The following is a 64,386-nucleotide window of genomic DNA, read 5'->3' as shown; positions in this document are numbered from 1 at the left end:
ATATAATACTCAATACTACGCATTATAACATGTACTTACTAATGTTCTGAATTACTTATAATGTTTTTAATAATTTTTTTATGAATTAATTAAAATAGTCTTACACTATGTACTTTTAGAATTATATTATATTTATAAGTACTACTACTATTCAATTATTGTTTTCACACGGGTGAATAGTTAATTAATTTATGAGAATATTAGTAGAACTGAGAAATTCATATAAAATATTTTTTAATATTAGTTGACAATTTATTGTGTACAAATATCAATTTTATTCAAATTCTATTCTGATTTAAAATGGATAGATGTTCAGGAATTAACAGAAAAAATCATAAAATTTTCATCAGTATAGGTGATGATTTAAACATCGATTTTATAGTTACATATATGATTTATGTATTATGTATAGTATAAAAATGAAAAGACTCGTTCACTATTCCCTAGATATGTAACAAATAATTTTAAGCTACTATTTGATATACCAAAGTTTGTTAAACATTTTTTAAGTTTATTATGATTATTATATTAAACATTTTAGCTAGGTCTACAAATATTGCTAACGTTTTTTATCCGTCATTTAGAACATAAAAATTTGATCGCGATATAGAAAATATTCGTCATTAGAAAACGATGTAGAAATTGGAAAACTTCTACAAATTTTGTTATTATGGACAGTGTTATTTCTAATCTTAAATATAGGTTTTCTGATAAAAAACCTGGCTATGGCCAGTTCGGTTGTAGTTTATTTTGTAAATTAGATACAACCGATTCAATGAAGTTTATTGATCATAATAAGGTAATTTGGAAATATGTATATAAATACATTTTAATTGTATAAGAGATTAATGATAACTAATTAATTAATTATAATAATTATAATTATAGGAATTACTACATATTTCAAAGAGTAGCTTAGAAGCAGAAATTAGAGTGGCATTTAACCTTTAAATAGTAAAAAAAAAAAAAAATTTCATTTGCTCATACGCTTATTGAAAAAATAAAAATTACTGATTGTGTATTTCTAATAAAAATTAAAAAACATTTTTACGGTATTATACCTTTTTTTCTTTTTACTTCATATTATGACTTTTTTTTATAAATCATAGTAGGGCTTTGTACCGTTTGTTTTAGAGGACGTCGGGCAATACATCTATTATACTGCAGAGGATCGAAAAAGTGGAAAATATTATTAGTAAAGGGAATTAAAAATGACTTGATCATTTAACCTGGAATTTTTTATGATGAGTTACGCGGAGTTTAGTGACTGTTGGTGGTTGAGGATCTTTGCCGAAAGACTTGTTCGTAACAAATCAGAGACCATCGAATAATGTAGGGTCATATTTACCATTAGGCAGGATAGACAACCAAGGGCGGATCCAGCATATTTTTACGGTCAGTGCACTTTATAGAAGAAATAATATAACTGTCCATATAGGTATGTAGGGAGACCACCCTCAAAAATAATGTAACAATATTGTGCTATAAATGTCAACGTTTAATTCAACTATTAATTATTTAAGTTCTTCTAAACGTACTTTATTTTTAATATTAATCTTTTCCAATGGATGTGGTACTAGGCTCCAATACTTATACCATTTGGATCTACCCATTTAGACAACTGTCTATTGCCTCCATTATTAGAGGGTTAAGGTCTCAGATTTTTATATAAGTATTTTTTTTTTTTTTTTTTTTTAGAAATAAAACTTTCATCGTATAAAATAAATATACAGTAAAATAATATTATAATAATACAATATATTAATAAAAAAAAAAAATCAGCGTAAATTTCCCATTTATTATTTTACTCAAGAGCCTAAAAATTCTTAAGAGGATGACCTCAACAGATTTTAAACACTATTTTCACCTATACACGTATTATTGGACACGCGCACGTGTTTAAACGGCATGCCGGTGCAATTGACCACGACTGTCAACCATTTAACGAGTACACACGCATTGAAGCGGTTCAAACGAAAAAAAACGAGCGGGAATTGTTCATCAATTTTTTACCTCTACACATACATTATTGGCAGAGGTGGAACTAGGGATTTTTACGGTCGAGGAAAACGTTAAGACTGCACCGCACAACGGACAAAGAATCACATTACCCTTGCTGACAAATATATTTTCCAACGATCAACATACAATCATACTTTTTGAGTTTTGAACACATCATCAGTAAAAATTTTAACATACCAAACTGGTAGTCAGTAAAAGGAGTTACGTGCTACAAAAATTGCACCCCCTAAAATATTCCCCCGCCCCTCGTTCCGCCCCTGAATGTAGGGCGCGCACAGGTAAACGCGCGCGCAATCGGTCGCGGTGGACAACAATGTGCATGCAGGTACGCGCGAGACGTTGCGGACGCGTGACTTTATCCGAACGGAACGCATTAGCGCGGCGATCGCGAACACCGTCCGGCCGCCACCGGGTGCGGCGCGTGTATTGTACACACGCGTCGCGCTGCAGCGGCGGGCGCGCAAGACACGGGCGCGCGACGGCGAGAAGACACGTTCAACGCCGGTCGCGATCGTTGAAGCGATCGTGTGCATAAAATATGTGTACGTACGTACCGATCAATACGTGCCGTCTTAAATACCTGTCCCTTTGTGTGCGATGCGCACTCGGCGGCACCGTGCACGTTCTCCGAAAAATTCTTAAGACCCGGGGCCACGTCGATCCGCTGGTTATCACGCGAAAAAAAAAAAAAAACGATGTGCTCGTGCAACCGTTCGCGTGCACGTTTCGGCCAGGATCAACGTTAGAGGGGGATTTAGGAGTTGCAATTCCCGTCCCCCATCTATGAACGATCTATTAGTATGGTCGGAAATCATCAACGGATTAGTGCTGTAGAATTTCGTACACTCTCAGCCACCCTGTCAATACTTGGTAACGACGGCCATGCATCGTCCACTGTTTGTGACCCGACGTTTAAATCCCCTTGGTTGTCGGCGATACTTTCGCCTCTGCGTGCGGACTGTTATTAAGGAGCACGGGAAGCGCAAAAATACGTTCCGAAACGCGAAATATTTCCAAAAATAAAAGAACAACCTTTCGTTAAAAGCGTTCCGTTATTTGTCTTCATCGGCAAATGTATCATCCGATTACTTCCAGTAGTTGGACAAATCGTGAAACGTTGAAAAAAATGTGTGAAAATCAATTTTATCATTATACCGGAAGCAAACCGTTCATCGCGAAATAAATGTGCAACTCGCACGTCAATTATAATTCTACAAATAATTTATGCGTTTGGTGATTTCTATTGTTATCGGTTTAAATGATTTATTGCGACCGCCCCACCTCATTTTAGTACCCAGTAAACCTCTCATGTGAATGCATATTTCGAAGGAATACGTATTTTACGGTCTACGAGTCCCTATGCCCATCCGGCATCCAGGCGAGGTCTTTGTGTCGTATACCGTAAACATTTTCGTCTTGGAAATTTTTATCGTCCAATGATATTGCCCTAAGTCCGTGTTTACAAACACACTAAAAAAATGATTTCATTTTTATATCGGCGTACGGGCACGTGTGTTGTATACGTATTATCGTATCGTTTAGTTTTTACTATACGCTTAAGGATGTACATTGGCGGTGTATTCTACGCTTATATACTATATTTAGTTGGGTACTTTGGTCGTGTTTTTATAGCGTTCGTTTTATTACAACGCGCTGTCGTCTTGTCCTCGTGGTCGTCAATCAAAACCAGTGACGAGCCCGATCGTTAAGTGTGCAGCGTTATTATCATAATGAGCGTTGCCAAAAAAAAAAAAAAAAATACCTATACAAGGGTTTTGTCGGGTTATTGTCGACCCGGTGGTGCGTCCCTATTGTGTCGTCAAAGTGCTGCGTTTCGAGTCAAGATATTATACGGGCAACAGCTGTCGTGTGACCGCCCACCCGCAGCAACCAGTGCCAATAGGATTTTATTAACTTGACAAATACACTGAATGGACACACAATTTCGGGCCTATTTGGCGTCTATTAGCCACGGACCCGGAGTCACAAAGTCAGCGAACATCTGCTTCTTTTCTCTCTTGTTATCGCGAGCCGTATAACGAGAATCGTGTTAGATTTCGGGGAACAGTTTTGAATATGTGTACACATTGAAGAGAGGCAGAGAGAGAGAGAGAGAAAAAAACGGACAGAAAGAGAAAGATAAAGAGTTTCGTATTATGTGCGAATACCACTTTTCGGTTTACGCGTTTGTATTTAATAATCCCGCGAACGTTTCAAATGTCCAATTTTTATTACTTGAATGAATACAATTACGTTATTGTGATTTCGCGTATATCATATTAAATATATATACAAAGAGTAATCACTGTCACTTTGTCTACAAATCAAATCCATAAATTCTAACCTACAAATAATTGTTCGAATATAAGAGGTGAATTGTCTGACACAAAGATGAGGAAAAATCTAGTATATTTCTCCTTTAAAACGTATACATATATCATGTTAATAATTATTTTACTGTTGGATTATCACATATCTTATTAAAAAAATAAAAATAAAACTATTATTTAATTAATACTCCTAGTAAATATTGTATATTTAGGATATTTGTATAGTATTGTTGTTCTGACTACAATAATTATAATTAAAAATGGCATGTAAAATATTTACAATATCCGTGTAATATCTGTATGATGACACATTTATATTAGCTTGGAATGGTTGTATATATAATTTTTAAATACAACTTAGCTATTTTATGTTATCATACTTCATAATTGCATCCTAATTAAGACTAAGGATCAAAATAAAAAGTGCATTGGTCTTAACACGTTGTTTGCATTTCAAAATATCATTTTTCTATAACATATTGTAATTAGTAACTAGTAGCTTGATTAAAATATATAAAATATAAAAATAGATCAAAATTAAATGTTGTCTGTAATGTGAGTAATAATATATAATAATTATAAGAAACTTAATATAATATAACATAAAATCATAGGCGTATTCAGATTTTGGTGATTGAGAAGACATACATTTCTTTTAAAATGTTGGACCTATTTTTTTATTTTATTTTTTTAGATATGAAGGAATAGTTATCTTATGTTATTTTTTAATAGTTATATATATAGTTAATATATATATATTAATAGTTATCTTATGTTAAAAAAATTCTTGCAATGATAAAAATTTTTTTTATTTAAGACCAAAATGTATAATCATTGTCATGCAGAGACTTGTTTCTAAAAATACCAAAAATAAATAAAAAGCTTGATATATTTGGTCTTTAAATTTATTTTTTAAGATTTTATATTACATTTTTATAATTATTAAATTATTATATTCATTCACAGACGTTTTTATTTATTTTTGAAACACAAATTATACATAGTTAATGTATATAATTAAATAAATATATGCTTAGCTTGAAGTATTATTATACTTGTAATGTATGACCTTAACTGGAAACCAGAAGGCAAGAGACCATTGGGCTGGCCGAAGGAAAGGAGGATATACGAGCCAAACCAGAATTTAAAGAAACTTGGGATTGAGAACTCGGAAGAATTGGCAAATGATAAAGATGAATGGAGGAGGCTGTGTGGAGCAGTGATGGGCCTTAATGGCCTATAAAAGCTGAAGAAGAAGAATGTACGACCCATTTTAACTTAAAATTTCATACATTACAAATGTAATAATACTTATAATAATACCAAAATTAGAAAGTCGTTCAAAAAATAAATGTGGAATAAATGTGGATACCAAAATTCCTGAAGACTATTTTCGTATTGCAATTGCATTCCGTATGATTTTATTTATTTATAATCTTTAATATTTTATTTATCGAATCGGAACCAGTGATCGAGCTCGTAATTACGAACATAGACAAAAGTTGGCGCTATCGCGATCACGATCACGTCAACGAAAATTGTATTCATTTTATTATTATTATTCAACGGTGTTAGTGCATTTTTATTTTGTATAATGTCGGAAAATATTAAAGTAATCACAAGTAACCGAGGATGTAGTATGCTATTTTACATACATTTTAAATTTAATTTTGCGTTTATGTCGAAAATTGGCATTACGAGGTGGTGTTATGAAAAAAGTATACTCCTAAAATGTTTACCAAAATAGTTATGAGATTCTCAAATTAAAAGGGAGGCCCTAGATACAGCAGACCATAGAGGTCAAATTGATAAAAAATTGTTGATTCCTCCTGTAACAACAAAACTTTTCAAGTATGTTAAGGAAATGAAACTTCCAACCATTTCAATATTGATGCAAGTGTTCCCCAAGATAGTATCTAATCTCCTGATTTACATAACATATTTACATCCGATATACCCACCGATCCAAGTATGATACTATCGACCTACGCCGACGATACTTATATTCTGTCCATCAACAAAAACCCCATCACTGCGTCTAAAACCTCCAAAAACACACTTCCAAAATTGAAACTTGGCCAAAGAAATAGAAAACGAAAATAAATGAAAATAAATCTGCTCATATAACATTTACCCTAAAAAAAGACCATTTTCCTAATATTACAATCAACAATAAAGTCATACCATCATCGGGCCAAATAAAATACTTAGGTTTAACATTAGATAAGCGACTCATATGGGGATCCCATTTAAAAATAAAAAGACAAATAGCAAACACAAAACTCTACAAAATTCGTCCCTTATTTAAATACAAACTAAACCTAAAAAAAAAATTATTAATATATAAGTCAAGAATAAGACACATCTGGTTTTATGGAATCCAAATATGGGAGCTAGCACAATATATTTAATATTCATAATATATATTTAATAATAATTTATTATATTATATTATATTATATTATATTATATAATGTTTATACTAGTGTTATTATACTATTCAAAATAAATTTAAAAAAATGATTTTAAACTTTAATTATTTTAACTTTTATACAACTAATAGATACATCTTATAATAATTGTTTGATATAAAAATTAACGTAGTAACGTATGTAGGAAATACATCGGCAGTGTAAAAATCTCGGATTATAATATTAAGTTAAATTATGATATTTATCGTGATATAAAATCTGAAGATTATTAATTTGTTTGATTGTTCTAATTATTTGATATGAAGATATATTTTAGATTAGACTATTCATACTATAAAAAACCACGCATATAAAATTTTATCAATTGATATTAACCTAATCGGTCGATCGTGTATGTTCAATTTTTGTCGAACATTTGCGCGTGATTTTAAATCACGATATAGATTTAGGGATTCTCAAAAATATTAGAAATACATTTTATTTTGATTTGGAGGAAAACCGAACATAATATTTGGAGAAAAACGAACACGATGATAACAGTTGAGAATCACTGGAGGAAAAGGGGAGCTCCCAAGTATTGACAGCACAAGTTTTTTTTTATTCGGGCAATTTGTTGGAGGCATAATGCCCATCCGGCCTCTCACGTAAAAATGCCTATGCATATAATAAATTGTTTTTTATTTTACCTAAAAAAAATTGGCAATTTACGTAATGCCTAGGTATTTTATAAGTATATGTTTTATTCACGTAATAAATAAAAATAACATACTGTTTAAGGAATTAAAATAATATTTATAAATGTTTTACTTTAGCACCGTCCACCATACTGATGTTCAAGACTTTCATTACCATAACTACACCCTACATTGTATTTATTTCGATGTATATCATATAATATATAATAGCCAATAGGTATCAACAACGGTAGTTAGTCTTTTAGGTTTAAAAATAGGATATTACACCCAAATATGTATTAACTCAGTGGCGCACGCAGGGGAGTTACAACCCCTTAACCCCCTCCGAAATTTTCTCCGATGTCTAGGTTAAAATTTACAAATTTTACAAGTTTGAAATATGAAGAGCTAGTATTGAATACCAAGTATCATTGATTACAAAATAGTCTATTCTATTATCAATGTTATTATTTAAGTCAAAATATATTCAGGATTTACATAATTATGTTAATTGTAAAATGTGTTATATTTTTACCTTGCCCCCCCCCCCCCGTAAAAAAATCCTGTGTGCGCCATTGTATTAACTTACAATGTTTACTTATTATCAATAATTATTATTTTGACAATCTTCAATAATAATTGTGTCCAAACAAACGTTTGATACACCTGAATGGAAAATTTTGAATGCGATCATCTAGTTCTATATACAACTCAAGCATACGAGTCCTTGAACGTGAGGACCGCTTATGGCGCGTGCCACAATGAAAAAACCTGGTTACAAATTGTTGTATTATATCAACTTAAATCCTTTTCGTTTATCATGTTGTAACTTCCAGGTTTTTTAAATTTTTCTTACTAATCGATCGATTTTATTTCTAATAATCTATCAGTAGATTGCAGATTTAATAAATAAAGGTACTCATACAATGTTATTTCCATTATTAATTGTCTTAAATAATTCTTAAATAATAGCTTAAGAATGTATATACATATTATATGTCGTTGTCCGTTTGAATTATACATTAAATATTTATTTTCAATCATCAAAAAATGATTTGATCTTATATAATGAAATATTTTTTTTTCTTACACACTGCAGTTCTGCCGACTGTCATTCGACAACTTATGTAGACAGTAGTAATAATGATTTATGACTGACACATGGTAACGCTATTCATAATTATTCTTTCCCCTGTTTAGTATAATATTCTGAAAGTATATTACGTTAAATTGATGGTAGTGTTAACTCTCCAGTGTTGGGTTGTCTAATTAGTCCTATTAATTGGTCATAAATATATTATTCCTATTCATTAGTTTTACTTGTGTTTCACCCGCAATAGTACATATTTTATTTTTTTCACTATTGCTAATATTTGTATAGGTTTTGCCCATTGGACTACTAGGTTTTCAATTTTATTTCTGATCTGTTGTGCTTACAACTATACATATTTTCACTATTTATTTTTGTTATTTTTTCTCTTCATAAATATTAAACATTATAAATATACACTTTATAGTATCAAATTTTTAATATTTTTTCACATTTCAATTTTAGTAGATTATCGTTATTTATTGATTAAATTGTTGGTGGTGTTTATGTCTTGATAGAAAAGGTTTGCAATTGTATGCTTGGTTTTTTTTTTTTTTAATAGAAATATGGGTCAGATTTCCTTATATTTATTTAGGTAAGGATCATTTAAAATACAGAATAAGTTTATGTGTAACACGATAAATTATTAAGATTCTGCTATCGAACAATAATGTGAACTATGAAGTGTATACATTTTAAGTATACTTATATTTCCTATACGTATGTGATAAGACGAAGAGCTCTTTATATATTATATTAGCTTTTAATATTTACCAGAAAATAACTCGCTAGAAATGCACTTTTTCGACATTAGTACCCATGTAAAACTCATATAGTTATTTGCTATTTTCGGTAGAGTATATGGTAAAACTGCAGCTGCAACTGTGTGATGTTTACTCGGTCATTACTTTCAATGCGGGTATACACATAAAACTCCAATTGTGCAGAGTCGAAGAATGTGTGTTCTTTGCAAGAGACGTGCGTAAGTTTTTTCGGATTTAAAGGAAAAAAATAAAATGAAGAGTGCAAATTCAATATGTGTCATTTTGCTTGTCCGTGTACAAACTCGCGGCTCGCGATCACCGCGTGAATGACGTTATCTCGATTTCGAATCTCGACGATGTGCCAAAACGCGCGACTACGTGTATTTACGTATGAACGGTGTTCATTGTACAAAGGTAAGGCGACACAAGGCGACACAAACCTGCGGAATAGGTGACGAGAAACACGTCCTTCCTTTATAATAATATCCATCGAATGTCTCTGTGCACGGCCTTTCACTATACATATTTACTACCATATAATACTCCGTTCGGAAATTTGCAGAAAACCCACGCAGGCAGAACATTTTTTGATATATATATATATATATCAAAACATATGCAGTAGTATAATAATACATATGTATAGAATAGAATGTATGGTCCCGCAGTCCGTCGGAGCAGGAGAAAAGAACGTGAAATCTTATGGTGAACACGTGACGTTCGTGGACCGTGTTGAATACAAATTTTAAAAAAAGGACGTGTATCTGCGTTCAAAGAATTCAGGTTACAGTCAAAATAATGAAAAAATAATTGAAATATTTCACAATGTATAAAATCAAACCGTTATTATTTAAAAGTAAATCTAACAATTTAATAATTTTAACAATTTCACTATAGTTTTTAATAATTATCCCTACCCAAGGAAATAATGTACCACTTGCAGGGATTGCTTTTCGGGTTATCAGAATGTATAGTATAACAAATAATCCAAGTGTAACTACGTATTATATATGTATTTATACTTGCATGTGATTTGAATGTAGTCAGATCATACTTTGACACTTTCATCGACACGGTATATTATTTTTATTATTTTGATGTAAACATTTTAAACGGCGCGAAATCTACTTGAGTTATGAAAGAGCCTGAACAAAACTTTTGAACTTTTTTTATTGTAAAAATGTAACGTACGTATTGAACTATAGAAAAAAAACGCATTAATAACATCGTGACAGTTTCTCTGACCAAAAATCTTCAATATACGTATTATTGACCATCTCGATATTGAAGGGGCTTTTATAATATAATGCGCGGGGATGCTACATGTTCCGGAGGAAAAAAAACTGCACCACAAAGGAAATACACGTGTAGCCGATAAATACGATAACGCGTACGTCGAGTATAGGTACCTGAAAAAAGCAGGTGAACAAGGCAAAAAAGAGAGAATACCTTTATATATATATAGTCATATAGGAGGTATATAATATGTATATACGTACATAGGTTGTGGTGGACCGCCCAGTAAATGAATGGATCGGCATTTCCGGCCGTTTCATTCACCGTTTTCTCTGTGTGTATACTATAATATACGAGTATCTCCAACTAAACCCTCCAGATTTTCATTTTCGAAACAGGTTCCGATTTCATATGTATGTGATGTGCGCGCGTGCATGTGTGTCTGCGAGTGTATTATTATATATACATTGTTGTGAAAAAGATAAAAAGAGAAAATCGACCGTTAATCGCACACACAACCCTATGAACTTATATATATATACTATAAGTACGTTTTATATACTTGGTTTTCAAACCGTCTTCTGTGTGCAGGTAACGCACGTGGGTTACGCCCATCCGTCGCCAGACCACATTGAAATACTATACATGTCAGTGGTATGAGTTTTTTAACGGATTTCCAATGTAATGACAACGTATTCGCTTTTATCAAACTAACACAATGATGATGATGATGATGATGATGATGATGAACTAATGTGTAAAGCAAGAATGCGGCGACAAGAAATTTGAATAGTATTTTTATATGCAACGGTCGCAAAATTACGTTAGAACCATCAGTAAACGTAATGTATATCCGTAGATATTCATGCAAGCTACAACGCAATAGAAACACGCGCGTTTCATTACAGTTTTTTTACAACATAATATTTGTGTTACATTAGGCAAATGAGGAATTACAATAAACATACAGATAAGCAATTATAATACGTACATACGTGTTAAATGACCGCTGTAATGAACACAAATAATAATTATAGACTTATATTTCGTTTAAACGGGTGTAGTATATAATACATTTTATAGTGTACTGCTTTAGTACTAAAGTATTTTACGATTGTGAAACGAATTAAAAAAGTACGCTGAGTCACTTAAGAATTTTTATAAATGTATAAATAAATATAATTAAAAAATTAAATTTTCGTTCAAGCCTTCAAAATTTACTTATTGTATTATATTATGTATACAGATTGTAAATATTCATTTAAAAAATAAAAAACAATAATTAAATATAACCATTCATATCCAGTGCCGTATTAAGACATTTTGCGCCCCTTTGAGGGGTCTGCCCACGGAAAATGTAGTAGATAGATCCTCATGAACCTTTTAGATATTCTAAAATCAATGCTATTTTTGTGTAGTAGGCATGCCACCGCACCCCGCACCCAACAAATTTGGGAACTAATATTAGGTATATTAATAATATTCTAGACCGCTGATAGCTATATTGCTATAAATATATTAACATTAATTTATGATACTGTTATAAAAAACAAAAAAAAAATAATAATTTCAAAATAATTTTAAAAGTTCAATAATTCACAAGTGAGCAAATTTCCAACTACAAAATGTTGGCGCCCCCAAAAAATTGGTGTTTGGGGCAGTTGTAGCCAGAGCCCCCTCCCCCTAAATGCGACACTGTTCATATCTACGCGTTATTTTTTTTCAGTCTCGTTTTCAATTACCCATTTTTAAGTTTTATGAATGTTTTAAATACAAATATTTAAATTTTAAAGATAACATTTTGATAAATATGCATTCAATGCCATGCAAACAATCGGTATGTAATTAATGCGTATAATATTCAAAATAGAATAAGGAAATACTAGTAATTATACATATACATATATATAAAAAAAAAGATATAGATTCCACCTTACTTTGCCTTCTGACAAAGATCCTTCTTCTTATTGATTTCTAACTTCTCTTGGTTCCGGGATCTGTACCTTCTCTAATGATCCATAATTATCTCTTTTTCTCGACTCCAATTTAGTCATTATCTTCTTCCTAATAATTAATTTCTCTTTTCTCTTAATTCTTCTCCCCTTTGCACTCTCTGCACCCACGAAGCCATGTCTGACTTACATCATATGTTTTTCTCATATCCTGCTCTTACTCTTCTACTCTTTCCCTAATGTAATCCTTTTTCTTAATTTTCGTTCTCCTTCCGTCATCTCACTCATCATTAATTTCATTCTCAACAAAAGTTTCCACATGTAAATAATTGTAATTTATTTAAATTTATTGTAAAATATTACACGCAGTATAAAGCAACACAAATTTTAAGAATTGTATTTTCACAAAAAACATAATTTTCAAGCTGTATATTTTGGATAAAAACAATTTAAAAAAAATATATACTATGATGTGCAACTTTAAAAAGTTTAAACAAGATTATGAACAATATTTCAATGATTCTGAAAAGAGCTCAAACCATCCAAAAATTAGACAACCTTGTACGTTAATTTAGGTATTTTTCTATATTTAAAATGTTTATCATATATCTATGACTATGCTGAAAACTTAGGTTTTTATATTTTATTAAACATGCAAAAATATTATAAAAAAATAAAAAATAGAAAATTAAATAATAAGTAGTGATACTACTGAATGGCTTCTCTCAACACGCTGTATCTTACTAATTTTGTTATCATAAATTCTTATTGTGTCCTATGGAAATAAAAGTGAAAATGAAATCATTGGCACATATGTTCTCTGTAACTACTGATCAAATAATAATTTAAATAAAAATTGTATTGCGGAGCAGGTTTTAAATTTAATTTTTAGTCTTTAAGTTAATTGAGTAATTATTTATTTATAATTCTTATTTTTTCAATTTCCTACTGCGCAGAGCGGCAAAAAAAACACATTCATCTACACACCACCGCTGGACAACAAAATAAAAAGCTATAAAGTTTTTAATCATGCCAGTGAGAGAAACTTGCTGTCAGTCCTGAGCATGAGTTAAAATGAAAAAGGAAACGATGGTTGTAATTTTTCCTAGACGAAGCCGGGTCTAATTCAGTTACTTAATTCAATTTCAGCAACTAAAAACGTTTATTTTTCGTAGGGTGTATATTCTAGTTTAATTTTTTATTTTTGGTTGTGAACACATATGAATTATGTCGATTTACTCCCCAATTTTGAATGAAGCAAAATCTGTAGTTGTCGTGTTTTTTTCATTATTATTTCAAAAATGTTGAACATAAATTAAAATATAACTTTGTGAGAAATCTTTAAATCATTATACTGATGTTATAAATGCTAATATAATAAAACATACCCCACGAATAACCATATTTATATACACACAACAACCATTGAACAAAATAGACTGCAATGAATTAGAATCAAAGTTTAGGATGTATAACATGCATATTATTAGAATAAGTGTACATTTATAAATATAATATAAAAGTAATAAAATATATTATAAAAAAACTAATAAATAATACCCTTGACGTAAAATGTTAGTATGTTATATTTCAATGGACGAAGATAAACGAAAATATATTTTATTATAATATCGTACATGTGTGTAAAATTGTATAAGTTTTGAGATAAATGTATTCCGATTAAAATGTAGATATAATATGTTGTAATGTGTATAAATTTGTGACAACGATGTGTACGTACCATGGTCGATTAGCATACGTATAGGTACCTACGATAAATAAACACATCTCACAGTATACTATACGAATATACACGTAAGAAATACGGTAGAAAAATCGTTGTCAAATAATAGCGAAATGAATTAATGACAAAAAAGAAATACACCCGCAATAATTCATTAAATTACATAAGGCTATGTACATAGGTAAGTGTAGTCATCTTCGTCGAGTCTAAAGTCGTTTGGGCCGATGTGTGTCTATATAATACATTTATACAACGCATTGTGTGTCTAATCCTTGTTTTTTTCTTGGGTCGTTCGTGGGTATAAAATGACTTTATGTTGATTCCGGACTTATTTATTCAAACCCTTCCTATCCTGTGTGGGGGTCGGATTTCAGAATAACTCGCAAGAATGATATTTGGTTTGATATTTTAAAAAAAAAAGTCCATACACATCGAAAATGCATTTTATAACAGGACACGAATAAATTATAAAACTACGAGTTATCGAAGAAGAAGAAAAAGGTTCTACACCTATACATACATATAAATAAATATATAATATATGTACGGCCATGTGTGGACGAAGGAATAATAAATTACGCACGTTATCCGATAATGATAATAATAACGACATAAACACATATAATATATATATAAATAAATCAAGAAAAACGGGTTACCCTAAACGTGTGTACAAAATACATACACGTAATCGGTTTATTTCTGACGCGAGCGTCGTCTAGAACAGTGTTTCTCAATCTGGGGGTCGCGACCCCTTTAAGAGTCACCAACTTATTATTTAGGATCGTGTATGATTTAAAATTTAAATCAATAAAAAAATTAAAAAGTTCCAATAGTAAAATACAGAAATGAAAAAATGAAAAAATAAAAATAATAAATATTTCAATATTACATAATACGAGTACATATAATTTTATATTAAAACAGAAATCGACTGGACATTTCATCAGCTATGAGAATTAGCTTAACAAAGTCAATTACACCAAGAATTGACGAAATCATTTCATATCAACAGCAACAACCAAACCATAAGGAACCTTAATTTAAAAATATATTTATAGAATAAAATATTTGGTATATGTTTTTTAATTAAAAATAATTATAATATACATTTTATGTTTTGTATGTATACTGTATAGTACTTATAGTATTAGTGATTAATAATAATTTATGTGAGTATATAAAAAAAAATACATGGAGTCGCTACAATAAAAAAGTTGAGAAACATTGGTCTAGGACAGGGGTTCCCAACCTTTTTATTATCGAATACCATCAAACAATCAATAAAAATAATAAAAATAAATTGCTACGATTAAAAATCCAATGTCATCGATATTTATAAAATTAGATAATATCAAATAAATTAAACTAAATAATATTGAGTGCAAATAATAATAAAAATAATTATACCAAAACATTTCTTCGCGCACCATCTACGAGCTTTCCGCGTACCACGGGTTGGAAACTCTTGATCTAGGAGACGAATGACACGCGTCATTTGTCGTATTCAGACTCGTACTGACTGCTTTTATGCGGCGATTACGAAAATACTTAAGGGCGCCTTAATTTTGTTATTTAATCCTTCACGTTACCTATGGCCTAATAGATTACATATCAAAGAATCATAATTTAAATTTAACGCTTATCTTCACAAAAATATAAACGTTTTTCAATGACGTATTACTGAAGACCATGGGGTTATTACTTGTTAATGAGAAACAATGGATATCTTTCCAAAATCTTAATGTAGAGGTAATTTTTATGATTAGGTTAGTGTAATTAATGCATCATGCATCGTAATTTTCATGGGTGCGTCGTGCATCTGCACGGTTGCCCGGTGGACTAGTACGGGGCTTTTCGTACCTATACATACTACTTACTACATACTACTTAAACATACATATGTATTTAAACATAAGTATTATACATAAATATTATATTTATACACTGGGCCAATGTCTTCGCTGCTATCGCAGAAATTAGAACGGTTAAATAGAGTATAATATATTTAGTAAATATTGTAGTAGATCATATTTATCTAATTCATAATACGTAATCTACATGTATACAATTTTAATACTATTTAGGTTCGTTGATCGAAAGAAAAACGCAATGACAATAATATAGAATATATATGTATATAACTATACAATGTAATATTTCTACTCTGCTGGTGTATTTTTAGTCGAGATTGAATCTTCGTACACGTGTAGTAAATTGCTACAGCGAGTACACGAACCATGGAACAATTCGTGATGATTAATAATTTGAATTCTCACCACTTCGCTGCGTAAGTTAAGCTGTTAACAGGATTCTTATCTCGCCACCATTTGGTCCGTCTCCCTCGTTCTAAAGATGTAGACGAAACTTTTTTTATGTTAATCAATCGTAATGTAATGAGGACAAAGATTGTTACTCTTTGTAATAATAATTGGATTCCATCCTTTTTTATTATTAGAATAAAATAAAACAAAATTACGTAGTACGATAGTTAACCGTTCGTATACATTTCTTAGCCTGGTCACCATACGGTCCTCCTGCCCGTACGTACATCACAAAGTCAAAACACTCGTGGAAAGGGTTAATAATCTTTGTCGGCGTACACGCCGTAACGCGCACAAACACACACCGACGTGGCTTTGTAGGTGGTGTCTTACAGCCAATTGTCCTTCTCCCCCGTCACTCCTGCGCGACCGGACACCTCGCACACACGCTAACACGTACCACAACCCCGTCGTGCGCGCACACGCACACGTACGCGGTAATAAGGTATACGCGCGGTATACACACCTATATACATGTTTTGAACGCATCCCGAAGCGTATTTAGTGTTTTCTTTGCCGCCGTCTCCGAATAAAGAAGAAGGAAACGCGCGCGCACATACACATATACTCGCGGGCGGCACACAAACGCACGTAACACAATAAGACGGCCGTTGTATTCGGTGTCACGGCGTGTTTGCGGCGCGCACGGCAGCAGCAGCGGTTCTTAAGGGTCGGTCGACCGGTCGTGTCGCACTACCACCGCAGTCGTCGTGTGTCTCAGTACTTGTCCGCGATCTTGGCAGCGACGTCGTGTCCTCCGACGAGCACCGCGCGTAGTTACAGTGTTATTATTTTGGACGCACGTAGAGTTTACGTTTTTTTCCAGTTTATCGTAACAGTACACGCACATGGTACGCAACATCACTCGTCCGGGGTGTGACTGCTATTGTAATTTTATAGTTTTTTTTTTTTTTTCTACCAAAACATGACACCATAATATACGACTACATTGAATCCGTATAGCCCGTGATTGTACGAAAGGCTTATACAATTTCGGTGAGTAGTTATTATTATTATTATTACTATTGTTGTTGTGACGAGGAAAGTATTTCAAATATTGTGCTGCACGTGTTACAACGATGGATTTATTTAATTTGGATATTTTTTTTATTTTTTTTTTAACACTTTACACACATTTTTATTTATTGATCTTCGTTTTGGCGTTTTATAGACGATTCGTGAAATGTGCCAAACGACGAATTCAGATATCGATGACATGGATGAAATATCTTCAACCTCATCTTCGCAATTGCACAAGAGAACCGGAAAACATATTGAACCCCGAAAGGTATGCGAACCGTTTTTTATTTTATTTTCTATTGAAATTCATTATAAAAAATTATTCCCACGAAAGGAGACTAAGTCAATTATTTTTTTTTTAATATCTGATTCGTGCGTATAGATACGAAAGCCGTTGATGGAGAAAAAGCGACGTGCAAGAATCAATCAAAGTTTGGACGAACTCAAACGCATCGTCATAGACGCTGAAAAACTCGTGAGTAAAATATACGCTTAACTAATTATAAGTTAGTTTCAAAGTAAAAGAAAATAAAACTTACCACTGTATTCCTTTATTAAATCTGAGCACTTCGTGTACAACGAAAATTTAAATAAATAACCTTTTTTACATTGTCATCAGCTGATGTGTCAAAAATATCTATTCATCGTACAGAAATAACTCCGTATTTTTTAAATAATATGTCGGAAGTGACACAAAAAAATTAAGGCACAGCATTGTTATGTCAACCAACTTTTATAATTTCTAAAGATATATAATATATAATATATTACCAAAAGCCGGTAATAACAAACGGTCATTTCTCTTAATAACTAAAACATTTTTATCTGAGTTTGTTTTTAATACGTTTATAAACATCTGGGACGTCTCAAAAAAAAAAAAAAATTAGTTTCGAATCAATAACACATATATATATATATATTAGTGATGTAACATAAATCCAGATTAACCAAAAACTCGAAATATCCGGATTATGGATGTTAAGCTACTAAATCCGGATTTTTGACTATGAAATGCATATATCGAACTTACAGAATTAAATATCCGAATTTTGGGTTTAAAATTGTGGGATTCTCTATTCTAATTAAAATATAAATTTATTACAATATATTACAATTACAGTTACGCAATACTATAATAGTAATTCAATTTTGTATAATCCGAAATCCCAATTTAGAATAAAATCCTGTTTTAAAACTCCAAAATTCGATTTTAGCGTAAAATTCAAATTTCGGATTTCGAAATCCAATAATCCAGATTTTCAAACTTTGGAAAAACCGGAATTTTTTCATCACTTATAAACGCATATATTATATATTTATTGTTTTACCTCAAAATAGTAAGCCTATCGATTTATTGTATTATCTAAATTATCAAGATAGAAACCGTTTTCAAAATAATATAAAAACATGTGCGTTGATGGGAAAATTAAATTATTCTGAATATTGTAAGCTTTATTCGTGTTAGGAAAGAAAAAAGTCACTACGTAACTTGCTCGGATCTCGTTCGGTGATGTTTTTAATAACGCCGTTTATTTGTATCCTTATTCCTGCAGGCCGGACAAGATCTGTCCAGGGTGAACAAACTGGAAAAAGCAGACATCCTGGAGATGACGGTCAGGTACTTGAAGCGGAGCACGAGTAGTGCGCAGCCTCAGCAGCGGTCCACGTCGCCACCGCCGCCGTCCAAGCCAGACGTGTACCTGGCCGGATACAAGCAGTGCGTGGAACAGGTCCAAGAGCTTTTGGCGGAACAGTGGACGGACGAACGGCGACAGCAGTCGGGTAGGCGCATGGTCGAGCACCTCGAGGCGTGCGTACAGCGGTTGGACGCGCTGCCCCGGCCGTCACCTCCTCCCAAGAACCGTTTGTCGTCCACGTCATCCTCCGACGAATCAATGAACCTCGCGACGGCGTCCACAAACCTTACGTCCTGCTCTTCGTCCGAGGACGACTACGTCGTGGAGGACGAGCAACAGATACCCGGCATCACCGCGGCTGCAGCAATGGTTCGGGGGACGCGCGACGAATCCCGCAGTCATCACACCACCCAGTTCCAGGACACTCCTCCGAAGCCCATGTGGAGGCCCTGGTGAAACGCGGTAGAGCCCCACTTCGGGCGATCTTTTCCGTCCCATCGGCTTTATTTTTTTGTTATCAAACACTATTTCTATTGTTGTATCGTGTACATTAGACGTCCGGCATTCGTTCGGTACCGCGTATCGTTCCCTCCGAGATAATAGTGTCTACTATATAATATTATTACACATTATTGTAATAAGATTTATTTTCCCCCTGTACATGTGTAAAAATGATTAATAAATAAAATAAAACAATTGAACCAGTTATTATTATTTTAGTAGAAGTTTTATTTCGTTACGTATATATATATAATTTCAAATTTACAACCTAAATAACATCACATTGGTATACAGTGAATTTCATTGAATGAAAATCAAAACATTATAACACAAAAGTTACAGTGCGCAACTGTAGTCATTCAAACAGCAGTTCTCCAACGTGAGTAGGTAATATAAACACAATACTATCATTCGCTACTATATTATAATACTCGCTTCAATATTTCTACATTCGGAATGATATACAAATAATACAATTTAAATGACATAATAAATTATTGCTAGGGACGCTTAGAAATAAATAACAACTAATTAAATAATACTTGTAATGTAAAACAGACCGTACAGTAATAAAACATATTTGTAGGCACACGTTGAAATGAAATTAAAAGGTATATTTAAAAAATAAACAAGTACCAAAACAGATTTAGCAGACCATATTCATGGTTTTTCATATTACGGGTTAAATTTAACTTATACTTGTATATGAAAATGAAAAAAAAAAAGATAGAAAATCACTGGTGACAATTCTGTATTAAAAAATATACATCATATGAAAAAAAAAAATTACAATTAAAAATAAAAAGATTCATAAAATGTAAGAATAAAATAAACAACCTAACCTGGAGAATACTAACAATTTGTTTTGTAATGTATAAACTAGTTTTCATATAAATGTATGTGCACATTTGCATTTAAATTCTGAGTTCTTTTCATTACATATTAATAATAAATTGATAACAATTAACCCAATAATATTCAAAGCTTCATTATTTTTTTAATATTATGATAAAATTACAAACAATAATTAATTTAAAAATAATTCCTAACACACACAGATATAACGTTGTGTATTTAGCCAGTTAATTCAATAGGTCTAATTATACAACTTATGGAAACAAGTAATTAAATCCTCACTATACATAATGAGATAGATAGTAATAATACATAAGTAAACATTTAATAGACTTACAAATTACATTTGTTACTAAATAAGAATTTATTATACATAACATATATATTTCATATTTATTGTTTTTACTATATTACTTTAATAGAAGACTTAACACATTTATTGTATTAAACAAAACTAAAATAAAAGCAAAGTATTTTAATAAAAAATTGTGTAACATTAATTAAATAAAAAATATGAAATCATTCTTAACTTATTAAAGTCTTTTTATTTTTTTTTTTTATAGCATACATGAAAAATTAATGTATATTTATACAGTCAACCCAACAACTTATTACAATAATAAATACTACTGCATGACAGTTGAAACTTGTAAGAATAAATATTAAGTTGTTTTTTTATTGATATTATCTAAGATCGTTTAATTTTGTTACCTATTAATTCTAATACCTAATTATTTTTTAAAGGTTATATAATCCACGTTTTAAATATATCACACAGAAATTTTGGCAAAAATTTATTTTAAATATTTGAAGTTGCAGTAATAAATAAGAAGACATAAATTATATGACAATAGATTATTTTTAGGATTAAAATGAATACAATAATAAGAGAATAAATATATGTATAAATCATTTTGATGTATCTATTAAAATTAAATAACGGAGATATATTAAATGACTTATCATTTATACAATACAATTACTAGGATTCAATAAAAAACAATTTATCAAATTTGTAATTATTATATATATAGTCAATATAATAAATATCAATAAGGTAATTATCAAAAATTAAAATACTGCTTTTGTTATAAATAATAATAATAACATATTCATGTATGCGAATAAATAAATTAAATTAAATTAAAAAAATGAATGACAATATAAAATAAGGAGATAACATTTCATTTATATTAAAATAATAGTTTCAACTATTAAAAACGAAATCAGTTTAAATGTTTTTATATATATATTAAAATGCTTCTATAAATTTTAGCTACACAACAAAATATTTGTATTTAAATATTAATATAGGTAAACAAATAATTACACGTTGATTATTTATATAATAAACTTGACAGTTTTAGTAAAAACATAATAGGATGTAGATTAGCTAAATATAATGTTTGGTCAAATAATCTAATACATATAACTCAGTATAACAATGTTTGAATATTTATGGAACAAATAAACAATTATAATAATAAATAAATTATAATATAACAAAAAATGTAGTTATAAAATAATAATAAAATCCAATATTTGAGTAACTGGTAAAAAATATTAGTTTTAAAATTGCACCCAATTAGGATTAGAATTTCCGCCGGATTGAGAATTATTATTTGCTGAAGTAAATTCACCCCAGTTATTTGAATTTGTAGGTTGATGTGAAGGAGAAGATGTTTGGGAAGGCGGTGCTGGAATGGTTTTTGTACCAGATGAACCTGGAGGAGGTGGCAATAGCCCCCCACTGCCTGTAGATATTGGTCGAGGTTTAGCTTGCTTATTAATTCCTTCGCTGCCATCTTTTTTTTTTCAAAAAAAAAAAACAAAAAAATTAAAAAACTTAAGTATTTATAACAATTCAAATATAGAAAAAAATTTTATAAATATTTATATACATGAATAAATAATAGAATAAAAATGAAAAATTATTAAATGATTAATACTTCTAAATATTTAAGAACACATTTCTGAAATTTAAAAAATTAAAAGACTGCCCTATTTCAAATGTTGCTTAACATGTTTTAGAAAATAACCATAACATACATTTTGATATTAATGTAGACTTAGTAATATTAAACACAAAAAAACATTTACATTAATTCAGTTATAGAAAAGTTACACATACACAATAAAATAAGGAAAATAATTTTAATATTTTAAATGTAAAAACCAATTTTAAAAATAATATCTTACATAAATATATTTTAGATAATAATAAAATATAATAATCAAAGTATTCCATCCTTTATTTTGTCATGCTTAGTCGCGATTTTATTGACTTTGTATATACCTGACAATGAATTTTTAATTCCAAACCCGTCGTACTTTACAAATATAATAATACTCCAGACTAACCTTATATTTATTTTTTTATTTAGTTATTTATTTCTATATATTAACTATTTATATATATATACTTACAGTGATTTTCATATTAATTTTAATTGTTTCACCTTCTTTGAATTTCAGATCTAATTCTTGTTTGGGCTCATTTTTTTCCTTAGCAATTTCTTCACATACTTTAATTCTTTTAAAATGATCTTGTAAGGCAACATTTAAATCAAAACTATCAGAACGATCTCCAAATCCAAGACCGATAAATGCAGCTCGACCTAATAATATTAAGATTATTATATCAACTATTTAAAATAGGTCAAAAATCACCTACCATTTTCATCTTGGATGCGTACAACAAAATATCTAGACGAGTCAGATACAGACTCTATGGCAAGACCTGGGTACTGGTCAATAGGACATTTAGCAAATAGTTCGCCATTGTTACGATCTTCAAGTTTAAGAGTACATGCATCACCCACGCTTACGATTCGCATACGACCCGTCCATGTTGGTTCAGCTAAATTCCAATCAGCTGCCCTGCAAAAATGATTTAAAAATGTAATAATTCATTGATCAACAAGTACTGGTTGGACCGATTGAATTGGTACCCTTTATTTGTTTTTTGATTCCTATTATTGTATTTCTCAATTAAAATTAAATTATTCACCTGTATCCTCTATTGGTGGTTCTGGGTGGTATTTTGAAAACGAACACTTCGTTTTTCACCAACAATATGCTTTCGTAGGTTTCCATGATGGTTTTTCTTAAAACGAGTAATAAAACACTAAAATAATAAACTTTTAAAATATAAAAAATTAAAAAGAAACTATGTTGAACAAAAATGGTAATTGTTCTTCGTATTGAAAAACATAAAATATTTGACTTTATCACAGTACTTTGTTTTTGTCTTTTTAGTCCACGGTTAACACGTCTGGGGGAGAAGACACCGATCAGTTTTATTCCATGAGAATTCGTGGGCAATAGTGTAACACTTATTACAATATTTCGTGGCAGTGCCGGTGCCCGGGGGGAGGGAGGGGGGTCAGTTAACGGGATATGACTCCTTTCTCCCGAAATGTCTCTTATTTTGTGTAACATACAAAGATTTTAAGACAGGTATAATGTTAAATAATATCATCATTAAACAATTTCACAATTTTAATAAACTAAATAATAACAATTTTTTTTATTTTAACTTAATTTTAATAATCGACTTATTAAAATTTAAATGTTGGTACTTATGTAGGAGAGAATTTAAAATTTAGAAAACTCCCAAAATATTTGTCCGGCTGCGCAACTGTTTTTTTTTTTTGCAATTACACAAATATCGTTTTGTGGCAATATTTATATCACGTTAAAATAAAAAATAAAAAAATATAACATACTACCTACCTACTTGTTAATTATTATGGTGTGCATTCATTATAACAACATTCAATTTTTCGGCCTGTAACCTTCGCTGTCGTGTGAAACAATAACGAACTTACCTGTCCGACTGTTATTAAAATTAATTAAAAAATCACGAACACACAACAGCCAGCGGTATTATTATACATTTTTTAACAATAACGTAAGTTAGGTGTTTACACCCGAGGTGTTGCCAAACGCCGACGTAGTATCCCCGTGCACGTGTACAATATTAATATTTTAATAATAGCGGAGAGAGCATCGAGCAATAATTAGTCGACGAAAATTAAACATGTCATCGTGTTATTGATTATAACTAAGCGTGTACTGTACAGTTATGAAGTAGCAAGTTTTGAATCTAAACGCACAACATGCAGTTTAATAGTGTTCAATATCAAAATACACTAATACAGTACCGGGACTTGACCTTATCACACTAATTTCGGTTTGACATTTAGTTAATATTCAGTACCACAACATGACTTTATAACATTCCATAGTGACGAATCTATCCTCCCGATTCATTTGGGTAGTAGGCATAGGCGCAAATAAGATGGGACTTCGGGAGCTAAGCCCCCTAATTTTAATACAACCCCCTAGATTTATCATCGTATTAATGTAATTTTTGTAAAGAAAAAATTATTCAAATATGACCTACGCAATAGGTGTATAATACATAAAAATGTTTTGAAAAAAAAACCAAGTGTATACTCGTATTTTATAAAAATTGTTCACAGAGTTTGAATGTTTTGTACAATTTACTCATAAACTATAAACCTATTACAATTATCGGAAATAATATTAATAGTTTATTTATTTATTCTTTTTTTTTTTTTAACTAATCTTGCAATATTACAGCTGCTAGTGATTATAACTAGTAATAAAATGTTAATAATTATTTCGGATCATTTAAAGGTATGGGGACAAAATCTCAACTTTTGGTTAAAAAATGGTAAGACTGAAGCCCCTCCCCCAATTGAAATTTCCTATTCGTGCATATGGTAGTAGGAGTGATTAAAACCAGTAAGAATAGTTTTAAACTTGTGTTAATAATGTTTTATCGAAATCAAAACTACCTATCTTATTTTTCCTTATACTAATTGTGTTCTTCATACTGTATTCACTTGCACATATTTTTATCTCTGTTCAAGTACGATTCTTAACAAATTATTTAACAAAACTTATACTTTTATGTGTAAATTGGAGGATAATGGGTGCCTTAGCACTCCAAAATCCTACCAACCCCCCTAAAAATGATTGCAAAAGTATCATGTTCACGATTAGTTACTGTCATGGCAGTAATTTATTGAAATTGTTAAATTTATAATTATCATTAATATTTACTAATAAACAGTTTTGTAATTATTTGTATATTGTTACTGATATAACTGACTAATAATTTAAAAAATAAATTGTAAAACAGGGCAAAATGTTATCGCTATAATAGTAACACAAAAATGATTTTCTAAGATAGGAATAAGAATAATTTGAAAAAGTATCTGTGAACGTGGTATACTAAATGTGGAGTTTCATATATACTATTAAAAAAAAATAATAATATCGTAGCCCCCAACTTCTTCAATAGATTTCTGTCCATGTATTTCTACTCCTCGTGTACCTTCTAATTTTAATTTATTCAAATAAGTATTTCGATTATACTCATTTGTTTTTGTAATACGATCGTAAACGTACTAAACCTAAATGTGGTTTTTATTCAAAATTTCCAATTAAAATTATTCTAAGTATTTAAATGATCATTTACTATATATTGACAGAGTTTTTTTAATATTTTTTAATATTTACTTTGTAAATTATAGTTATAAATCATAAAATAAAATAAAAATAAATTTGACACGCGAAAAAATACAAAAATCCACTTAAAATAATATACTTTACATTTTTTGATAATTGATTGCCCTGCGATGAAATTTCTAGCTACGGCCTTGGGTATTGGTAAAAATTGGTGCTACTGTTTGGATTCTTTGATAAGGAATATTCTCATTTTATTTAAAAATTTGGCGCTAAACAATCATGTTTAATTCATGGAAGAAAAACATACGGAAAACAAAAACCATTTGGTCGACTATGATTATACGAGAATTGATATCGAACCATTACAAGTAAGTTTTGTCGAAAAGCATATATTGTTGAAAGTGGCTTTGTGAACTTGGTATTTAATATTTTTAAAATAATATAATTATTGTTAACTTGACGCGCAAATATGACGCCAAATCCTCCTGAGGTAAGAATCAATTTATTTAAACTATGTTTTGTATCGTCCAAGTACATATTTTATATATACATTATTATTGGATTAAAAACCTTTGTTGAGAAATAATTTATTAGGTAGTCATTGGTTTTTTAACTTCTTTTTTATTATTGCTATTTTACAGTACATATACAATCTTCGAAAACCATCTTAAATTTTTCTGATAATTTAATCTGATATATTTTCTATACCTAATTCTTAGTAATAACTGAAACTATAATTTTGGCTGCAGGATATTATAATCAAATTTTAATGTTTTTCTAAAATGTTATGAACATTTGTTAAATGTAAAAATTTCAAAATTGTTTACATTAATAATTGTTCTCCAAATTCATTTTTATTTTTATCTTTAAACTTTTGATGAAATATTATGTATTATTGTAAATATCTTTTAGTTAGTAGGTGTTAAATTATATTTATTTGACCTTTGTTTATTAAAACAACTTTTAATAATTATTTTATATTTTTAAATATTTCTTAGTTCATGGAGGTGGACCAAAATAGTACACCTCGAGGAGATGGATTTAAATCATATTATACAACCAAAATCGAAGAACTGTTATTGGTTGTTGCAGAAAAAAGTATGAATCTCAGACGTCTGCAAGCCCAGAGGAATGAACTTAATGCTAAAGGTACTTATAGGTTTTATAGTTAGAAAATTATATTGCTTACTACATTTGGTTTCTAATGAAAAAATTAACTCGAATTAGGATATTTTAACTACTATATTTTGTATTTTTAAAACTTTTATGAAAAACAATTATTATAAAAACTATAAATACTATTGAAAACTACAATTATTTACAATTAATATTTTTATTATTTCTTTACAGTGAGATTGTTGAGAGAAGAATTACAATTGCTTCAAGAACAAGGTTCATATGTTGGTGAAGTAGTGAAACCAATGGATAAAAAGAAAGTGCTTGTCAAAGTGCACCCAGAAGGAAAGTTTGTTGTAGATATTGATAAAAATATCGATATTAATGATGTAACTCCAAATTGTCGTGTAGCATTACGCAACGAAAGTTATACTCTACATAAAATACTCCCTAACAAAGTTTGTTAAAGTTTATTTTTTATTTGATTTTAAAAATGTCCATTAAACATTATTTCGTATATTAGGTAGATCCTTTAGTTTCTCTTATGATGGTTGAAAAAGTACCTGATTCCACTTATGAAATGGTTGGTGGATTGGATACCCAAATAAAAGAAATTAAAGAAGTCATAGAATTGCCTGTGAAACATCCTGAATTATTTGATGCTCTTGGTATTGCCCAACCAAAAGGTGTACTATTGTATGGACCTCCTGGAACTGGTAAACAAACTCAATTTGAAATATTATAAATATTAGTTTTAAAAATTTTCACTTTTAACAGGTAAGACTTTACTTGCTAGAGCTGTTGCTCACCATACAGAATGCACATTTATCAGAGTCTCTGGTTCTGAGCTTGTTCAAAAGTTTATTGGTGAAGGTTCAAGAATGGTCAGAGAACTCTTTGTTATGGCAAGGTATGATTATTATTTATTATATTATTTAATTTTATTAACATAATTCATTTATTTCTTTAGAGAACATGCTCCTAGCATTATTTTTATGGATGAAATTGATTCTATTGGGTCATCACGTATAGAATCTGGTAGTGGTGGAGATTCTGAGGTGCAAAGAACTATGTTGGAGTTGCTCAACCAGCTCGATGGTTTTGAAGCGACTAAGAACATAAAGGTATTCATTGCCAACACACATAAGCATGTATGATAAACTGACAACGGATTTTTAGGTTATCATGGCAACCAACCGTATAGATATTTTGGATACCGCCCTGTTGCGACCTGGACGTATTGATCGTAAAATTGAATTCCCTCCCCCAAATGAAGAAGCTCGTTGGGATATTTTACGTATACATTCAAGAAAAATGAATCTGACAAGAGGTATAAACCTGAAGAAAATTGCTGAGCTCATGCCTGGTGCTTCTGGAGCTGAAGTTAAGGTAATGGTTTCAAATACATAACAGATGTGTCTTATTTGTGTAAAACTGTTAAATTTAACTATTCCTAATTTAAAATGTCAATACTATAGGGTGTATGCACAGAAGCTGGAATGTACGCTTTACGTGAAAGGCGTGTACATGTAACACAGGACGATTTTGAAATGGCTGTAGCTAAAGTAATGCAAAAAGATTCCGAAAAGAATATGTCAATCAAAAAGCTTTGGAAATAATTTGAATTTATATTATATACCGTGTTGGAACTTTTTTTTTCTTCTATGTATGCAACGGTTATTTAAATTTTACCATATATCAAATGAGGAAAAAATAATTATGTTAAATAATATAAGTAGTACAACTAATAAACAAAATATTTCTTATTTTTTATTTTTTAAGTTAATTTTATATGTCAGCTGTTAATCTTGATAAAATAAACAAATTAATACAATTAAAAAGCAACCAATAAATATTGTTTTTACATACAGATGAAATGTACATAGAAGAAAAAAGCTTTTAATGCAATATCATTCTACTGCAAGTTATTGTTCAACTGTTTATTATTAAATTCATAAATATTTGTGTACATATTGATTTTCTATTGTCCTTAGACATATTAATAGATCTATGATATTGTTATTTATAAAATGTGAGAACTGCAAACTGATGAAATTTAAGGACTGCAAATCTGTGATGATGTAAAATGTTGATATATTTCTTCCATTTGTATAGACTTCTTTTATTATTCTACCGACTTCTAAGAAATTTAATTTTATATGGTCTTTAAGTTAAATCACTGGATGCAGAAAGATTCAGGGCAGAGATGTCAAATATTTTAATATCTACTTGTTGAAAAGAAAATTAAATATTTTTTCATGTGAGTACGAACTAATTTTAAAATATGTGCATTTTAAATCAACTATTTACAGATGTATTTAAACCAGGGGTCGGTTAGTAATTTATATTGGAGTCCTAAAAATTAAAATAATAAATCAATGAGGTCCAGTGAAAAAAATCTTTCAAATCTTTATACTTTAAAAATAGTATAAAAATAAAAATTATTATTTGGTTATTGCAATTAATTTATATTAAAAACTACAATATTAGGAGTATGAAAATAAAAATTGACAGGGTCCAGAGTAGTGCTCGCCATTATACGTGTAATGAATTACACGGTACAGGTGTATTTGTAAATACCCGTTCACCCGCATTACCAGTGTAGCTAAATAACCGTCATTATCTGTGTATATAAATACCCGACATTACCCGTGTATTTTATTCTCCATGTTTTTGTATTGTAATAATTGAGATTTCTCTATTATTAAATATTAAATTTCTTTATAGCAATTGTAGTATAAATTTTATTATTATTTATAAATATATGTTATATATTACTTTTAAATGTCTGCCGAATGATCCTGTTAATCCACCAGCACAACTAAACTCTTTATTTGAATTATCATCACATAAATTACAAATAGCCCTATTACCTTGACGTTTACCATATTGCCACACCCAACTTTTTGGTTGATAACTCATCATTCAAACCAAAATATTAAAACTACAATGCGTCGCGTAAAACAGTGGACGTCACAGTATAAAATATTCTTCAAATTGACAAAATAATTCTATAATTTATCAAAGCCGTGAAGATGGCTATAAAACAACTTTGGGTTTGTTAGTTATCGTATTTAATATAATATTACAAATAACGATAACGTAGAATTTTAATGAATTACATAATTTGAACCTAAGTCATAACACTCATAACATTTAGTTATTATATTTCTAAATAATGAAAGATATAAGATTTTGAAATTATTATATACTTGTATATATATAGTGGACGCTGCTTATAAGACTCACTTTGGGATTAGCATAAAGTGAGTCTATAAATAATTTGTTGTGCATACATGGTTCGGGGGATGGTTAGAAACTAGCAATAAATAATAACCAATACAAAATTTATTTTCTACGATTTTTCTTAAGAAATTTAAGTCTTATAACTGAATTTAAATATTTGAATACGTCCAGATCATTCCAGGCGATTTTGAATCTAATAAGTGGCTGAGTGTATTGCTTGTTCGAAGTCTGCATAAATTATATTAGGTGCAACATGTAATGGATTACGAAGCGAGGACTAATGCTAACATGAACAAAATGAATTTCCAACAATAAATTTTAAGATGGTATTTACAGATAAGATATCGATGATAATCGAGATTATCTACGAGTTTATCACCAAACAATATTCACAGTTGCTGAAAAACCCATGGCCCGAGAAAACCGCGGACGCAACTCGGACAAAATATCATTTATGGACCCAATTCGTATGCGCCGGAGCGATGGCATATATAGAAAACATTTTATATAAATTATGATAGAATAAGTCAAAATATTAAGTAATTATAAGTAGGTATAATAAAGTATTCATGTTAAAATCATTTTTATTAGAGTGAAATATCCACTAAGTTTAAAAAAAATTGCCAATTTCTGTGAAAGCCAAATAAGATTCATACCAATATTTGAATAATTATATAATATACCTTTAATTACCCTGAATTAATAACTAAATAGGTTGTCTGATATTTATTTATCGGGTTATACATACGAAATGGTATTAAGTAAACGGGTAACGGGTATTAAATACACGTGTATCAGTAAAAAATACCCGTGTATTGAAAACACGGATATTAATAGATTTAATACACGTGTACTATAATAACCTTGTATAATTACGACCCCTAGTCCAGAGTATTGCCTTCCGCGGTCCGCCAGTTGCCAACCCTTGATTAAAACTGTACATTGTTTACTTATAAACGAGTATAGTTATATGATATTGCATTATTTTCATTTATATAAAGAAGTTGAAATGCAACAGGTGTTTAAATGTAGGCCTGTAACTATATGCAACTTATAGGTTCACCATTCTTGGTTTAGAAGATTTTACTCCCATCTTATATTTGTGTAATAATAATTCATATTTATAACATATTATGTTATAGATTATATAATTAATTTAACTTTCCATCACTATAATATTGTGTAAAAATCAGTTCATATTTTTTGACTATGGATATTAATGCGTATAAATATTTGTAGTAAGGTATCTAAATAAGTTTTGTCAATTCAAGCAATACTCCAATTTAAATGTTTTAATGAAGAAACAAACAATAGTTGTGATATGGGTAAAAATTACAATATAAAACTTGGTACACATACTTGTGACATAAGTTATAAGATTTGAAATTGTTACTCAAATATATTTTTATTGTAATTAAATGAAAAGATTCAATATTAAAAAAAAATTATATATTTACATATATTTAAAAATTGATAGTAGAAATACATTAAAATATTAAAATTTCTTCACAAATCAGGGTCAATACAATAACCAATAACAAGAGTTAAGTTCAGTTAAGAATAATAAAAAGTAATATTAATATATTAATAGTAACTCTACAACAACAAACATGATATTCAACTCATTGTCTTTATAGAAATTCAGAGAAATAAAATAACCAGTCAATTGAGTAATATGAAACTAAAGACACAAATACCAAACATGAATAGGTAATGAAATTCTAAGTAAAAATAGCTTTCATCAATAGGATTAAATGTATGTCAATGGAATGTTGAATAATGGATCACACTAATGCTTAACTTATCATTAGATGTAAACTGTAGAGCCCAGTAATAAATAAATTGTTTTAACTTGGCCGCATTTAAAATTAATGTTATCATGTACTTTAAAAAGTAACTCGTATTAATTATATACAATTAAAACCAGGCGGAAAGGGCAAAATATACCGTAGTCATAAAACAGAATTCATATGTGTTATTTAAACTTTAAATAGTAATATAAATAGTAAATTTTATTTACAAAAAAATTCAGCTTTTGTATAACTTATAAAGAAAAAAATTATACATATTTATTTTTATATAGCGGATTTGGGTATATAACTTTAATATAAAAAAAAAATGTATACACTAAAAAAAAAAAAAAAATTGTGTTTAAGCTAAAAATAAAATTCCAAAATAAAGCTAAAATAATAATAATGTGTGGAAATCAACATAACAATTGTTTTTTCTGCATTACAAAATTCAGACAATTATATATTTAAATACAATTATAAAATATTTTGCTTAGAGGAAAGATACAATAGTAATTATACTCATAAATTTTTATTTTTTTGAAAATTAAAAATTGTCAAACAGTTTGTTAAAATAGTTTTGATCATTTAACTTAATGATAAAACATATTAAGAGGTTGATTACAACTCTGGACTAATAGTTTAACTGGGAGAACTCATTTGACAATATTAATTTTGCTGGCGAGTAAAAAAATGTTTTTAGTCTGCTATATATGCTTAAGTTTGTTTTCATGAATTACAAATAGTTTTTATTATTATTTTTTTTTTAATTTAAATATTTATAATAATAATAATGTAGTCTGGAGTCGGTTAACGGTTGGCATTTTTCAATTGATTTGACAGCCAGTCAAGACCTTCATATAAACCATCACCACTAGTTGCGCACGTTGCTTGAATATACCAATTACGGTTACGCAGCGTATGCAAGCTTAATTTATCCGTTATTTCAGATGCGTTCATAGCATTAGGCAAATCCTAAAATATGACATTTAAAATAATTTATATATAAAAAATAACCACATTAAGCATTCTTCTTTTTATTAATAATATATTTACTTGTTTGTTAGCGAATATTAACAATACAGCGTCTCTAAGCTCATCTTCGCCAAGCATTCTCATTAACTCTTCTTTAGCTTCAAAAATACGTTCTTTATCATTACTGTCTACTACAAAAATCAAACCCTGCACAATATATAAAACATAAAAATTTATTTAAAAACATACATTAATCAACAACTATTATAAGTTCAAAAGTTAATATTCTTTTAAAAATCATATTGTTAAAGCAATGAAATTTATACTACTAAATCTATAAAAAAAAAAAAGCCAATAACAAATATAATAAGTTGATTAATACGTTAATTAACTGGAATTATTACAATAGTTTTTAGCCTCAACACGAGTTTGTCTGAATGAAACCCAGTAATCTCATAGATTTAAATAAATAAATAAATAAATAGAAATAAAAAGAACTATGAATAATAATAATTTTCTAATAAGAAGTATTTTTTTTTATTGATAGTTCATCTCTTATTGTATTAGGAACTCTTGGGAGTATAATTGTACATACAATAACACTTGACTTGTAATGTATTAACATAGAAATCACTATTTTAACAGAAATTAATTATGAAACATACTTAATAACAGGTAGGTTAGATATCTATAAAGGATTATTTTAAAATACTATTAACTATTTTTTACATTAAAGTATATTAACAATAGTTTTAAAATAAAGCTAAAAGTCTGAAATTATAAAAATAAAATAAAAATATATACTCAAATAACAACATAACTCTTAAATTTAAAATTCAATATCATTCATAATTTTTTGTTTGAACAGGTAACAATATTATTAGATGATCAAAAAATATATTAGCCTGATTAAGAGAATTAAAATTAAAATAAAATAAATAAAATTAAATTCAAAATTAAAATAAATAAATATCAGTATCATAAATGAGATATTTAACACTCCATATAAAAATCACAATATCGTAAAAATTAAATTTAACAATTAAGCGATAAAACTAAAAAATTGGTATAATTTTAAATAGGTAAAATTATTTATAATTGAACAACAATTGTTATGTATTCGTAAGATTATGTACAGAATTCAAAAGAACTACATTTATTCTAAAATAAGAAAAATTTTTAAGAACACAAATAAAAGAAAACGTCAATCTTGTAGATTTTAAAATGTACATCATTGAATGTTAAAATTTATATTAACAGAATTCAGTAAAATGGTATTACAATAGTGAAAGTTAAATTAATAATTAACTTTCAAAATATTTTTAACTGAATATACTTGGTTCTAACAAAATATACTCATTTAAATTAAAATACATGCCTGTGTATTTTGGAAATAATGCCTCCAGAGTGGTCGGATTTTGTCCTGTCCACCAACATCCCACACTGTGAAACTTATATTTTTGTACTCAACAGTCTCAACATTGAAACCTATGAACATCAATTATATTTTAATTCATAATAATACACAGGACATTTTATAGAAAACTTACCAATAGTTGGTATAGTCGTAACAATTTCACCTAATTTCAATTTGTATAAGATAGTCGTTTTACCAGCAGCATCTAATCCTACCATAAGTATTCTCATCTCCTTTTTGCCAAATAAATTTTTGAACAAATTCGCAAATACATTCCCCATCCTGAAAATAAATTAATAATAATTTTAAAATATAATATAAAATTCACTAAAATATTTAAATTATTGGATGATATAAATTGATTCAATCATTTTACATTTTGTATAAATTTTAGTTTCAACTTAATGGTACCTCAAAAAATAAAATAATAAATGAAAAAATCAAAATATAACTAGTATTCAGATTTTAACTATTGACTTACGAAATGTCTAATCAGTTGATTACAATTGTGTAAGTATTTATAGAATACTACTAGTACTATATAAGTACTTAGTCTTAGATTGTATAAGAATTTCAGAATTTTTTCATCAATTATAATATAAATGATTGACAAAATGATTTATAATTTCTTGTATATCACTATTTTCAATACACTTAGATTTTAAATATTAGAAACCATGATATCAATAAGTAAAACAAATTAGTTAACTTATGCTTAGTTTAGCATAATCAAACCAGCAATAACTCCAATATGAATAAAATATTCATTCAACCATGTTTGAGTTTTAACTGCCTAAAAAGGTGTTCAATTTTTTGTAATCAAATGTGTATAAATAGGGCTTAATGTTTACTGATTTGATTTAAAAAAAAAAATAACACGTGTATGAAAATAAAAAAAAACATTATATAGGAACTATAATATAGGTTATAATCAATTTTTTTAAATAAGTAGAAAAATAAAAATATAATAAAATGTATTCTAACTTATAAATTGGTAGTTAAATTAAGAGTATAGTAAATTCAAAATTTATACCTGTTGCATATATTTGTTAAAATGTAAAAAATTACTAATACAAAACAATAAGATTTGTATTAATTTTGACATTTATTCTTCAATAATTTTTAATCAATTAAAATTATTATCAAATATTTGATATTTATAAAAGGAAAGAAATTATTATAAAAAAATCAATATTTATCTATGGTTTAGCATTTTCATTGTCAAGTAAAGTAACAACATTAATCAAAAAATTAATGATAATGTGTTAATTTAATCAACTACTTTAATTGATATAACACAAATGAATGAACATTATACAAGCTTATACAACAAATGGAATTATTTTTTTCCCTATAAGTCACTTTCTAAAATTATTGAAACAATCATTCATTAAAATGACATAAGAATGTATATTAAACTTTTATCTAACAAAGAAGAGAATAAAATAAATATCAGACAAAGAAAGTAACTTTTAAGTATTTCATTGGTTACCTACAGCATACACATTTAATGTGTACAATATATTATAAATTATAAACACTAACAGTATGAAATTAAAATATTATTAACTTTCAAATTCATGTAAGTCAAACTGTAAGATTCTTAGAATAGTTTGAAAATGGATATTTATTTGAAGAGCTTAACTCAAGTATAATTATTGAAAAATATGGTTATTTTGTGTAAAAATGTTGAATATTTTATTAAAATAGTAAAATTAACGATTAGAGTTAATTATTTGAAGTGTTAACACATAACTAGTGTTTTTAAGAACTGCAATAACGGTTTATAAGTTCAAACATACTTATTGAGAGTTTACTGAAACATAAGGTTAGTCAAACCTTCAGTTTGAACGATACTTAGGGCAGTTTTAAACAGCAGGCATCTTGCAAACTAAAAAATACTAAGAAATAGTACATCAATACACAAAACCATACAAAATTGAAAGTGTAATGGTAAGTTAATTTCTCAGAACCAACTACTACGAAACGCGCCTAAGCAAGACGGGCACTAAGACTGCGAACTATGAGGAAGGGACGGATTCAACTTAGGCTGCCGCAGAAGTGGCCAGTGGCCACGCACGCATAACAGCCGGTGAGAGTCGGTATCCGTGGCCGCGTAAGCGGACGAAAACCAAAAATGTTTGGCTGTAAAAGGCCAACCGAGACAGGAAAACAGGTGACGTGTGCCATCGTTTCTAATACTTACTTATTGTCGAATGTTTGTCGACGAAGTATTTAGATGAATGTTGATGGTCAAACGACGACGACGGCGAGACGGCAGTGGTGGCGGCGGCGGCGGACCGAGAGTGTTGCGAGCGTAGTACAACGGGGCGCGTCAGCGGTACCACGGAAAAAATTGATAATAACGTTAAAAACAAAATAACGACACTATCGAGGAAAACCAAAAACGATATGTACACAAAATACAAATATTAATTACATACGTGTGAATATATACATGTATGTACGATTAAATTTATAAAAATTGTATGTATATATATATATATATATATAAATGGATATATTTAATATTTAACCGATAATCGGATAAGATGGCGGCGCACGAGTACTACTCTTGTTGACTCCGGTATTTCACTGTTTTTTTTTTCTCTTATTTTATTTATTTATTTTTTTTTCTCCTGCGGGTTCTACATGCGTGCCACGTATAGAGCACGATTGTTCCGGGCCGGGCGCAGTCATTGGTCGACCGGTGTCACGTGATCGCCGACCGTTTCTGCCATGAAATCGGTGAGGCCGGTTGGCGGGCCCCGAAAATTGTGCGACGAACGCGACGGATGGGCCTTCGGCCCAACAGTCCGTCCGCGGCCTTCGCGTCCCATCCAAGGGACCCCGAAATTGTTTTCCTCGATCGGTCACATGTGTATTGGCAACACTCTGTGACAGCGACGGCGGCAGTGGCGATCGGGTTGTTTTCGTTACCCGTTGCCCACGCCGCCACCACCACCTGCTACACCGTGGTCCGTGACGACGGCAGTTTGTCAACTTCTTGCCACGATGCGTGATAAGCGCACTGATAACCGTCCTCGGTGTGGTTGCGTGTTTTTCCTAATCACCACCTCACCGGGCTCCAGTGTTTCAACGTGTTCCCTGCGGGAGTGGCAACAAATACAACGTTTTCAAACTTGTGTTTTCGTGCAAAAACCATCTTAAACGTATACGTGTAAGGCTTTGATGTCGTCATCAGAATACGGATTAGTATATGTACAGTCGGACTTCGAATCGCATGTTTTCTGTAACATTTTTACCAAATAACATTTCTGTTTATCAAAAAAAAAAAAAAAAACAACGAATTTATTTTATATTATTTTATTATTTTATTTGTATTATTAATTTTATACAATAACTTTGATTTGGAGCTTTCAAAAGTATTGTAAAATAAAGTTTTGAGAACATCAAGCAGTTTCGACATTATTTGGCGTGGATTTCAGAATACTATTATTGTACAACAGTACATTTTTAATTATTTGGATAATTTCCTACACTTTTATTGTTCTTCGATGAAAAAGATTAAAAACATTTAATACAATTATTTATGTATGCAGTGGCGTTCTCAGGAATTTTCAATGGGGGGGGGCTCTGAAAATTTACTAGAATACAAAAGTGGGGGGCTCTGTACCCCCTCTTAGTCATAATAATTAAAAATGTTGTACTTTTTTAAAAAACTGCATTATCACAAATTGTCACAAAATTGTTAAATTGATAGCGCGGTCGTGTCATACAACATGTTCTATGGTCGTCGTCCAATCCAACTTAATAATCGTGATACTGGTCATTAATGACGTATAAACCACTAAATTATAATCAATAAAATCAATAATCAATTATCAAATTATTGGAATAATTTAAAAAAGAATACGGCCAATGGTCGGGGGGTTCAAACCCCCTGCCCCCCCCCCCCCCCCGTGAGTACGCCTTTGTATGAATGTATCAATTTTACAATATACTTATGCACTATTATTTATTATTTAAAACTTTGTGTCTGTACAGTAGTATTATAATTATTAATATTATTTTACGATATTATTGCACAAATTATATGCAATTATTCGTATACATTTCGTATTTTTTTTAACGACATTTCTATTTAACGAAGTTCGATAAATAGATAATTTGGATGAGTATGAAAATATACATGAAAAATGTTTTATCAAATCCGATTGTAGTATGGCATGTGGCTGTATTATATTCTAATAATAATACTTAATACCACAATAAAGTTCAAAATGCATTTTAAATATTGTTTTCATACATATTTCGTAGTTTTGTGACATGTGTCTACTGAAGTGTGACTATGATACACCTCTAATGACTTGAAATGGAAATAAACAGATTGGGATGTCAGCGCTATAAAAACATAGTGGATTTTATTCACATTTATTGATTTACTTCGTAGAGATTTTCGAAATTGAACGTTATTCATACATTAAATGCTGTTAAATTAATTAATTTTTAATTACCAATGCGTTGTTAAAATAATCATATAAAGTATGAATTATATGCGAATGTAAACTAAAATCGATGAACAATAATAATCAAACAATTTAAAACAATACGATGCGTATTGTTTTAAAAAATAATGATTAACGAAATGTTTGTCGGATTATTTGTGTATATTACAATTAGGTAATTTAGATAACGAGACCAATAATCATGTAGAAATTTCCTGTCATAAAACTCTAATTATCAAAAATGAACCATAATTAGATTTAAGACAAAAAGATTAAAATATTTTTATGTCGTATACGTCAACTAGAAAAACTATTACATTTAGACTAAATGATTTAGTACTTTTTTTATTTCCGTTTAGTCTTGGAATTATTTGAGAAGTTCATGAAATAGTGTATCATACATATTTTCGTGTTTTTTTTGTCCGTTTTGAGACGCAAATTTACTATTTTGTATAAGCTATCATCGACTTTTGTATAGTACACCACAGAATAACTACTGTATAGCGAATAATACTGCGCAGTTACCATTTTTTACGACACGTAAATTATAATATTTTAATAAAAATTAAGCACTTATATGAAACACCACTCTTATCAAATCCTGGATTACGTTGTACTACATTTAAATTTTTTTAATATAAATTCAAATGGTTCTACTTACCCGTCCTACTTACCGGTTGGATTTTATCAATTGCTACCTAAAATTAAAAATAATTTACCTATCTATATAATATGTTGTTATGAACTTAATAACGACGTGTTGCGTGAGAATTTCATAACCAGAGAATAGCCAAATGCCTGAACCTGAAGCCATGATGTAGCCATATATATAGGTATATACGTGTAATATTTCGGTGAACATTGGTAAATGTGTGCTTATAAACTGATCATTTTTTTTTAATCAAAGATTAAAATTATAACTCATTAGTGGTTATTTGTTTCTATTAAATTAATTATATTCTATACGTTTACTATGTATTTATTATTACGTATGCATTATTTTAGTTATTTCTAGAATAGGGCAATCGGTATGTTCTTATTAAATGTTGAATCGGCGACTCATTTTACCTAAGTGCCGATAAACGTGGTAGGACGAAGACGTCAAACCAATTAAAAAATATAATGATTTATATTTTGTACGTAAGTACCCATATAATACATGTCTCATTTTTCTAATTTACAATATGTCAATGGCTTTATAAAAGACGTACCTATTTTTTTTTTTTATGATGTGCCGACTTTAGAATAGATAAACTCTAGACCAGTGGTGGCCAAACTACGGCCCGTGGGCCAATTCCGGCCTACCATAATTTAATATCTGGCCCGCGAAAGTATTCTACATTACAACACTTATTTGCATAACTGTAATATTTTACATTTACGTAAAAAAAAATTGAAAAATGCATTTTTTTATGGCTCGTGGTTAAAAAAAGTTTGGCCACCACTGCTCTAGACTATGACAAATGCATAAGTTGCGTCTCCCCTCCCATAAACGACTTCACTATGGGTAGTACATCCATTTTCCATGCATGGAATATTGTAAACGTAATGTTAAATAACACATATTAAGTATGCAAAATACATTACATTATTTGCTTAGAATTTTAAAATTAAATTTGGTAATAATAATTTAGATATATTTTATACATAAGCTATTGTCGACATTTCATAAAAAATAATTATCATTTTTGAACATTTACGCAGTGTACATTGAAAACGTTAACGAAATGGACTCATTCATTGTTATGAGGTATTGTCCCCAAGTGAAAGTTGTACGTTTTATATACATAACATTATTCTTTAAGAAAGTTAATTTTTAAAGTTTAAAATAATTGTAATGAATAATTTATCCATGACCTAACTAATAGATAAACGAGTATTGTTTAGTCAATGAAACAATCCATAGTGCATGACGTATTTAACATTTGCAAACATAGTGGGGGGAGGGGTAAGGTATACATTCATCTCAGTATACTTATACTTATAATAAATAAATTTGTTGTAACTTATAAAAAACAATCAACAAACAAAAATTTTACCTTGAAATTAGGTATTATTTATGAATCAAATTCAATACAACAACACGAATTTCATTCTTTTTAATTATAAATGTTAATTATTACTCAAGATCTCATCAAAAACCAATGACTTACTAATATAAAGTTAAAGTAATAAGTATATAATACAAAATTGTTTTTGCGGGGAAACTTGAGTTAGGTCCTGACATATTCGATCGCTTAAAATAAACATGGGATAGATTTGCTGTGTTATTTAATAATACTTGAATGGATCCTTGGTGATATTTTATCTTAATTATTCAATTCAAATTTTTGCATAACGACGCATCCTGATAGTTATCACCGGATAGCATATTGTAACTTGCTAGTAGCTAGTAGACTGTAACGTGTCAATATTAGAAGTGTCCGTTTAATAAAATATAAAATAAAATAATTATAATGGTTTGTTTTATTGTTATTTATTATTTTAATAATGTATAAAAATTGAAGTATGGATTTCATATCAAGCAAAAAAGATAAAAAAGTTATCATTGCGCATAGTTTTATATTTCGTTTCCACAAAATGTTGGTTGATGATATACAACGTTGGAAGTATTTTCTAAATGTGCGTGTTTTTTTAAATTATCATCCACTTTAGATATAATAGAGAGATGTAATTGTGAACACAATCACAAAAAAATTAATAGCAAATTACTGATAGACAAACATTTAGTAACTCGGTTAAAAGAAAAACAAAAGAAAATTTTTGTACGTGACATTCAAAACTCATTAGATCCGAGAAGAAAAGTTATGATATACCTACAATAAATACGAATAATTTGAAATTAATAAAGAATGAAATCCATTATGCTCGTAAAGTACTGTATTCAAAATAACCTAAACCACACAATAAACATACAATTATTTAAACACAATGAACATAACTACCAACAGAGACGAATAATTTATATTATGTAATAATTTTGTAGACAATCTCATAGATTTTTCTATTAACTTAAAAGATTTTTGTGGTATTATGAGAAAACATAGTATTACATTATACATTTTTGCGTTATTAAAAAATTTACTTGGAATTCAGAGTGAAATTTATATTTAATTTCGGAGCTCCACAACATAGCCTAGCATAAATACAAAAGAAAAAGAATAATTTTTTAGAGGAAATATAGTTTATTTTATTAATGGAGAACTGACACGGTTAACTTTTGTGAAATATATGTGTTTTAAATTTCTTCCCTAATTAAGATTATATTATAAATAAACTATTAACAATAAAAAAAAGAAAAAATGTAAGGTAAAATTAAGCTAATAAATAATAATAATAATGATAGCTAATAATAATTGTTTACGTTCAAGTTAAAAAAAAAAAAAATATATTAATCGAATAATATTTTAATAATGTTTACATCAGACCGTTACCTTTATGTAACAAAAAACAAAAATGTTTGGACGACTTTTTAACCTACCTCCACACTATTAAGCTGGACTCAACTCATATACTCGATAAAATACATCTGGGACCAATTCACACTATTTTTGAAATTTGTGAACAAATTAGAAATTAACCGTTTTTGCAAAGTCTTAAAACGCAAGTTTCCACTATAGTACGGTGTCGTCAAATGTCACACATAAATTAAGAACTTCATTAGGTACAAATCATTATCGCAAAACAATATAGTTGAAACGCTGAATCTTTTGTAAGATTCTTATTAAACAATAATTAATATTTTTGAACGGTAAATGTATTATGCATTTCAAAATAGCGCATGTACATTTTGTGAAGATTATTACACTAGCATTTAACTAGACCTATGCCTACGTCATTTATATGGTTCGTGGTTTTGCTTGTACTAGATAATTGACAACTAAAATCATAATCCAGTACACAGATTAGTAAAAGACAAAAATAATTTTAACACGATATTATACAATTTTTAACAGTAATAAGTTATTACTAACCAAATGTTATTACTAATAATATTTGGTCGATTATATTTTATGAATAGTTTAATATTATGATTAATATCCTAAAAAATATATTGGAAATATTTAAAAATGTTCTCTAACGATAAACGTATGTTTGATTATCGGCCAAATGTCATTATTGTTAAGAATAGAATAATATTGTGACAAAAATAAAATTATAAGTATGTATAACGATTATTATTATTTTAAATGTATTTCTTACTATCAACATTGTAAAATAAGCGATAAAAATAGGGATCAAATACCATATTATGTTTGTCGCTTGGTGAACATAATAGTCGTTAGTGTCACTTGTACCGAAATGTATTCATTAAATATTTTATTACTAAATTATCAGAAGAACACTTTGACTAGTGATTTTGTGATTGAATGTGATTGAATGCTTTCCTGTCAGTTATCTAGTAAGGTCGTTCGGTTCCAAAATATCGCTTAGTTAGTTTTGTCGTTTACCAGTCGACATACCAGTGGGCATATTATTATTATAAATTATTTTTTATTATATTCACAGTCTAATGTCCATACAAACTATATAACCTAACCCAGGGATGGCGAACCTTTTTTAGTTCAAATGCCAAATTTTTCCTTTTTAGGTTTTGAAAATCGTTCACGTGCCCGAAAAAAATTATATTTTTTAAGATCATATATAAAATTACAGATTTATTACATTGTTTTTAACAAATTTTAGTCATTCTTAGTAGAAACACAAGCAGAAATGGTTTCATTGGTCAAAACGTTTCTTCTCTTCGATTTAATTAAATTTGTTATGGCGAATAAGCTTTCGGAAACATAAGTTGACGAAAAATATGAAAGCATAAGGAATATTGTCATTTGAAAAAATATATAATTTATTTATTTGAATTTCTTACAACCAACATTTTATAAATAGTATAATTTTTTTTTTGTTTACAGTTTTTAATAATTTTAATTTTTTCGCGTGCCAATAAAATTTGGTAAACGTGCTATAGCAGTGATTCTTATCCTTTTTTCATTCATGTCACCTTTAGCCACTAGAATTAAACACCGCGTCACCCTAACATCAAAATAATAAATAATCTTAACTGTGTATTTTAGAATAATTCTTGAAATAACAAAAACAATAAAAACAGAAGAATAATAACAGAAGAAAACAGTAGAACACCTTCAATTTATTGAGATGCATTGTTTAATAAACATTGATATTATAAAGTTTATACTTAAAATTAAAAAAAAAAAAAAAGAGAAAATTTTTTAAAGATTTTTATACTTATTTGTTTTATTTGTATATAATAATACTACATATCTAACGACTGTAAAATAACTAACACCCCGGTTAAGTCGATAAAAAAATCGATAATACATCGATTTTGCGTTAATAACAATACTGCACATATTCATTGGATCTAAATAATATAAAGATGTAAACTTAAAGGTATGCTATTTACATGACTGTTGTGGTAATAATATGGTTTTATTAAAATTAATTTTTTTCTAATTTTTTTCCTTTTCCTGTGGAGATTTCGTGTCACCCCGGTTGAGAACCACTGTGCTATAGGTTCGCCTCCTCTGACCTAACCTATAGTAATTAAATATATTTACTACAGGGCCAGGCGTGGAGATGTATATGAAATAAAAATACTATATAAAAAAATGACACGAACTTGTGTAATAGAAGGGGAGAATGATTACAAGCGCATTGTATAGATTGCCCGTAACCATGTTACGTGGATACAAATATAACAATAATGATTCATAAGTGTTGATCGTAGTTATTATTATATAGGGTGTTATATACGGCAACATAGAAAAAAGTAAATATTACTTATAACTAAGCAATAGTACATGACGGGTTAACTTAATTCTGATTCATTCGTTCTACATGGCATAAAAGCTTATTTTTTTGTGTTTGGTTTGTCAATAATAAACATAATACTCGTATTAGTAGTGTGGATTATAATATTATTATTTATGATAATACCGTAAACCTAAAGCAGTACACCCACAAATAAGAAATATTATTCATGCTTTTTTTTATATTTACATCTAACAAAAATAATTCAGAGTTATCAATATTATTTCATTCCGTACTATGGTATTACAATTGATTATATAATATATTATCGTAGTACATTATATAATCAATGGTACAACTATAGTAAAGAAAAATATTTTGGACTTACTGATCAAACTGTTAATGTTTTTTCTTAATTAGTAAGACGCAATTTTAAAACATATATAGTTATTTTTAAAATATTTTTAATTTTGTTAAGCTAAGGACACATAGCGCAAGTAATACAAAACCAATTGCAATACCCAGTGAACACAATCTAGATGAACCCTCATGTAAAGTTATCTTCATTAAATATTAACAATTAATTAGGATCTAGTATAGAAATATTATCCATCGTTCATACAAAATTAATCATTAGACATTAAGTTAATACATTTTGTTATACTTCTAAACAATAATCTATTTTATACTTTTTTAAGTTAATTTATCATTTTTAACATAAAATTACTTACATTTTAAGTATAATAGCTTCTCTTTGTTAAAATTTTAACTATTAATTATTATTATATACAAAACATAGCAAAACGACAAATAATATTATATTTAATTAAATTCATTGTAATATAAAATATTTATTATTTAACTTAAGAGATCATGAAGTTTTATTTTTGGTTTTATTTATTTAATTAATTTTTAAACAAATTTTTGTTGAAAAATTATGATTTTATAAGGTTTTATATTTGAAAACGCTATACATATATACTATAATAATATAATAATATAAAATGGTATATTTAACGGAGTTATTAAATAGTTAGTATTAATATCTTCTGAAATATTATTTTTTATAATATTGATATAGTATTAGTTGTATAATAATTCGTAGGCACATAGTTAGGATTAGAGTTAAATTAATAATTCTAATGAAAAAACCAGGGAGCGATACTATTTATTTTTGTAAGAATTATGATTGTTAGTTTAATAAGTATATTTTATATTATTTTGTAATAGAATAAAAATTATTACGTTTTGGTAATATAACAAAAGATAAAATTATCAATAATAGGGTATATTACAATTTGATATAGTTTTTTTTAAACAGTTATGAGATATTGTATATATTTTTCAATAAATACAATGAAATCTGAAAGCCCCAAACTAGGCCAAAATGTGTGACTTATGTAATTTTTATACGGAGTGAATATGAACTAAATTCTTGAAAATTATGAGTTATAATTGTCATGCCATAGTATAGATTGCTCCAATTTTTGAAATTTGATTGTTGGATTAAATAATTAAATAAATGTATTGTATTGTGTGAACAAGCCCCCCCGTAAATTAAAGATTAATTAAAATTAAATTAAAATTAATAAAACATATTTTTCCTGAAACGCTGTTCACGGAGATTATATTATGCAGGAGAAAAGTCTAAAGAAATATGTGATTAATTAACACACGAGGTATGTATATTTTATTTTATATTTGTCTTTACAGCACGTAAATTAAAGATAATATTGGTAATACATTTAATTTATTATTATTATTATTATTCTTGTAGATTTACCATGTGATATAAATTAATTTTTTTTTAGATAATATTTATTATTCTATCTATTGCTTTTGATGGTTTTAGTTTTAAATCGTAAGCACTACAATAGATAGGCATTGTATGTAATGTACTAATGCATTTTTTACGTTTACTGTTGTCGGTTATTGCGTCTTATAGTTTAGTAACACCACCGCGGTGAACTGGGTTGATTTTTGTCCAATAACAGAATATCAGGATATTATAATATCGTTCCACGCAGAACATCAAGTGGGTTGGTCGATTTCAATAAATATAAGTATGAGATTTTTTTAGAAAAACAATTTATTTTTAACAAAATAGAAAACATTTCGTTTTGTTATATTATTTGTGTAGCGAAAACTAAAAACCAACTTGTTCGGATTATAACATATTTACGTTTGCGTGAGCGTTACGTGTATAATATTTAATAAGGAAGTAGTTCTCTCGTGCCGGCTACGTAATGGTACGAACCGGGTCAAAATGGTTTACCGGCCGTGAACCGGTTAATGAGATCCAGTCCCCATTTCGGGGTATCGCCCGGCACCATGTGACCCGAGTCACGAACTAGCAACACGGTCAACAGACCGGCCGTGGTCGAGTAACCGGCCACGTTGGTTATGTTGTTGTCGTTCACGAGCCACAGGGTACGCGTGGCGTTCCCGAAGCGCTCGGCGCCCGACCACTTGAGCGAGTGGGCCATGCGCAACGTGCCCGGGTGAGGCACGATGATGTCTAGCTGTCCCGAGTACAGCAACACGCGGTACCGGCCGGTGTCCAGTAGCGTGGCCAGCCATAAGCTCACAGACTTCATCATGTCTTCCATCAGGTACTTTTGGACCAATAGTCCGTTGTTCAGCGGCCGCTGTCCAATGTGCAGGGCAGATCGCACGTCCGGCTGTTGCACGTACTTCTTCCAGTCGCCGTAACGCACCGGGTCACATGCCCATAGCTCGTTGTAAAAGTATTGCATACCGGTCAGGTTCTGGAACAGTGTCGGGTACGGGTACATGTTGCCTTTCAATATCATCCGATCGAATTTCCAGGCAGCGTCCTTGTATTTACCTAGAAGGATCTGTTGGCGGATCGAATTTTGCATCTCTTCGAACTTGTTCTTTCCGCTCTCTGCAATGGTTATAAATTATAATATTTCAATCGTTGCATATAAGGCCCCTGGCACGCTTTGTGTACCATATACGTATCAATACGGCCGTATAGAGTAATTTTTTTGAAATATTTTACAAAGGGTATTTAATGTAGGTACGCTTTTCACTTGATAGTCTTAAGGGGATGTAAGCTATGATTTCTTTATATTTATATCACACGTGCAATATAGGAATTTAGAAATTTTTCTATTTCCAACATACCGATCGATCTTTTGATGCGATAAGGATTTTGAAAATTGATTTAAATTCGTCGTAAAGTCTTCTTTGGATCGAATTTCCCACTTTTTTGATTTTTTTCTTCCAAAAGTTTACATAATAGGATTAAACAAATTGGAAACAGAAAATTAACAAATATTTATTTTTAATTACTATTTAAATACAAAATTTAAAAATGTGAGAAAGTCGATATAAAGAAGACTTTTCGATGATTTTAAATCAGTTTTAAAAATCTTTATCGCTTTAATAAATCGATCAGCACGTTAAATATAGAAAACGTCTTAATCCCTATATTTTATGTGTGACAGAAAGAGAAAGAAAATCATAACTTGAAATCTCTTTAAAGCATAAATATATTATGAATTTATGAATGTCTGTACATTTCACAGAAACCTTCGTGGTCATCGTTTAATATAATGATATGATGTTTATTTTATTGAAATATACAGGAAAATACAAATATTTGAACAGGTTATAAAATTATAATTTATATGAAAAGTCAAAATATAATAACAATATGCGTTATATTGGAAGTTGGAATACAGTAGATAAAGAAAACTTTGTGGTTATGATAAAAAAATGGTTCGTGTATGTAATCATAAATTTACTAAGCAATTATTGGAATCACTGGAATATTTTAATTGATTCTTGTATAGTGAATACTATATAATTATTATTATTATTACATGGTAACACTTATTATGATAAATGAATAATATCATAAGATAATTAATGGATGTACAAATTAAAAATGAAATCAAGTTTTTTATTATTATAAAAAAAAAATAATGTATATTGCGTGAATTATTGTTCTACTTAAATACTGATTATAACTGGAATTATAACTTATGATTTGGAAATTTACTGTTAAATACATCAACATTATCAATTATTTTATGGAAGTATAGTCTCAAAAATGTCCAAGGATTCTGGGCCACTACCCCACTCTGTGGCGGATCTAGGATTTTCTTATGGGGGAAGGGATATAAAATATTTTCGTACATAACAAATCATGATTAAGGCGATACTGGTCAAAATAAATGAACTTTTTTTTAACTCACGAAGGAGATCTTTCCTCCATATCCCCGTCGTAGATTTGTCACTGACCCCACTGGTGTATAGTGTTTGATAATTGTGTACAAAGTTTCGACTCGTATAATGATAACTACATTGTTCAAGTACAAATTGAAAACTTTAGTTCTCTTAAGGTGACCATTTGAATACCGAAGAATCCCTTAAGATAATTATGATATTTGATCGCAAACTTTAAAAACCAATTGAAGTCGTATTAAAAGAAATATGTATATAAATAAAAGATAATCAAAAACCTATAATAGTATAAAAAATTATTTATGTAGAATCTTTACAAACACGAAATACAGAGGCAGTAAAAATATATCAGTTATACAATTTTCATAAAGGATTGATCCTAAAAATATGGTACCTGTTTCATAATATAAGCAGGAAGAATTTGCTAAAAAACACACCAAAACGCTAAAATACGTAGCTACAATACATGCTTGAGCAGCTGTTAAACCTAATGTTGAAATTTTGTAACACGCTATTACCGTCGATCAGTCCGTGTTGGTACAAGTATTCGCCGTACACTAACTGGTTGATGGGATCGACCATCCCGTTGCCTATGGCCAAACCCTTGAGGTTGATCTTGGTTTCCGCTTTGAGATTGTTCAGGTGGATGGCGTACGACACGGCGGGCACGTATTTACCGGCGTACGACTCGCCGGTCACGTAGAAATCGTTCTTCCGTAACTCGGGGAACAGCGCGAAGAACTGCACCAGCGCCTCGTACAGGTTGAGCCCGACGGCCGTCTGGTTGGTGCTGTAGCCGGCGTCATCGTTCGTGTAGCTGAAACCCGTGCCCACCGGGTTGTCCACGTACAGCACCGAGTGCGTGGCCGTCCACGTGTGGTTGCGCAGTTCGAGCGCGTCGCGGCCTTTGGCCACCGAGAACGGGCCGTGCTCGTTGAACACTGCGTACAGGCTGGACGTGCCGGGGCCGCCCTGCAGCCACAGCAGTACGGGCGCGTCGGCCGCGCCATTCGCCACCGGAAAGAACCAGAAGAACATGTTGGACTCGCGTTCGTCGTCCACGGTCAAATAACCGGAGCAGCTGTCGATGGCCGCTATCAGGGGCTTCACCTTGCACGCGGCCCGCGCCTCGTCGATCTTACCGGCGCGTATTAGGGGCGTCAGGTACAGGGCCCCGTCGTCGGGCACGCCGCGGCACGGCGCGACGACAGACGCGACCAACAACACCCGGAGCGCGGTGACGAAACGCATCGCGTAAAACGTTACGGGGACACTGGCGTTATTTATTCGCCGGCGGGCAACACGTCGAACTCGCAATCGGCACACACGCGGGCCACGGGTCTGGTCCGTTTGCAACGCGCGCTCGGTTTATCAACCGACGGACAACGTGTCCAACACGTACTGGTACAGAGCACCCGTCCGGTCGGTGTAACGCACGAGGGCCACTGCGATAGCAGCGTACCGCGATCTCGACTGAACCCGACCGACGAACGCGAATACCGATATAAGCGTTGATTTTATTCGAACAGAGATAGTGTAACAATGTAGGCGTGTAACATTGGTCGGCTGGCATCTACGATGCGGTTGATTAGACGACGGACCGCTGCACCGAGAGACACTGTAAATCATATGTAAACATCGATCGGGTCAAGCGACCGACAACGATGTCCGGACGCTGTCTACGCACGTTTTAGACATATTGCGAGTACGAACGTTTGCACACACACATAAACATATATATATGTTACAATGTACGTAAATATTGGTTTAATCACATAATTAATATATGTATACCATATAGCGTTTTGTATTGTTAAATGTTAGAACAATATTTAAATTCCATTAAAATTTCAACGTCCAAAATAAAATATTACATAATTGTATGATTAACATTTTATATTTAGAGTTAAACGTTATATTAACAATGGCTCAGTATTCGATTTGAAATATTTAAAAGTCATTTTAAATTGTGTAATGGTTACGTAACATTTACAACACATTAATGTTTAAATATTTTTAAGGATAATGAACAAATAACGTTAGTTAATATTAAGTTTTTAAGCATTAGAAGTATATTTAAATATAACGTTTAGTGAATACTTCCAACCTATTACAGTACAAATGTTATTAGTACAACATCTAACTAACTCCATTTAATTTCATATATTTAAGATTTACAATGCACAGTAAAAATAATTTTATTCTTATGTCAAGGAACCATTTCAGGTTAAATACTAAAATTATGTTGAATATTACTGTTGTAATAATAATTATAATGCTGTATAGCACGGTTGGCCAACTTACGGGGGATATTATTGACTCCCCATGTATTGTCTATGTTTTCCCATATCTTGTCTTATCAATTATAACGAAATTAAAAAAATTAAATGTTTACCCAACTAAACGTAATAAATTGTGAAGAGTAATTTTATAAAAAAGAAGAAAAAGTCATGGTGAATTGAATGTTTCGTAGGAATTTTCTGACAATCAATTTTCGAATTACTTTCACTTAAATCGAAATCAAGTTCTTTATTTGATTCGAGATACTATTTATTAGTTCGGTTTTAATGCTAAAAAACCGATCGATTCTGAAAACAATTTTGCAGTATTCTAAAGGTAAGTTTTTTACATTTACATTATTGTTATACAACAAGGCATAAGTGTTGCAATTTTGTACATTTAACATTTCAAAAAAGCTTTGTAATATTGGACGGCTTCGATTAAATTCTTTCAATCGTACATTTTTAAAAAATTTTATTAGCAATAGTTTAAAATAATGCGATATCATAAAATATTATACTATAAAATATCTTCCAAAGCACGTGAAACGTTTGCAGTAATCTGTAAACACTACGTGACATAGACTAATTTAGGTACAGTACAACCCTGCCCTTTCCTGCCTCCCAATATTCGCTACTAAGTTCTAATAGATTACAGAAAACTATGACGCTGCGTTATGTCGTCTACATCTTAATATGCGCCTGGACCTGAATGAGATTGAAAATAAAAAAAATTGCTATTCCTAATATTCATACTGTTTACTGAATTAAAATACTTTATATTGTATTATATTATATATATATTATATTAAGTATATAAATATAATATTTAATGTATTTTTCAATTTAAATAATTATTCATTGATGACTATGTAATCAACAATTACCAATTTATACTTCATATTTTAATATTTTATTAAATTATAATTGACTATGGCATATATATTTATATATAATAGCATTGTAAAATTAATTAGTAGGTAGGTATTTTAAATATTCAACTTCATCTGAAATACTTTTAATATATCTCAATAAAATTATGTTACAACTACCCATTAAATAATATAGCTTATAATTATGTAACGTATAATAAACAACTTGTTATTAATATTATAATATTGATACATTATTGATTTTTTATAACTAAACATGAATCAAATTCTTGTACATCAGAATATTATTATTTAATTTTTAAAACAATACTTATATTCAATATTGAAGTAGTTGTGAGACAAATATAATTGAATCATTTAGATATGCAGAGGTCATAACTGTCTTATCACTCTTATCTGATCAACTTAGTGTTTTATTTCGTTGTAATGAATAACTATAAAATTAATAATTCCTCTAATAGACCATTTCAAACCATACTTTTATTAATAATTTTATTCCAAAAAATCCACTGAAATAATACTATACATGTATAATAGCAGCTTGTTGATTTCTAATTATATGATGTCGATAAAAAATTACAAATTAGCAATAAATTATAATCATATACTATGATTAATGAATAATTAAAAAATATTAATTTGATCGAAAAATTTGATGTGCCTATACCTAAGTACAGTAAAATCTCGATAAGACGGAATCGCTTGGGACCATGACATTTTTCTGTGTTAACGGGGTTTCCGTCTTGACGGGGCTAGTTAATTATATGTAATTCAAAACGGGACCAAAATAATGTTCCGTAATACCGTGGTTTCCGTCTTACAGAAGTTCCGTTTTATCGACGTTTTACTGTATTAGTATATTCATTCCCATGTATACTTTTAACTGTATAAAATTACTCTAAATTTTCGAAAAAAAATGACAATACTCGATTCAACGTAGGACTGTTGCCTGTTATCTAATTTATATTTTGTTATAATTTTCATTTCATTTTTTTAGTATCTAGTTAAATAAATTAATAATAAACCAAAAAAAAAAAAAAAAAATAATAATTAAATAATTTAACCAAATTGTTATGAAAATAATATTAAATAAAATAAAAAGTTGAGTTAAAATAATTTTGTAATGAATAAGTTTTAAATTCTAGTTACCTATATTGCATTAAAATACAACCGCATAAGCTTGAAATTGTATTCGAGTAATAAAATATGTCTTGATTATATTTGGCATCAAAGTTCAAAATGTTTGAATCTTGTAGTTTGTATATAAATACAGAACATAATTTTTATAATTGTGAATATTTATATGTAAAATTAATTGATGAAACATGAAAAATTTTAATATTCTTCTGAAAAAAGGTATGCGATTAATTGAGATAACTTCTAACGATTATTTGTGATATTTTTTTATCAGTTACTAAACTTTTTTAATATGTACAAATATTAACAAGTTGACTACCATGAGTCTTAATGGTACTCACTTGATTTGTACCTTATGCATCAATATTTTAATCATATTTGTTCAACAAGCTTTGAGGGTCGATTTTGGTGCTCATTGTTTTTCGTAATTACGTGATTGAGAATCACTATTAAACAAGAATTATACAAAGAAAATATTTTCTGAGCGTTAAAGTGCACCAAAGGTTTCATAAAATATTATATTTGCTGTATATGTATAGAATACATCGAACCTATGGTGACAAAAACTGCAAACATGTTATTGTTTTTTTAAATCATTTAAATTAAAAAAAATACATTTTAGGTACATTTCAATTTACAAGATAAAATACCAACCATCGCAAAATTATAAATCGTGTGTATTTATTAAAAGAGTAACACGTTAATACATCCGTATCAAATAGACGAATAAAAAAAATTGCAGGCATTAAAATAAGTAAAAAACGTGTGTCTATACAAAATAAAAATTATAAACCTGATTGGCTTTCTCTCTTAATTAAATAGTTGAATCGTACAGCATTAAATGATAAACGCGAAGGTATGTACACGATACATAACATTTTACATGATAATATTATGCACGTAACAACGCATAATTAGATTTTGCTCCCGCCAAGTAAGTAGGTTAGTAGAGAAATGTATGGAATGCAAAAATAACAAATAAATCATCAGACGAATAATACACGGTAAAAGAAAACAACGGGCGTGGAAAATTTAATAAAATTATACACGACATAGTATCGACCATGCGGTGAGATGTCGCATCGACAAGAAGTATCGTCCTCAGCGACACTCAACTATATTGTAATATTATAACCGTGGACCATCAAAAGGGTTTACCAGTCGTGAACCGGTTGATGAGATCGAGACCCCATTTCGGCTGGTCGCCCGGCACCATGTGGCCGGCGTCCCTGACCAGCAACACGGTTAGCTGACCATACGTGGTCGAGTAACCGGCCACATCGGTCGTGTTGTCCTCCGACATATCGACCAGCCAAATTTTGCGAGTGGCGTTCTTGAAAGGCTCGGCGCCGGACCACTTGAGCGACTGGGCCATGCGCATGGTGCCCGGGTACGGCACGATGATATCCATCTGCCCTGAGTACAGCAACACTCGGTACTTGCCGGCGTCCAGCAGCTCGGACAGCCACGGCACCACCGACGACCGCATCACGTCTTCCATCATGTGCTGTTCGACCACCGTGCCGTTGTTCAGCGGCCGCCGTCCCACGTGCAACGCGTTGCGCATGATCGGCTGCTGCACGTACATAGTCCAGTCGCCGTAAGGCTCAGGGTCGCGTTCCCACAGCATGTTGAAGTAGTACCGCATGCCGGTCAGGTTCTGGAACAACGTCGGGTACGGGTACACATCACCATTCAATAGCATGTCGAACGTCCGGAACGCGGCTTTGAAGTCGTTGCCGAGGATCTGACCGCGAGCCGTGTTCTCCAGCTCCTCGATCTTTCGCTTACCGTCCTCTGCAACGGTACAACAACAACAATACGTCTATTATCGCATTTCATGTACACTGTAGTACGGGGAAAGTTAACATCAAACTCTTGTTACCGTTTGTTTAATACGCTATGTTACACTATACCCAGTGGCGTAGATACGATTTTTTTCTGAGGGGGGTGTGTTTAAGAGTCAATTCATAATATTCTTAGTATATCTTAATACGAGGTCCTATATAATAATATTACATTTAAAATGGTATTATCATTATGTCCCGTATTTAATAAAAATTATTTTGTTACTCAACTTTTAATATATACCTAATCATAGTGAAATTAAAATACAATTTTACTATAATATGTAAATATTAAGAAATATTAATTAAATATCATTTATCTACCGGGCCACCGGGCTACTACTCGGGTAAATTAGTATAATCCGCAAGTTGATTATCTCGAAAATAAATATGCATTTGTACACGATTTTTCGATCCATTCACATTATCCATCGGCTTTTATTAAACTTGTTAAAATCATTTTCACTTCAATCTACGAATGCCGTATAGGTACTACGAACACAAAATTATACAAAACCTATTATGCCATGTTTTATTAGGTAACTGCGATGTACGTTGATTTTGTGTGTTTTATTATTGATACATATATATATATTGATTATAATTGTTTGATCTAAATACGTTTTTTTTGTCTAAAATAAGTTAATTCCATCTTCTTAAGTACATAAGTTATCATGTATTAGTGTTGTATATCTAGGAATATTTTTTTATTATGGAAAAATCAGTCGACCATGAGAGTTATGTATACAGATTGTGTATTCGATATGTATTTATCGTAAGTACTTGATTCAGAATAATATTTAACTTCGAAATAATATTTTATTTTAATTTCCGTAAGTGCGTAAAGGTATTCAAATCGAATGAATATTAAATTATTTACAAATATCAATATCTTTAGTGTAATTTGAATAGTGTAGGTCGTAACCATAACATACTCGTACATCGTTTATACTCAGTATCTAAATATGCATGGATTTAGTTTTCGACGTACGTGTTTAAAATAAAGAACTGTATGCTTTGATCGTTGGAGTTGTATGATAATGAGGCTTTTCGGTTCTAAGCCCCTCGGCCGATACAATTATATTAAAGATTTATAACACGAACACGTTAATGACCTAACTACCATTATATAGAGTAAAAACTTCATTATTCAATTCATTTATATTGTATACAATTGAATTGTAAACATGATTCCAACTAACTTGAATAAAGCGTAGATTCTACGTCATAGATATTAGAGAGATGTGAGAACTATAGGGACGTAACGACAGGCAACTCTTGAGTGCGTCCCAAAATGTCCCTTATTTAATGTTCCGAATGTGTCTGGAATAGATCTCCCCCGAGTGCGTCCTAATTAATTTAGAGTAACTCAGGGTGGACCACGAGGAGGTGAACAGGCTTACACCCCAAAAATATTTGGTTATTTAATTATAATATTATATTTATTATAAAAGTTTATTATTATATAGGTTCATTTAATTATTTAGGCATACATCTATTTTTTAAATGTTTGGTTAATATTTAAACTATTTTTTTGATTAAATTTTCAATGCCATGATTTTTACATAATCATATCTAGAGATTTGTTCAGTTTTGTATATCCGTATATTTTCTTCAATGAATTTAATATTTTTTTCATTGACTGATTTCATTTTTTTTAAATATATGATTGAAAATTTGTATCAAAATGTTTTTGTCTATTTTTTTATTATTAGTTATCAATGCATTTATACATACAAATAAATATTGATAGCAATAATATTGGGGACGCACATGGGATATATCAACATTTTTAGGGATATTATCACGGACGCCATTGGGCTATTAAAATTTATGATTAATGGGACGCACTCGGGCAACGCCCGCAACGACCACGACAACGTCATCAATGCTATTATAAATAAAAAATAGTTGACGGACTAAGAAAAATATTAAAACAATAATAGAATACTATCTAGGTATCAAGTTACGGTGTCATATAAATAATAGCCTAGAGAATATACAACTATGCTGTTTTATTATTTTGAAAGTGTCGTACAAATATAAACATATACACACATCATACTTATATATTTATAGATACCATATATCCTCTATTCGATATGATGATATGATCACAGAAAATGTCATTTGTTTAGAAGAAGCCATTCTTAATTTCATACAATTCTAAATATAAACATATGTATAACATATCTATGTGGATTGTATAAAGTATCCGAATTTAAGATCAAAAGGGATAGATATTTTTTTAATAAGTAATGAAATTCCAATAAATTACTGGAAATAAAAAATATTATTATAGTTTTCATCATACCATTCATTCATTCCAAGGGAACATTAAATATATATTACTGTAGATTGTATTAATTTTTCGACTAGGACAGAATGCTTAAACACTGGCTATTTATTTATTTTCCTAATTTGTTCTCTTTTCCCTATGTATGTAATGCGAACTAATGTACATATTGTTAATGACTTGATGAATATTCAATGATAAGTAAGGTTTTAGCTATAGTCTACAATATATGTGAAACATTAAGTTAGCATATCGGTATTTTGCTGTAAAATTAAAGGCCAAGCTAAAAAGATTGGAAAAACAACAACATCGTAGGCATTCTGTATGTGTACATCGATAGTGAAAAGGCCTATTGATAATTCCTTAATTTTTTTTAAAAATGTAGTTTATGATTAAAATATATATTAATTAAAAGATAAATATTAAGAATAATTTATTATATAGGGTTTTTATTTTTCCTATCAAAAATCTTAAATTGCTTATTAGTTTTTTCAGAGTAATGAACACTGTCAAAATATATGTTGTAAACCACAACGTGTCATTATTTTAAAGTATATTTTGAAATTGGTTAGTTGATATGTCGTAAGTAACAATATTATAATTCACCATTATTATAAGTTTCTTAAAAGATATAATTTTTTTCCGAAATATAGTGATGAATCATTCTAAATAAAACAAGATATTTTTTGAATTTATTTCCTATTCATTTAAGTTAAATATTAAAAATAATGACATTAAAATTGAATGTCCAATGTTATCGTAATAATTAGCACAATCTTTTTATATGATTCGGCAGTTATGGAAAAAAACTGTTACCATAATATTCAGTATAAATTATTCATATTCTAAAACTCGTTGTTTTTATATATAATTATGTAGTGCGATTGCATAAATTTGATTACTTGTCTAAGCATTTAGTAAAATGCCCGATTTGACTATATCCCAACGATATTTACAGTATAGTAGAATGTTACGAGTTTAAGTGCGTAGCCATACTTAGATACAAACTTACGGTGCATATATGTATGCTATTATGTGTACTATACTTGTGGTGAGTATTAAGTAGACACTGGTCGTACTGTAAAAAAAAAAAAAAAACTAAAACCAAAAAAATCGTCGATGTAGTTCATAGCATGATCACATACTCGCGTCACTAGAGTGGTTATGGATTATGCTCAGTATTTGACTTGAGGGGGAACGCAGAGAGACGGAGTACTCCAACTAATTTTCAGGAATTTTAGCGCCCCCTACTATTATTACGTTATAATTAATCAATTAATTAATCAAGTCTTGAGGACGGTATTTTTTTTAAGTAAACAGAGTCCCTCTTCTTTAATTTTTCCAAGACAAGCACTGATTATACTTAAATATAATACGTTTTACATGCACGTGTCATCAAACGCCACAAGTGCGGGGAAAAAAAAATTAAAAAAATGCTGATTATAAAACGTTTGCACGCTCGTGTGTGATAGTGCAGATTTACCGTCGACGAATCCATGTTGGAACAGGTACTCGCCGTACACCAACTGGTTGACGGGGTCGACCAGCCCGTTGCCTATGGCCAATCCCTTGAGGTTGATCTTGACGTTTGCGTTGGGGTTGTTCAAGTGGATGGCGTACGACACAGCGGGCACGTACTTACCGGCGTACGACTCGCCGGTCACGTAGAAATCGTTTTTCCGTAACTCGGGGAACAGCGTGAAGAACTGCACCAACGCCTCGTACAGATTGAGACCGACAGTTGTTTGGTCTTCGCTGTAGCCGGCGTCGTCGTTCGTGAAGCTGAATCCCGTACCTACCGGGTTGTCCACGTACAGCACCGAGTGCGTGGTCGTCCACGTGAGATTGCGCAGTTTGAGCCCGTGTTTCTTGGCCACCGAGAACGGGCCGTGCTCGTTGAACACCGCATACAGGCTGGACGCGCCGGGGCCGCCCTGCAGCCACAGCAGTACAGGCGCGTCGGCCGCGCCGCTTGCGGCCGGGAAGAACCAAAAGAACATGTTGGAACCGTACCGGTCGTCCACGGTCAGGAAACCGGAATAACTTTCGATGGCCGCTTTCATGGGTTTCACATTGCACGCGGCCCGCGCCTCGTCGATCTTACCGGCGCGTATCAGGGGCGTCAGGTACAGGGCCCCATCGTTGTCGCTCGCACGTGATGACGACGCGACCGCCGTGACCACCGCGGTCCAACCGCAACACAGCGCGACGGCGCACGCGGACAACTGCACCAAAAGCGCACACCTGGAACGCATCCTGGAAATACCTTCTCCGGTGCGTTATTTACTTACAATAAGTACCTCCACGCGAACGCCGCAACACTATACTATGGCAAAGCGGTTGTCGCGCGCGTCTATTCAATCGCACAAGGATCGCGTTTGTAACTCGTACGATGACTTGTTCGCACGCGATTTGATTTGTTTTCGTACGTTGTTTTTTCAAACCGACCGACACGACAACGGCTATAATATCGTACGATTCGGTCTCGACTGAATGCCGGCCGCCGACTGAAAACTGATAATGAACGGCCGGCACTGCGACTGATACGGTGCTCTAGAGATTAGGGATCACTGCTGCGACACTGTAAATCATATGCCTACACGTGTGTGTGTGTGTGGTACAAACAACGATTCGTTATTGGTATTCGTTTAAAGATAAGTGAGGAGGGGTCATGACGATGACCTGTGCGTCCGTTTACGTCGCGCACTCGTTCGTCTGTAATATATAAATATTATCGCTGTTTCTCGATCGTTTGGCTATCCCATAGTAAATAGTTTGTATAATGATATATATCGTGAGATAATCAAATTCGTTGTTGATCACAATGTCAATACAAACCTTAATCGTTTGAACACGAATTTGGGGGTATTTTGAAACATGTTGTCCGTTTTCGTTGGGATATATTGGTATAATCTATACACGATTCGAATGGATATGCACGAATATTTGAATATTTAAGTAGGTAGGTACCTACAATAAAAATTCAATCAACCTTCTTTCTTTGTTATCTGTCATTGCTATCGTTAAAGAGGCTATAGCAATAAACTTGTTGAGGCGACTAACAAGCGTATATAATTTTTTTCTAATATCCAATATTTGCGTTATAAGCGACTGATCCAAGATTTGGAGTTACCTAGGTACTCAATTGGGAAAAATAATTTTCAATGTGATAATTGATTGTATAAAGATTTAATAATAAAAAAACACTTGCAATAACCAAACTAAACTGAATTCAATAAAAAATAAATTGAAATTATGTGGTTACCACACATCCGAGTCTTGACCTTCATCTAAAAGAAAAAGAAGATTAGGTTTATCGTAGTTATCAATAAATAAAAACTACCTAATAAGAATTTTTTATTATAAATAATTCTACATTCGTATTTTACTGATAAAACTGATAAAACCTAAAGAAAATAAGGTGTCGTGTCTTTTCGACGCAGCAATTTTGGCGCGCATCGAAATGACGTATATTCAAAAAATAATATTATCGGCGTTTGTATTTCGGTTTTTTTCACGAGATTTTAATTTTTTAGTGAGTTATAATTTTTTAGAAGCGTCAATATTTTACATACTTGTAACTTGTCTGAAAATAAAAAATCGTAATAAATTGTCAAACATAAATAATATTCTTGACCTTAAGTTTGATAGTTGTTATAATTACTGTAATATTCGAGCTAAAAACAAAATCGATTAACTTGAACATTGTTTTGTTATGTTGTTCATTTGTAAGACGGGCACAAGATATGTGGATGTGGGATTCTCTTAACCAGAAAACCGTTGTGCAATTTATTCGTACCAAGCTGTCCCTTTACGATTTCGACAAGCGCCATGTTTGCCAATAGAATATTGCCAATGTTCGTAAAAAAAAACGTTGGTCAGTTCGCACATTTTTTCGGCCAACTCGTTACCATTTATTGTTTTCGGACAAGTAGGAGTTACTAAGTCCATAGGGTCCGAACCCTTTTGCGGACGCGTCTTTTTTTCGTTTTCTACCGGCGACTTTGTGGTCTCCGGATGATTGTAATCATCGTTTTTGACTCACGACATCTTTTACTTACACCCACTACTGCATCACATCTTTCCGGATTTCGGAATCACTCCATTGTCTACTTCTTTATCGTTGTTCGACGGCTGTACAACGGAATGCGACTGACGATCGTGGTACGGGCATTGTTTGCGACTCTTGTGGCATGCACGCATGCATGAGCCCGATGGCTTTTCGTTGCCCTTTGTGTTTTTACGGTTTTCTCGTATCATAAACATTCCCTTAGGACAGGGGTCACCAATTAATATTTCCGACGGGCCACATTAAGAATTCGGAAAATTCTCGCGGGCCATAAAATTTCAAAAGTACATAATATTTGTTATAATATGCCGGTTGGTCAAAAATACTTTATTTCTAAAAAAAAAATATATACACTTATTAATTATTATGTAACTAAAACTAATGAAAATATAATTAAATTAAATAAATATATGAAACAATTATTAATTAATATTTTTAATGAGAAAAATGGCAGATCTTGCTTTCAACTAGCTGCTTTAAGTCGGGGTTATGGTTTGTGGTAGCTATCTTCATCATCATTTCAAGGTGTTCGTTGGTGAGTCGGGATCGGAATTTGTTTTTGATATAATTCATTTTTGAAAAAGCAGACTCACAGACGTATGTGGAGCCAAACATTGTACACATTTTCACTGTCAATAATTTCAACGTCGGGTATTTCTTTTCAGATACATATTTCAACCAAAATTCATCATATGTAGAATCAATTTCAGTTTTTGAATACTTTTCATTATACAAATTTTTTAGGACATCATCTGATTGAAATTCAATTATTTCCATTTGAAGATATGCTCTGTTGCATTTGAAAACGTTTTCTGCTTCGTTATCCATTCACCATCAGGCTGCAATGTAAAACTACTGTTCAATAATTGTACAACGTTTTTAATTTTTCTGAAATCAGCAAAGCGTCTTTCGAATTCAGTTTTTAAACTTTCCAAAAACTTCGTAAAATTTGTGATATCAATCTCGTGATTTTCATCAACAACTTTTTTCAAGTTAGGAAAATTTTTAGATTTTCAATTTTTGTTTTACGAAGGCCAGTACCCAATGGGAATTTTTCGGCAAATGACTTGTGTGTCTCATAATGACGTTTGATATTAAATACTTTCATAACAGCCACTGTTTGATTACAAATCAAACAAACAGGTAAGGCACCTACTCTATCTGGTAAAATAAAACAATATAAGTCCATCCATTCAGGACAAAACTGTCTATTTTCATTTTCTATTTTTCTTCTTTTTCTATCCATAGTCAAGTTAAAACAAAGAATAATATATTATTTAATTACGAAAATTAATAAATAAAACGGAACGGACGAACAAAAATTACGTCGCAGCGGACACCACCGTCTCACCGATAACTGACGGACTAACGTGTTGTACGTATATTAATATATGTGACTTAACGAGTTGTCGACTTGTCGTAATAAAATTTCAAATAAATAATAAAACAGATAAGATATTTTTCACAGCTAGTATAATATTTGTTGCATCCGAAAAAACCTAATAATGCAGTAATAATGTACAAAGATAAGAAATTACCTGCAACATTTCGACTGCAACAGTCTCGCTTGATAATAAATACGTATTAAATTATTGGATTTTCTCTCAGTCTGCGGGCCGGTTAAAATGCATTCGCGGGCCGGATGCGGCCCGCGGGTCGCCATTTGGTGACCCCTGCCTTAGGACCACTACATGAGTCTCCGACCTTCCTGCCACCGGCAGAACTCTTGTTCGGCGACGAACCGTGTATGACATTACGCACCTGATCGTTTTGGGCTCGCGACTTGCACACGACTCGGTCATTGCCATTCCAAGTTGCCATATTCTTGCATAATTGTCACCTTAACCTTAACCTTACAACCGACGACCGTCGCCAAGGATCGATCAGAAGATTCACCGCAACGTGCACAAGTTGCTCTCGCTTTTGGAAGGTTTCTGACGTTTGTTCCGTGTAATGTGTTCATATTAAGTTTTAAAATGTGCAAAATCTTGTGCTTAATTGCTTAAGATTTTAATTGTTTGAAATGTTATTTACTATGGGCAATATTTAGGCCTGGCGCACATTGGGACGCAGGTGACCCAGCACAGCATAGGGAAGCGCAGCGCAGGAAATACTGTATAGGGATGGGCAAAAAACATCGATGTTATTGCATTAACATTTGATCAAATGTGCATTAAAAATTCTCAACTACGCATAAGAAATAACGTATAAAGATTATTTAAAATAATAAGAATTATCCATTCATATTTTTAAAAATTATATTTTTTATTCAAATACATAATTTATATTCATAAGCTCTTTTAGTTATTATATATAATTTATATATAATTTTCTCTTAAGTACCTATTCTCCTTTATTTTTGTATTTCGCGGTCTAGATAAATATCCTAGCAATATGTTTCGATTGATTTAGTTTCTCATTTATGTATATTTATTTGTAATCTTATTGTCCACGTTTGTACACCAATCTGATTTTCCACAATTGGTTCAAGTGGATTCGATTTAAAAATTCACAAAATGGATTACAATGTAAGTATTAATTATAATATAATATTATACAGGTTACAATATTAGGTACTGATTATATTTAAATAGGTAAGGAATGTAATTATTTCGTCATACAAATTTTAAGTCTATTTTTGAAATATTAAAATATTTATTGTATGTAAAACTTGTTGAAAGTACAATATATGTATTTGTAAATCGGGACTTATATATAATATCCATTAGTATATTTGTATAAAATGTTTGAAATTTTTTCATTATTAACAAACATTTTTGTAAGC

The 64,386-nt window shown here is 30.5% G+C and overlaps 7 protein-coding genes across 7 annotated transcripts; 2 read left to right on the top strand and 5 right to left on the bottom strand.

The window, feature by feature from the left end:
• Window positions 1-17,123: 17,123 nt before the first annotated feature.
• Window positions 17,124-19,896, top strand: LOC112693984 (transcription factor HES-2-like). Its single transcript, XM_025569279.1, has 4 exons — window positions 17,124-17,564; window positions 17,740-17,856; window positions 17,971-18,063; window positions 19,142-19,896. Exons 2-4 carry the CDS (start codon window positions 17,752-17,754, stop codon window positions 19,679-19,681), a joined length of 738 nt encoding a protein of 245 aa, XP_025425064.1. The 5' UTR covers window positions 17,124-17,564; window positions 17,740-17,751; the 3' UTR covers window positions 19,682-19,896.
• Window positions 19,897-21,940: 2,044 nt separating this feature from the next.
• On the bottom strand, window positions 21,941-23,798 carry LOC112693999 (NECAP-like protein CG9132). The gene is made up of 4 exons (XM_025569307.1): window positions 23,592-23,798; window positions 23,256-23,461; window positions 23,009-23,199; window positions 21,941-22,393 (listed from the first exon to the last, which is right to left on the bottom strand). Exons 1-4 carry the CDS (start codon window positions 23,675-23,677, stop codon window positions 22,151-22,153), a joined length of 726 nt encoding a protein of 241 aa, XP_025425092.1. The 5' UTR covers window positions 23,678-23,798; the 3' UTR covers window positions 21,941-22,150.
• Window positions 23,799-26,443: 2,645 nt separating this feature from the next.
• LOC112693967 (26S proteasome regulatory subunit 8) lies at window positions 26,444-28,886 on the top strand. Its single transcript, XM_025569262.1, has 8 exons — window positions 26,444-26,573; window positions 27,082-27,232; window positions 27,434-27,657; window positions 27,723-27,915; window positions 27,977-28,109; window positions 28,170-28,323; window positions 28,379-28,588; window positions 28,678-28,886. The coding sequence occupies exons 1-8, from the start codon at window positions 26,553-26,555 to the stop codon at window positions 28,816-28,818; spliced, it is 1,227 nt and encodes a 408-aa protein (XP_025425047.1). The 5' UTR covers window positions 26,444-26,552; the 3' UTR covers window positions 28,819-28,886.
• Window positions 28,887-32,863: 3,977 nt separating this feature from the next.
• Window positions 32,864-37,214, bottom strand: LOC112694023 (ADP-ribosylation factor 1). Its single transcript, XM_025569344.1, has 5 exons — window positions 36,834-37,214; window positions 34,761-34,909; window positions 34,589-34,698; window positions 33,292-33,417; window positions 32,864-33,210 (listed from the first exon to the last, which is right to left on the bottom strand). The coding sequence occupies exons 2-5, from the start codon at window positions 34,906-34,908 to the stop codon at window positions 33,046-33,048; spliced, it is 549 nt and encodes a 182-aa protein (XP_025425129.1). The 5' UTR covers window position 34,909; window positions 36,834-37,214; the 3' UTR covers window positions 32,864-33,045.
• Window positions 37,215-46,936: 9,722 nt separating this feature from the next.
• On the bottom strand, window positions 46,937-50,724 carry LOC112694017 (venom serine carboxypeptidase-like). Its single transcript, XM_025569338.1, has 2 exons — window positions 49,599-50,724; window positions 46,937-47,773 (listed from the first exon to the last, which is right to left on the bottom strand). Exons 1-2 carry the CDS (start codon window positions 50,329-50,331, stop codon window positions 47,127-47,129), a joined length of 1,380 nt encoding a protein of 459 aa, XP_025425123.1. The 5' UTR covers window positions 50,332-50,724; the 3' UTR covers window positions 46,937-47,126.
• A 3,324-nt stretch (window positions 50,725-54,048) lies between these two features.
• LOC112694009 (venom serine carboxypeptidase-like) lies at window positions 54,049-60,088 on the bottom strand. Its single transcript, XM_025569327.1, has 2 exons — window positions 59,016-60,088; window positions 54,049-55,186 (listed from the first exon to the last, which is right to left on the bottom strand). The coding sequence occupies exons 1-2, from the start codon at window positions 59,785-59,787 to the stop codon at window positions 54,534-54,536; spliced, it is 1,425 nt and encodes a 474-aa protein (XP_025425112.1). The 5' UTR covers window positions 59,788-60,088; the 3' UTR covers window positions 54,049-54,533.
• Window positions 60,089-62,036: 1,948 nt separating this feature from the next.
• LOC112693983 (general transcription factor II-I repeat domain-containing protein 2-like) lies at window positions 62,037-62,429 on the bottom strand. Its single transcript, XM_025569278.1, has one exon. It carries the CDS (start codon window positions 62,427-62,429, stop codon window positions 62,037-62,039), a length of 393 nt encoding a protein of 130 aa, XP_025425063.1.
• Between the last annotated feature and the right edge of the window lie 1,957 nt (window positions 62,430-64,386).

The sequence above is a fragment of the Sipha flava genome, unplaced genomic scaffold (genome assembly GCF_003268045.1).
Source record: "Sipha flava isolate LNK unplaced genomic scaffold, YSA_version1 121_pilon_pilon, whole genome shotgun sequence".
Lineage (NCBI taxonomy): Eukaryota > Metazoa > Arthropoda > Insecta > Hemiptera > Aphididae > Sipha > Sipha flava.
This window is presented reverse-complemented; position numbering and strand designations above follow the sequence as displayed.

Excerpts from the sequence above, each read along its gene's own strand:
- LOC112693984 (XM_025569279.1), top strand. The coding sequence starts at position 17,752 with ATGTGCCAAACGACGAATTCAGATATCGATGACATGGATGAAATATCT. Across the intron at positions 17,857-17,970 it reads AACATATTGAACCCCGAAAG|ATACGAAAGCCGTTGATGGA; the intron begins GTATGCGAACCG and ends TCGTGCGTATAG. Across the intron at positions 18,064-19,141 it reads TCATAGACGCTGAAAAACTC|GCCGGACAAGATCTGTCCAG; the intron begins GTGAGTAAAATA and ends TTATTCCTGCAG.
- LOC112693999 (XM_025569307.1), bottom strand. The coding sequence starts at position 23,677 with ATGGAAACCTACGAAAGCATATTGTTGGTGAAAAACGAAGTGTTCGTT. Across the intron at positions 23,462-23,591 it reads ACCACCAATAGAGGATACAG|GGCAGCTGATTGGAATTTAG; the intron begins GTGAATAATTTA and ends TCATTTTTGCAG. Across the intron at positions 22,394-23,008 it reads AAATTAATATGAAAATCACT|AAAAAAGATGGCAGCGAAGG; the intron begins GTAAGTATATAT and ends TTTTTTTGAAAA.
- LOC112693967 (XM_025569262.1), top strand. The coding sequence starts at position 26,553 with ATGACGCCAAATCCTCCTGAG. Across the intron at positions 27,658-27,722 it reads ATAAAATACTCCCTAACAAA|GTAGATCCTTTAGTTTCTCT; the intron begins GTTTGTTAAAGT and ends TTCGTATATTAG. Across the intron at positions 28,324-28,378 it reads AAGCGACTAAGAACATAAAG|GTTATCATGGCAACCAACCG; the intron begins GTATTCATTGCC and ends ACGGATTTTTAG.
- LOC112694023 (XM_025569344.1), bottom strand. The coding sequence starts at position 34,908 with ATGGGGAATGTATTTGCGAATTTGTTCAAAAATTTATTTGGCAAAAAG. Across the intron at positions 34,699-34,760 it reads TACGACTATACCAACTATTG|GTTTCAATGTTGAGACTGTT; the intron begins GTAAGTTTTCTA and ends TGATGTTCATAG. Across the intron at positions 33,211-33,291 it reads TAATATTCGCTAACAAACAA|GATTTGCCTAATGCTATGAA; the intron begins GTAAATATATTA and ends GTCATATTTTAG.
- LOC112694017 (XM_025569338.1), bottom strand. The coding sequence starts at position 50,331 with ATGCGTTTCGTCACCGCGCTCCGGGTGTTGTTGGTCGCGTCTGTCGTC. Across the intron at positions 47,774-49,598 it reads CCAACACGGACTGATCGACG|AGAGCGGAAAGAACAAGTTC; the intron begins GTAATAGCGTGT and ends TAACCATTGCAG.
- LOC112694009 (XM_025569327.1), bottom strand. The coding sequence starts at position 59,787 with ATGCGTTCCAGGTGTGCGCTTTTGGTGCAGTTGTCCGCGTGCGCCGTC. Across the intron at positions 55,187-59,015 it reads CCAACATGGATTCGTCGACG|AGGACGGTAAGCGAAAGATC; the intron begins GTAAATCTGCAC and ends GTACCGTTGCAG.
- LOC112693983 (XM_025569278.1), bottom strand. The coding sequence starts at position 62,429 with ATGGATAACGAAGCAGAAAACGTTTTCAAATGCAACAGAGCATATCTT.